Source organism: Eptesicus fuscus, chromosome 21 (assembly GCF_027574615.1).
Source record: "Eptesicus fuscus isolate TK198812 chromosome 21, DD_ASM_mEF_20220401, whole genome shotgun sequence".
Lineage (NCBI taxonomy): Eukaryota > Metazoa > Chordata > Mammalia > Chiroptera > Vespertilionidae > Eptesicus > Eptesicus fuscus.
In genome coordinates this window covers 19,089,551-19,159,902 of record NC_072493.1, presented here as the reverse complement: position 1 = coordinate 19,159,902, position 70,352 = coordinate 19,089,551, and the positions used below count along the sequence as shown (strand labels likewise).

The 70,352-nt window shown below is 48.9% G+C and overlaps 2 protein-coding genes across 4 annotated transcripts; both read right to left on the bottom strand.

Annotated features, from left to right (window-relative positions):
* Window positions 1–13,506: 13,506 nt before the first annotated feature.
* On the bottom strand, window positions 13,507–25,396 carry SLC38A7 (solute carrier family 38 member 7). 3 transcript variants are annotated; one of them, XM_028143058.2, is made up of 12 exons: window positions 25,367–25,396; window positions 24,655–24,854; window positions 23,262–23,639; window positions 22,191–22,389; window positions 21,809–21,953; window positions 20,869–20,967; window positions 20,157–20,214; window positions 19,820–19,934; window positions 18,218–18,365; window positions 17,476–17,675; window positions 16,670–16,724; window positions 13,507–15,462 (listed from the first exon to the last, which is right to left on the bottom strand). In XM_028143058.2, exons 3-12 carry the CDS (start codon window positions 23,529–23,531, stop codon window positions 15,360–15,362), a joined length of 1,392 nt encoding a protein of 463 aa, XP_027998859.2. In that variant the 5' UTR covers window positions 23,532–23,639; window positions 24,655–24,854; window positions 25,367–25,396; the 3' UTR covers window positions 13,507–15,359. The 3 variants fall into 3 exon arrangements, with proteins under 3 accessions (XP_027998859.2, XP_008138090.2, XP_054566876.1); XM_008139868.3 differs by lacking the exon at window positions 25,367–25,396 and having other exon boundaries at window positions 24,655–24,989; XM_054710901.1 differs by lacking the exons at window positions 23,262–23,639; window positions 25,367–25,396 and having other exon boundaries at window positions 24,655–24,989.
* Window positions 25,397–29,934: 4,538 nt separating this feature from the next.
* GOT2 (glutamic-oxaloacetic transaminase 2) lies at window positions 29,935–43,805 on the bottom strand. The gene is made up of 10 exons (XM_008139869.3): window positions 43,621–43,805; window positions 38,936–39,092; window positions 37,958–38,086; window positions 35,961–36,020; window positions 35,246–35,407; window positions 34,877–34,981; window positions 33,523–33,673; window positions 32,894–33,059; window positions 31,730–31,880; window positions 29,935–31,152 (listed from the first exon to the last, which is right to left on the bottom strand). The coding sequence occupies exons 1-10, from the start codon at window positions 43,710–43,712 to the stop codon at window positions 31,030–31,032; spliced, it is 1,296 nt and encodes a 431-aa protein (XP_008138091.1). The 5' UTR covers window positions 43,713–43,805; the 3' UTR covers window positions 29,935–31,029.
* Between the last annotated feature and the right edge of the window lie 26,547 nt (window positions 43,806–70,352).

Here is a 70,352-nt window from a genome sequence, read left to right as displayed (position 1 = left end):
GGTACTCACTCATTGCCAAGGAGACCGTGGTAGTAACCAAAGTTTATCAGAGTATCATCTTCCAGTTGCTCATTCTATTTCTCACTCTGAAGCTCTGAAACAGGACACATATAAGGGCTGAGAAGCCCCCTCTTAATATACCAGGTATATATCATTTTTAAATTGATTATATGTAATTTTTAAAAATTGATTTCTGAGAGGAAGGGAGAGGGAGAGAGAGCTAGAAACACCAATGATAAAAGAGAATCATTGATCAGCTGCCTCCTGAATGCCCCACAATGGAGATCAAGTCCACAACCCGGGTATGTGCTCTGACCGGGAATCAAACCGTGATCTCCTGGTTGATAGGTCGATGCTCAACCACTGAGCCATGCCAGCTGGGCTGAGAAGCCCCCTCTTGATGGTAACAGTGGTAATGGTTGACCATGATGCAGTGCTCACTGTGCCAGGCCCTGCTCTGAGCCCTTCACACTCATTGTCTCCTCTATCACCCTAATCCTGTGGAACAGGTACCATTGTGTACGTTCCCATTTTACAGATGAGGAAACTGAGGCACAGAGAGAGGTGAAAGAGCTTGCTCAAAGCCACACAGCCAGTCAGTGTCAGAGCCAGAATTCAAACCCAGCTTGGTGCCACGTCCATGCCTACCCTCCAAGCCACGTGGCATACTGCCTCCTGCAGGATGAACCCAGAATCTCAGAGAAGTTGACACTTCAGATCAGCCTTCCTTACAGTCAGGGAAATAAGGATCAAGATCAAGCTCTACCCTCCAAATATATTTCAATGTTTTCCATTGATCTCCATTTCCGATGCTTTCATTCTAGTCCACGTGTCACTATCATCTCTGCCTGGACCACCACAACAGGCCCTACTGGTCTCCCTCCTTCTTCTCTGCCCTCACTCCCCCAAATCCCATTCTCCTGCTGAAACCCCTCCAATAGATTCCTTCCCATGGCTTATGGCCTCCATGATCCTGCTCATCTCTCCACCTGCTCTGGGTCACGTCCCCTGCCCGCTGCGCCCCAGCCAGGGCACCTGCTTCCCACTTGGTTAATCCGCCTCAGGCTCATCTCCTTGTACTGGAACAGTCTGACCTCGGCAACTGGCTCAGGAATGACGGTCAGATAGCTCACACCGGGTGTTCCCAAGATCCGAGTGCTTGGTGTGTATTCATTTCCTCCACCCTTTCCACAGCCTTATGGGATAGGTCCTATGGCTAGCATCCTATGTGACAGATGAGGAAAGGGAGGCCCTGGACATGTCAAGGAACTTGGGCAAGGTCATATAGCTGGGAAATGGGAGAACTGGGATTTGAACCCGGCAGTCTGACTCTCAGCCGCTACTCTGTACAGCTTGCTCAGTATGCAGGAGGGAGGCATTATTTTTAAAATATATATATATTTTTATAGCCTGGCCACATGGCTCAGGGGTTGAGTGTCCACCTATGAACCAGGAGGCCATGGTTCGATCCCGGTTGGAGCACATGCCCGGGTTGCAGGCTGGATCCCCAGCGGTGGGTGTGTAAGAAGGCAGCCTATCAATGATTCTCTCTCATTGATGTGTCTATCTCTCTTTCCTTCTCCCTTCCTCTCTGAAATAAATTTAAGAAATACATATTTTAAAAAAGTAATCTTCTGGTACCATGTCTCAGGGTGGCCAAGCGGGGCCAGCTCCATGGCCCTGTGACCTGTGCAGTCACACGGGGGCGTGTGTTTAGAGGGTTCTCCCTATTGGTGGACTACTCTGCTGTCTTGAATTCTTAATCACTTTTGAACAAGGGCCCCACAAATTATGTAGCAGGTCTTGGGGGCCAGGAAAGAGGTGAGCTGCTTGGCCTCCCTTTCCCCTACCCCCAGGAGGCCTGTATTGGGAAGGGAGGTCAGCTTCCCTTTGTTCTGGAGGGTCTTCCCCTGAGGACTGAAGCTGCCTCCTTCTTGTAGCTGGTTCCTGGCCCGCCTTCAGCCTGTCAGCCTTTTGTCACAGGTTTGGGGTTGGGAAGGGCCCTGAAGGACAGGTGGTGGTGAATTCCAAAGAGAACTGTGGGGTTTCCAAGTCAGAAGGACCTCAGCAAATCCTCCCAAACTGTGTGAAGCCCTGACGGGTTTGGCTCAGTGGATAGAGCGTCGGCCTGCGGACTCAAGGGTCCTAGGTTCGATTCCGGTCAAGGGCATGTACCTTGGTTGCAGGCACATCCCCAGTAGGAGGTGTGCAGGAGGCAACTGATTGATGTTTCTCTCTCATCGATGTTTCTAACTCTCTATCCCTCTCCCTTCCTCTCTGTAAAAAATCAATAAAACATATTTAAAAAAACAAAAACAAAACTGTGTGAAGTTAGGTTTCAGCTCCTGGCAGGCAGGACCCATTGCAGGCTGGGAGCAGCCTGCCTGCCTTGGAAGCCAAAACCAAGCATAAGCTCCCTTTAAAATGAATTTTTAAAAAAAGGAAGGGTGGGACAAGAATTTAAAAAGGAAGAAAAGAGCTGAGGGGTCAGTGCCGACATGTACACATAAGGAACTGGTGGACATTGAAATTGGGTCTCAAGGGAACTGTTGGTCCAGAAAGAAACTCACTACAGACTGATTCATTTGCCTGTCAGCATAACTATTGTTGCTCATCTCACATTCAGTTCTTATAAGTATATCTCTAGTGACACATGATCTCGCTCATCTAGGGGAAATGATGAACAACATAGACTGATGAACAAGAACAGAACCAGAAACAAGGAGGCATCGATCAGACTATTGGGCCTCAGAGGGAGGATAGGGGAGGGTGGGGGGAGTGGGGAGAGATCAACCAAAGGACTTGTGTGCATGCATGCGGGCCTATCCAATGGTTGAGTTCGACAGTGGGTTGGGGCATCCGTGGGGAGGGGTGTGGGATGGGAATGGGGGGATGAGGACAGATGTGTGACACCTTGATCGGTGGAGAAATTAAAAAAAAAAAAAAAAGGAAGAAAAACCCCAAAACCAAAACCTGACTCCCCAGCAGAGCACCTCGGCAGGATACTCTTGGATAGAGTGGCTTGTCCTGGCCACCACCCCCACTGTGCACACACCCAGGCCCCCCGCCAGCCCTTGCTGAGAGCTCTCCAGCACTGAGCTTACTTCATCCACCCAGCAAACCTGTCTGATGCTATTTTCGTTACCACTCAGCAGATGCAGAAATTCAGGCTCAGGAGGTAGAGGGCCTTTCCTGGGGTCTCCTTTGCAATGCTTTTAGAGCTCACTGAGCAAATGAGATAATGCGTGGGAAGCGCTGAGCCTGGGGCTGCGTGCATAGTAAATGCTCAATAAGGGTTAGACATGTAAGATCCCACCAGCTGAAAGTGGCAAAACCGGGATTCAAACTCAGACCTACGCATTTTCACTCCCGTGCTCTCTTCCCATTGTCTATCTTCTAGGGTCTCCTGGTGCCTGAGCTCTGTTCAGTGAACCTTGATTGATGTTTACTCTGCTACCTAGAGCTAACAATTAAGTTGATTTTTCCCCCCATCAGCTTTTGACACAGAATAGTAAAAAAAAAAAAAAAAAAAAAAAAAAGCAAATCCACGGGAAACAAACTAGGATTCAGAATTTCGTTTCTGAAGGCTATTTCTCAGGAATGTTCTGTAGTTAGTCCTCACTCTTGCTCACTGCCTGCACCATCTTTGTCCACATGCCTAGAAAGGGAGTGACATACTCTAGATGCTTAAAGATGACCCGTGTAGCTCAGTGGTTGAGCGTCGACCTATGAGATCGTGGTTCGATTCCCTGTCAGGGCTCATGCCCGGGTTACAAATTCAATCCCCAGTAGGGGACGTGCAGGAAGCAGCTGATCAATGACTCTCTCTCATCAGTGATGTTTCTACCTCTCCCTCTCCCTTCCTCTCTCTGAAATCAATAAAAACATATTTAAAACACTTCGACTTGTGGGCGAAAGGCACTCTCTACCAGGTCTCAAATCAGCAAGGAAAGATTCAGCTATTTTTTTGCTGAAGAAGGAAGGATTCCTAACACATTTTAGACTTCTAAATGTTAAACATCGAAGGATCTCTAGGTTAGGGAGTTCACTCATGTTGGTCAGGAATGCAGTTCAGCAGAGTGGTTGGTCACTGGTTCCTGTCACTTGGGGCCCAGCTGTCACAGCACAGCACTCAGAAGCCTCCCTTTTGCTAATATACTTGGTGCCCAGAGGCCTGGCTCAAGGGAAGACAGACTCAGCCCCTCTGTTAACCACAGCAGCCAGACAAGCAGGAGGCTGTTGGTGTCTGTGAATGCCTAAAGCTCCTGGTGCAGCTGGGGGGCTCAGCGACCTCCCCTCGCTCGCTACACAGCCCTGGTGGTTGTTCCCCGCCAGTCCCATTCCCTTTGCCAGCCTGAGCTTCTGGGCAGAGGCTGGCAGGACAGCTGGCACCTGCTCTCTCGTCGGCATTTCAGAGCCCCAGGGCAGATGCGAGGTTGCAGGAAAGCATGGGAGTAGGTTGGGATTGGCTGGTTTAGCTCGAGGTTCATTGCAGGGCTCCGAACCCCCCCTATGTCCCCAGGGCCAAACAGGGACCATCTAGTACCTGAGAGAAGCTGTAGTGAACTGGAATGCAGGGTCCATCAGCCGCAGCTGGTGCTTTCCAAACAGGACTGAGGACCAGTGGTACCAGAAAGTCCAGTTTCTCAGAGGAACTGGATGTCCCGATTTTTGTGTGTAACAGCTCTTAATTTTAAAATTCTTCCTCCTTTTCTCCTCCCTTTCTATTTCTTCCTTCCTCTCCTCACCCCCCTCCTCGCTCTCTTTCTTTCTTCTGTCTTCCTTCTTTCTTCTCCTCTTCCTTCTTCTATTTAAAATGCAGGGTGGGACCCTGGCCGAGTAGCTCAGCTGGTTGGAGCGTTGTCCCGATGCGCCAGGGTTGTGGGTTCGATCCCCTGTCAGGGCACACATAGGAATGCAATGAATGCATGGATAAGTGAAACATCAAATCAATCTCTCTTTTTCTAATCAATAAAATAAAATAAAAATGCCTGGACGGCATGGCTCAGTGGTTGAGCATCGACCTATGAACCAGGAGGTCACGGTTTAATTCCTGGCCAGGGCACAGGTCCAGGTTGTGGGCTCAATCCCCTGTGTGGGGTGTGCAGGAGACAGCCGATCAATGATTCTCAATGAGTTTCTATCTCTCCCTCTCCCTTCCTCTCTGAAATCAATACAAATACTTTTTTTAAAAAATACTAGAGGCCCAGTGCACGAAATTCATGCATGGGGGTGGGGGGTCCCCTCAGCCCAGCCTGCACCCTCTCCAATCCAGGACCCCTCAGAGGATGTCCGGCTGCCGGTTTAGGCCCAATCCTGGGGATCGGGACTAAACCGACAGTCGGACATCCCTCTCACAATCCGTGACCACTGGCTCCTAACTGCTCACCTGCCTGCCTGCCTGATTGATTGCCCCTAACTGCCCCTCCTCCCCCCCGCCGGCCTGGTCACCCCTCACTGACCCCCCCTGCCAGCCTGGTCACCCCACACAGCCTGCTGCTCGGTCGTTTGGTCGTCCCTCACTAACCCCCCTGCCAGCCTGGTCGTCCCATGCAGCCTGTTCGGTCGTCAGTTCAGTTGCTATGGTCGCTTAGGCTTTTATATATATAGATATTTTATTGATTTTTTACAGAGAGGAAGGGAGAGGGAGAAAGAGTTAGAAACATCGATGAGAGAGAAACATCAATCAGCTGCCTCCTGTACACCCCCCACTGTTGGATGTGCCCGCAACCAAGGTACATGCCCTTGACCAGAATCGAACCTGGGACCCTTGAGTCCGCAGGCCGACGCTCTATCCACTGAGCCAAACCAGCCAGGGCACAAATATATTTAAAAAAAATAAATTTAAAAAATTAAAACCCTTTTATAAATAAATAAAGCACAGGGTGGGGGAAAGTAATTTGCTAGAATGGCTCACAGAACTCAGGGAAACACGTCTGCTGGTTTACTACAAAGGATAAAGGATACAGATGAGCAGCCAAATAAAGACGTACATCAAGGGAGGTACAGAAGGACCCCGAGGGCAGGAGCTTCTGTCCCGTGCGGTTGGGGTGCATCGCCTTCCTAGTACATGGATGTGTTCACTAGCTCAGACTCTCCCAACCGTGCACTGTTAGGACTTTTATGGCAGCTCCGTCACGCAGACAGGATCAATGATTAACTCAATCCCCAGAGGTCGGAGGATGGGTCTGAAAATCCCAAGCTTCTCATCCTGGCCTGGTCTCTCTCATGACCAGCCCCATCCAGGAGTCCGCCCGGAGTTGCTGCCTTAGAACAAAGACACTCTTACCACTAGGAACTTACGAGGGTTTTAGGAACTCTGTGCCAGGAACTGCTGGCAGAATATGTCCGTCTTCCATTGTTTCACAAGTTCTATTGTTATCAAAGAAAGGGCCAGGCAGTCTCTGCTACAGCAAATATTGTAATATACAGATAAGGAAATCAAGACCCAAGTAGTACTGCCTAAGGCCTCATAATAAGCAGAAATGCTAGAATTAGAACATGGTCTATAGTCGACATTCAGTTCATATTTAATAATAATTCTAAGCTTTAAAAATCAAACTACTCATGTGTGTAGGTTTTTAAAAAATTATTTATTGAAAAAAAAATTTTTTTTTTAAGAAAAAAAGAAAGAGCTGCCCTAACCGCTTTGGCTCAGTGGATAGAGCGTCAGCCTGCGGACTCAAGGGTCCCAGGGGCATGTACCTTGGTTGCGGGCACATCCCCAGTAGGGGGTGTGCAGGAGGCAGCTGATTGATGTTTCTCTCTCATCGACGTTTCTAACTCTCTCTCCCTCTCTATTCCTTTCTGTAAAAAATTAATAAAATATATTAAAAAAGAAAAGAGAGCCGAAACCGGTTTGGCTCAGTGGATAGAGCGTCGGCCTGCGGACTCAAGGGTCCCAGGTTCGATTCCGGTCAAGGGCATGTACCTTGGTTGCGGGCACATCCCCAGTAGGGGTGTGCAAGAGGCAGCTGATCGATGTTTCTAACTCTCTATCCCTCTCTCTTCCTCTCTGTAAAAAAATCAATAAAATATATTAAAAAAAAATAATAAAAAAATAAAAAAGAAAAGAGAAAGAACAAGGGAGAGAGACATTGACCTGTTGTTTCATCCATTTACGTATTTTTTTAATTGATGGATATTGAGAGAGAGAGAGAGAGATTGACCTGTTGTTCCACTTATTTATGCATTCATTGGTTGACTCTTGCATGTGCCCTGACCAGGGATCAAACCTGCAACCTTGGCATATTGGGACAATGCTCTAACCAACTGAGCTACCTGGCCAGGGCGAGTTTTGTTCCCCCCGGAGAACTTTCTTCTATCGCTCTCCATATTCCTGCTACAACTGAGCAGCTACCTTTTGACCGGCTGCCCAGCTGCCTTCTGGAACCACCCTCCTGGGTCGTTCTTCTGAAGCTGACTCTTTGCTTCCTGGATGCTTTGCCTTCTGCTTTCTTCCTTTACAGCTCTGTTTTCCAGAAGCCTGTTCTCCAGGGACTTTCTAAGAAAGGCTGCATAGGATACACATTCACTTACCCCCATGCTTACCTGGAAATATTTTTATTTGAGCCTCACACTTGATTGAGAGTTTGGTTGTATACTGGCATCTAGGTAGAAAATGTTCACTTATAATTCTGAGGGCATTGTTGTTTTCTAGCTTGCAAGGATGCTAAGAGAGAGGCATGCCTCCCCTGCTCCTGGCCCCCACGCCTCCCCTCTGCCACCCTTCTCCCCCATCCCCTACCATCTCAGAAAATCTTTAAGATTTTCTCTTGATTTCAGTGTGCAGCTCTTAAAATTCAATGTACTGGCCTCAGTATGGAGACTCATCTCTTTCAGTTTTGGGAACTTTTCATGAGTTATTTCTTTGACAATGTTTTCCTTCTGTCCTCCCCGCACGCAGCCCCCCTTTTTTTCTGTTCTCTATTTCTGGAGTTCCAGTTAGACAGATGTTGAACCTGAGCTGAAACTCTAATGATCTTATCTCTTCTTTTCCATCTCTTTAGTCTTTTTGTTCTGCTTTTTTTTTTTTTTTTCTGGGAAATTTTCTTAACTTTTCAACCCTTCTTTTAATTTGGTTGTCACACTTGTAATTTTGTGGTGCTAGATTTTATTTTGTTAATTTTTCAAAGCACCTTTTTCTTGTTTTATTATTGTGATATCTTCTGTATCTCATTTTCAGTCTCTCTAAAAAACTTCTCTAGACACTGCTTCTTTTTAAAAAAATATATATTTTGTTGATTTTTTACAGAGAGGAAGGGAGAGAGATAGAGAGTTAGAAACATCGATCAGCTGCCTCCTGCACGCCCCCCACTGGGGATGTGCCCGCAACCAAGGTACGTGCCCTTGACCAGAATCGAACCTGGGACCCTTCAGTCCGCAGGCTGACGCTCTATCCACTGAGCCAAACCGGTTTTGGCTAGACACTTCTTTTTTGTTGTTGTTTTAATTGATTTCAGGGAGCAAGAGAGAGGGAGAGAGACATAGAAACATCAATGATGAAAGAGAATCACTGATCGGCTGCCTCCTGCATGCCCCACACTAAGGATCAAACCCACAACCCGGTGTGCCCTGATGGGAAATTGAACCACAACCTCCTGGTTCATAGGTTGACGCTCAACCACTGAGCCACGCTGGCCAGGTTTTTTAGACACTTCTTTCAAAGCAAGCCTACTGGCAACAAATTCCCTCAAATTTTGCCCCTCAATTTTGGTTTGAGAATGTCTTCATTTCTCTTTCACTTTTTAAAAAAAAATTTTATTGATTTTTTACAGAGAGGAAGGGAGAGGGATAGAGAGTTAGAAACATCGATCAGCTGCCTCCTGCACACCTCCCACTGGGGATGTGCCCACAACCAAGGTACATGCCCTTGACCGGAATCGAACCTGGGACTTTTCAGTCTGCAGGCCAACGCTCTATCCACTGAGCCAAACCGGTTTCGGCACCTCTCTCACTTTTGAATCATTTCATGGACCACAGAACTCTAGGTTGGTGTTTTTTCTCTCTCACCATTGAAAATATTGCACTCAACCCTCTTCTTGCTTATATGGTTTCTGAGAAGTCAGATGTAATTCTTTGCTTCTCTATAAGTAAGGTGTATTGCTTGTTTGTTTGTGTATGTGTGTATGTATGTATGTATGCATGTCCTGGCTTCTTTCAGGTTTTTTTCCTTTATCTTTGATTAAAAAATTATTTTTGAAATGACTAGGTGTCATATTTTTTGGCATTTATCCTGCTAGATTTTCTCTGAGCTTCCTGGATCTGTGGTTTGGTGTCTGACATTAATTTGGGGGAAATTCTCAGCCATTATTATTTCAAATATATTTTCTGTTCCTTTCTCTCTTCTCCTTCTGGTATTCCCATTATACATATGTTACTCTTTTAGTCATTGTCTCTACTAAAAGTAGTTACTCTTTTAGTAGTTGTTTCTTTTCTGTTTGTTTTTTGACTTTTTTTTTTTCTATTTGCTTTTCAGCGTTGAGATATTCTGAAACTCAGATTCCTTCCTTAGCTGTACCCAAGGCTATTCATAAACCCATCAAAGGCATTTTTCATCTCTCTAACAGTTTTTTTTTAATTTCTTGCATTTATTTATTTTTTATTTTTTCTTAGAATTTCCACCTGTCTGGTTCCATTGCCCATCTACTTTGCCAATTAGAGCCCTTAGCATATTAATCAGAGTTGTTTTTAATTCTTGGTCTAATCATTTCAACATCCCTGCCAGACAGAGGTCTAGTTCTGATGCTTGCTCTGTCTCTTTAAACTGTGTTTTTGTTTGTTTGTTTTGTGGTTGTTGTGGGATTTATTTTGTGGGTTTTTTGTTTTTTTTTTGTGTTTTTTTTTGCCTTTTAGTAGGTCTTACAATTTTTTCTTTATTTTTCACAACTTAAAGAAATTTTAATAATACACTTTATTTAACCCAATACATCCTCACAATTTTTTCTTGATGGCTGGACTTAATATACTGGGTAAAAGGAACCTTTACTAAGGTGGTGGTAGGGTGTGGGGGACGGGACAGTGTTCTACAGTCTGATGATCAGATCAGTCTTTCAGTGAGCCTGCGTTCTGCGCGTGAACTTCACACCTGCCTCTCAGTTCCCCCTCCAGTCCCACCAGATGGCTGGAGTGGGCTGGAGCTGGGTCCTTCCCTCCCCGCAGCTGGAGGGCTAGGACTGGCTGGAGCTGGGTATTCCCCTTCCCATAGGTCAGTTAGGTTCTGATAAAACCCCACCCCGCCCTGGCCCGGGAGCTCAGTTGGTTAGCACGTCATCCCCTTATGCCAAGGTTGTGGGTTTGATCCCTGGTCAGGGCACATACAAGAATCAACCAATGAATGCATAAACAATTGGAACAACAGTAAATAAAAAACATTAAAAACAAAACAAAAAACCCCACCTGGTTAGGCTCTGGGTAAAATTCGAGTTTCTCCTGAGGACAGATCTTGTGAAGAAGGGAATGAATGCTAGGGCACTTTTCAAAGTAGTTCCTTTTATCCTTCTGCCCGAAGCACGAAGGGGATTCTTCTGTTTACAGTGAGAGCCTGATGGAGCTCCGGGAGGTAAAGTGCACAGAAGTGTGGCCACCGCTCCAGCCCCTATGGCTGGGTCCCCTGGAGCTTGTATCTCTGACTTGCCTGAGTGAGCCTGCAGCAGTTCACCGATTGTAGTTCGTTTCCGTACCCTGGCACTGGTTCCCATGGATGGAAATACATCGATTTCATTTAAATGACCAAATGGATGGATCCTGTGCCTGTCTCCCTTCCCTCCCCCTTCCCCCAGGAAACACAGTGTTTGGAGGACAGGGTGTCTGCTTTTCTTCCTGGCAACACTCTCTGGCCTTTTTCCACGCCTACTGAAAATATTCTTTTTTTTTTAAAAATATATTTTATTGATTTTTCACAGAGAGGAAGAGAGAGGCATAGAGAGTTAGAAACATCGATGATAGAGAAACATTGATCAGCTGCCTCTTGCACAACCCCTACTGGGGATGTGCCTGCAACCAAGGTACATGCCCTTGACCGGAATCGAACCTGGGACCTTTCAGTCCGAAGGCCGATGCTCTATCCACTGAGCCAAACCGGTTTCGGCCTATTCTTTTATTTTTAAGATCTAATTGGCTTTACCGAGCGATTTGTGAACCTGGCAGCATCCCATCTAGCAACTAGAAGGGCACGCCCCTTATTTTATCTATCTATCTATCTATCTATCTATCTATCTATCTATCTATCTATCATCTATCTATCTATCTATCTATCTATCTATGCCTAAGTGACTGTTAAGACCAGACGACCGGCAGGTAGCTATGACGTGCACTGACTACCAGAGGGCAGACTCTCAATGCAGGAGCTGCCCCCTGGTGATCAGTGCGCTCCTCAGCCAACCTCCCATGATCCCTCCCCTTAGCTGACCAGCCCTGATCGGCCCCAATTGACAGCCATGGCGAGGGACCCCACCCGTGCACGAATTCATGCACCAGGCCTCTAGTATATATATTTAGAAATTTTTTTCATTGTATCTTAGCAGTAAAGTATTACCAAATCTGGATTTGCAATATCTAACCTACATCTAGCACACTAATAGTCACAACTGTTAGTTTCTGTGATTGATTGGTCTGAGTCCCCCACCAGACTGGAGGCCGTGATCTAGAGCCGGCCCTGCCCTGGTATAGGGATTTCACTTAGAATTACTAGGCAGCAGTGGGATCACCAGGAACCCTAGTGATTCAGAGGCCAGGAGTCACTCTGAGGCTTGGGCACCTCACTTCCAAAAGCAGAAATTACACAATGGTGACCTCTAGTGACGAAAAGGAGAAACTGCAGTGGCACACTCCTCCCAGGAGAGAGCTGACCACGTCCACATAATTATGCCATTTGTCTTTGAGATTTAGAATATCTACATCGACAAGGTGGACACCCTCATTCCGACTTTAGAGTTGAGGTAAGTGGGGTTCAGAGAAGTGAACGGGTTCCCTGAGTTCCTACGGTGTAACAGCAGTGCTGAGATCCAACCCAGAAGCCTTTGCTCTGGCCTCCAGTCCCTGCTCCTGAAGGTGTGGTCCCGGAGCCAGAGTGTGGGTGGCACTGGGAGCCTCAGCAATGCAGACCCCCGGCCCCACCCAGACCCAGTGAATCAGAATCTGTACCCTAAGCTGATACAAACTCAGTATGCGCGTTCCAGATGGAGAAAGCACCCCGACTCCCCAGCCTCGTCCTTCCAAGGAGAAACTGAGTTCTCATATTTCTTCTCTAAACATGGATTTCTGGCTATAAAACACTTGTCATTCTCATGAGCTTTTTTTTTTTTTTTTAATATATATTTTATTGATTTTTTACAGAGAGGAAGAGAGAGGGATAGAGAGTTAGAAACATCGATGAGAGAGAAACATCGATCAACTTCCTCCTGCACACTCCCCACTGGGGATGTGCCCGCAACCAAGGTACATGCCCTTGACCAGAATCGAACCTGGGACCCTTGAGTCCGAAGGCTGACGCTCTATCCACTGAGCCAAACCGGTTAGGGTACGAGCTTTCTTTTTAAAAAAAATATGTTTATTGATTTCTGAGAGGAGGAGAAGAGAGACAGAAATATCAATGATGAGAGAGAATCATCCATTGGATGCCTTCTGCACGCCCCCCACTGGGGACCCAGCCCACAACCCGGGCATGTGCCCGGATGTGATCTCCTGGTTCATAGGTTGACGCTCAACCACTGAAGCACACCGCTGGGCATCATGTGCTTTCTTTACACTGGTCCCCCTTCTCCCTGGGAGGTAATAAGGTCAGTGGTTACCATCCATTCCACTTCAGAGATCGGGAAACTAGCCCAGAGAGCTGAAGCGCGACTTGCCCAGAGCCACTTGCCAGCAGGCATCACACCACTCGACGTGGACTGGCTGGGACAGTGACCCCAGGGTTCCCCAAGATCTGGTGTTGGTGCCAACGTGGGGGCTGTAGTTCCTGAGCTTGCCTCCTGGGGTTGGCTGAGAGCGTCTTTCGCTTGTTCATCCACGTGTGGAAGAAGGCTGTCTGGCTTGTTTTACTACCTGTGCGTCCTGGGCCAGCTATTTAACATCTCCTCGCTTTCGCTCCTTCAGAGGGTTGTGAAGACCAACTGAGAATGATGAACCAGGAGGTCACGGTTTGATTCTTAGTCAGGGCACATGCCCAGGTTGCAGGCTCAACCCCAGTGAGGGGCGTGCAGGAGGCAGCTGATCAATGATTTTCTCCCATCATTGATGTTCCTCTCTCTCTCTCTCCCCTCCTCTCTCTGAAATCAATAAAAACATATTTAAAAAAAAAAACACAAACATGACTAAGATTAAAAAAACAACACTTGTAGGTTTCCAACTTGGTAAAGAGAACAGGATGGTGCCCATTCCTGAGACAGGGGTTATAGACAATAAAGCTAGAAGGCCCTGCCTCACCCCTCCCTCCACCTTCACCCCACCCCACCTGTCAGCAGTGGCCCGGACTCTGTCCCCAGCACCAGACACAGGCCACGCAGCTCAGTAGCACAAGCTCCTTTTTATTAATCACCTTCCCTGGTCTGAATGTGCCCGAGTAGAAAAGAAACAGTAAAAGGCCCCAGCAGGGAGGGTCGGGGCTCCTGAGTTTCGGCCGAAAGGCCAGATTCCAGCCCCTTTCCCCGAATGATTCCGTGTAATCACTCCCTTACCACCCTCCACCCAGAAATCCAGCATCAGGAGGCTGGGCGGCCATGCTGGCTGAGACATCCTCCGGACCTTGTCAGGGATGGGTGCTGGCAGGGCCTGGTGAGGTGCAGCAGGCCAGGCTGAGAGGAACCAGCAGAGGGGCTCTGATCCCAGGGGCCAGGAGGTGAGGAAAGGCAGGTCACCAGTGTGGGGGCTGGGCAGACGCCTATGGGGCCTCCCACCAGCCTGTTCCCTAGATCTGACTGCTCTGACTGGTGGGCTGCTGGCCGGGGTCCCCATACCTTGCCCAGGACAGAGGTTTGGGGCAGGAGGGGCTGGAAAAAAGCTGAGCGTTCCAGGCACAGGAAGCTCTCGATTCGGTGCCTGGTGCTGGCCAAGGTGTTCACGATGGGAATGTGCAATGGGAGAAGTGTCCCCCGTCATCATGCCTGGGGCACAATCCAGGTGTGACCTCAGGGTGACTGACAGGCCACCGAGGTCAGGCCTGGATGTGTGGAGCTGAGGAAGTTAACAAGGGAGGGTTTGGCAGCCCGCCCCCCGATACTTAGGTGAGCAGGAGATTGAACTACATAGAAAAATGGGGTGGGGGGTGAAGAAAGGATGGGGTGGGGGAAGAGCAGACCAGATCCAGGTAGGAAGTTCCAGGCTGGCGGAGCTGCCCTCCCACGCTGCCCGGTCAATGACAGCTCGGCACCCTGCGAGCCTCTGGGCCACCCCGTGAGGGATGGCAGGGGAGGCAGCGAGAAGCAATCATTGGAGGAGAGGGTAGCAGACAGGTTCGCCTTGGCCCTGACCAGCCCAGCCTGCACAGGTCCGAAAGGTCCCCAGCCTTCTCCATCACCCACTTTTGTGCCTCTGAAAAGAGGGGCCCATCTGGAATCTGAGAGAGAAGCACAGCCCCCCTCCTCCCCGCTGCCATGGGGAAAGCTAACGGAGGCGGAGTGGGAGGCGGAGTGCTCACAGCACCGAGGCACGGGACGGCCCCTGGTCCCTGGCTGAGCCGGGCGGGCACCGTTTGTAAACATAAGACTTGGTGACATCCGGGGATGGAGGAGGAGAGGGATGCCTGGCCCCTGAGGTTTGGGGGGAGACACTCGGTGAGGTCCCAAAGCCTCGGGGAATGTCAGTCAGCCGTGGGAAAGAGGGCTGTGGGCTCACTATGGGCCCCGGAGGGAGTGGGTGAGGCACGAACTCTACCTGCCTCTGTGCATCCGTGTGAATTCAGCGCTACCTTTGGGACTGGCCGGAGGCCAGAGGAAGCCACTGCTGGCTGGTCTGCGGACAGATGGGAGCAGGCGTGGAGCCCCTGCGCTATGGAGAGGGCGCCCCTCTGCCCGCCCTCCTTCTCCAGAGGGAAGTCAAGCTGATGCCTTCTTCTGAGACCTGCTGAGCCTCTTCACCGTGGGCTCCAGGCCTGGAGGAGCTGAGAGCTGGAGGAGGCAGGGAGGCTCCTGTGGCCCTCCTCGCACCATCCAGGGCCCCGCCAGGACGGGGGAGCAGGAAGGGAGCTGGTGTGTTCAATTCCCAGGCAGGGCACATGCCCGTGCCGCAGGCTCCAGACTGTGGGGCCCGATTTCAGCCCAGATCCGTCCCTGGAATCATCCCACCAGCAGAGGGGAATGATGCCCGAGTCAGCGTGGGCCCGCAGCTCTGAGGTGGGTTCCTGGGTGCAAAGGAGGCCGCGGTTATGCCCACAGATCCACGAAGACGGCGTTGGCTGTGGTCTGGCCGAAGATGAAGGCTCCCAGGGTGACTAAGAGGACTCCGTAACTGACCAGCGCCCACCAGCTGGAGGCAGAGGGAGAGGCAGGCCTGTCAATCAACCCACCGGTGACTCTGCAGACTTCAATACACACACACACTCATCACCATAATCACCTAAAGCAGCGGTCGCCAACCTTTCGGACCTCACGGACCACCGATTGGCGACCGCTGACCTAAACCACTTCTCCTGTGGGCAGAGCCCTTCCTACTTCGCAAGGACTTTTCATACAAAGGTATGCGCTGCCAGGTGTATGACCCCTAATCCACAGGTAAGGAGACCAAGACCTAATGGGATGGACTGGTCCTAGGAGATCCAGGGCAGGACCAGGATTAGAATGCGAGTCTCCTGATGGAAAGATGTTTTGGGGAAAAGCAGGTCACAGTGTGAGCCATTTCATTCAAATAAAATAAACAAAACAGCTCGGCCAGCGTGGCTCAGGTGTTGGGCGTTGACCTATGAACCAGGAGGTTGCAGTTCAATCCCTAGTCATGGCACGTGCCTGGGTTGTAGGCTCTGTCCCCAGTAGGAGGCCTGCATGAGGCAGTCAATCCATGATGTTCCTCTACCATTGATGTTTCTTATTTCCCTATCCCTCTCCCTTCCGCTCTCTCTAAAATTAAAAATATATTTAAAAAACAAATGAAAAACACACAACTAGACCCCCAAACCCCACGTGACTGTGTACAGTTATTCGCAGTTGTGTGCATACAGTAGGCACACATGCAGAGCCCGGGAGGGCAGACCATGCTGGGACGTGGAGCTGGGGTGGGGGAGGGTGGCATCTGGGCTGTGGGGGAGGAGGGACTCCACTTTTTTCTCTAAAGTCCTTCAGGAGTGCTTGAACTGTCATAACTAGCACATTACCCATTTTTAAAAAAGTATTTTTAGCCCTGGCTTGTTTGGCTCAGTGGCTAGAGCGTGAGCCTGCGCACTGAAGGGTCCCAGGTTCAATTCTGGTTGGGGGCACATGCCCTGGTTGCGGGCTCGATCCCCAGTGGGGGGCGTGCAGGAGGCAGCCGATCAATGATTCTCTCTCATCGTTGATGTTTCTATCTCTCTCCTCTCCCTTCTTCTCTGAAATCAATAAAGACATATTTAGAAAAAAAGTATTTTTAAAAACTCCGTTTTCTGAAGAGTGTAAGTCTCCTGACCCCTGTGATTTTAAGGCCCCCTCCAAGGCTCCCTCCCAGGGTAGCGCCTCCCTGAGGACCCAGGCTGGCGCTGCTTTACCTGGCTGGCTTGACCTCCTCCATCTCAGAGAGTTTGGCTTGAATGAGGCACAGCCCTGGAAGAGAAGAGGCGGCCCCGAGAGCTTGGCTGGGCCCCTTCCCCGGGCCCAGCTCGCCGCTTACCATCGCAGCGGTGGATGGAGAAAGGCCTGTTGGCTTTTCCAGATATTCCACCTCCGCCCCCACGCCCAGCCCCAGGCCTGGCACGGGCTCTCCCAGGAGAGGGCAGCATGCCACAGGCCCTTCCCGAGCTGCACGCAGCACTCAGAGCTAACGGGGCAGCATGCCCAGGCCCTTCCCAGTGCGTCGCTGAGCAGACGTGGCCCCCTTGCTCCGCGTCGAGTGGCAAGGGCTTTCAGGGTGGAATAAGCTGGGTACGAGCGGAATGCATGGCTGGGCAGATGGGACAACTTCCCAGGGGTCTGGTGGCAGACCCGTCTGACACTCAGGTCTCCGGGCTTCTGGGTCGCTGTAGCCACAGACCCCACTGCCTTCTGGGGACTGACCAGCCACAACCCTGATCGCCAGGGAGCCACAGAGACTAAGGGTATAGGCTGAGGACCTAGACAGGCCTGGCGTTGGAAAGGTTGTGACCCATTAGCTGAGTTCACGTCGGGAACCTCCCATCTCCTCACCAGGAAGTGGAGAGAACAGCATCTTCCTATCAGATGGTGCTTGGGCCGGGGTCAGCCCAGAGTCTGTGGCGGGTGACCCCACAGGCTGGTGGCTCCTCTCCCCAGCAGGTGAGCAAGTGAGGCGCTCTGGCCGGGAGGGAGGGAGGGCTGCGGGGGCGCCAGGGGTCCGCACCTGGGAAGACGAAGATGAAGCAGGCGGCCAGGCCTCCGATGACCGAGATGACCTTGCCGATGTCGGGGATGAAGAGCGCCAGCAGCAGGGTGAGCAGGAACCAGACCACCGTCTGCAGCACTCGCCGCCGCCGCTCCCGCCCCACGTCCTCCTCCACGGGCATCTCCTGGTAGCGCAGCCACAGGCCTTCGACCACCGCCCTGCACACAGGGAGGGGTTCAGAGGCTCCCCTGCATACAGTCCCCCCGACCCTGCACACACGGAGGGGCTCAGAGGCACCCCTGCTCACAGCCCCCCACCAGCTCCCAGAGCCAGACCCCTGACTGGGTGGAATGGGGCGAGTCTGTCCCTCTCTGTCAAGGGGCCCGGCAGCGATCTCGGGGCTGCCTGGGGACTGGGTGGGGGTGAACATGAAGGGCTTAGCGCCCTGCCTGGCCCAGGACATGGTCACTGGGGGAACCGATTCTATTCTCCTGAAAGGGAAGGGCCTGGGACACCCAGAAGGCTGGTGTTCAGAAAAGGATCTGGATTAGAGGTTCTTAGAGGACTCACAGAATGTTCTGGGGACCATGGGACAAAGGAGTTGGGGGGGCGGGCAAGACCCAGCTGGGGGTAGGCACTGACTTTTCCCCGTGGGCTTCAGTTTCTCCTTCTACAAACAGGGTCCATACAAGGTCAAAGGACCATGGGACAAAGGGTTTTCAGGGGCCCCGAGGGAGCACCCCCGTGGGCGGGGGCTCACCGGCCACAGAAGTGCAGGATGGAGTAGGAGGTGAGCACGCTCAGGATGATGAAGGCGCGGGCCACGGCCACGGCCACATCGTTGGAGGGGTAGGACAGGAGCACGTCGGGGTCCACAGAAGCGCCAAAGGTCAGGAAGCCACAGATGCCTGAGGGCAGGGACCAAAGGGCCGGGAAGGGGCCACCCTGGCAGGGGACGGCGGACGGACTGCCCACCGCGAGGTGGGACATCAGATAGGGAGGGCGGGCGTTGGAGCAGCTCTGGAGGCTGAGGGTGTTGGGCTGGGATCAGAGCCTCCTTCCCTGCCTTCTCATGGCTGCCCCCACTGCCACCTCTCTGACCTCACACTGCCCGGCACGTTCCTCTCAGAGCCGGCTCTTCATCTGACCACTCAGGTCTCAGCTCCATGTCGCCTCTCTAGAGACGCTTCCCCACTCAGCCTGTCCACAACAGCTCCACCCCCAGGCACTCTCACATCAGCCTATTTCCTTCAGAGCCCACTTTCTCTCTGAATTCTTTCTTTCCCTTTCTTTTTTTAACTTACGATCTGTTTCTCCAAGCAGAACACGAGCCCCGGGAGGACAGGGACTCTGCCTCTGGGCCTGCCCGGTTCCTGGCTGTGCCTTCTGAGGTGGAGGCCCCAGAACCGTCTGTGCAGGAATCACTCTCCCAGGTCTCCCAGCCCTGTTCCCTGATCCCATCCGTTCCCCACAGCACCCACGGCCATCTTTCACGGACACACCTGCCTACGACTCTTTCCCTCTGGCTCCCAGCAACCCTCCAGGCCCAAGGGGACCCGGCCTTGTCCCTGTCGCCCGCCCCACCTTGCTCCACTCCAGCCACACACACCTTTCTCTGATCCCTGATCAAGGACTCGGCAGTTTCTGGTTCCTCTGCCTGGAATGCTCTTCCTCCAGCCCTTCCGACTCTGACTCTGTCTCATCGTTTGGGCCTCCCCGAAGGCACCCCTCAGAGAGAAGCCTTCTGTGAACCATCCCCCAAAGGCAACCCTCCCAGTCCCACTCACATGTCCCCTGTTTCACTGTGGCCCTCAACTGTCTGCAATTCCAGATTCCTGCTTTTCTCTCGTAAGACTCTCTCCTGCCCTAGCCGGTTTGGCTCGGTGGATAGAGCGTCAGCCTTCGGACTGAAGGGTCCCAGGTTTGATTCCGGTCAAGGGCATATGCCCGGGTTGCGGGCTCGATCCCCAGTGCGGGGCATGCAGGAGGCAGCCGATCAATGATTCTCTCTCATCATTGATGTTTCTCTCTCTCTCTCCCTCTTTCTTCCTCTCTGAAATCAATGAAAAAAATGTTATAAAAAAAGACTCTCTCCTACTAGACTGTCGATTCCATGAGGGTGGGGCCAGGCCTACCTATCTCCACGGCATCCCCCATCTGAGAATAGTTCCTGGCACTTACTAGGCAGAGCTGCTGAATGAATGGATGAACCCGTTCCTCTCAATTGGGCAGGGGGAGGCCCAGGACAGCCCAAGTTCAAGCCAATGCCTACAGAAGGGTCTGACGCGCTACGAGTGCAAGGCTGTCCCCGGGAACACTGGGCTGGAGCACTTAGGAACAGAAGGAAGGCGGGAGCACTCACCTGTGCCCATGTACACAGCAAGGGCTATGACCATGGCGGCCGTCACCACCCCGCCCCAGGTCTTCACCTCGGGCTGCCGCATGCTGTTGAAGATGGGCACGCTGCTCACGTGGCACTGTCAGGGCGAAGGTCACAGTTATGCTGGGGAGGTGACCTCACCACCACCCCCGTTTCCAGAGGGAGGTACCTTGGAGACAAAGACCACAAGGACAAGGGGCGAGTCCTGGGGTCCCCACTCCATCCTTCCTCCCAGGATCCCCCATCCTGCCTGTGATGTGGGCTCCATCCCAGGGTGGGGAATGAGTTAAGGGGGCCGCAGGGACCTTGCAACTGGCACCTGAAATCCAAAGCAGATGGTGGGCATGGCATTGAACACGGCCATCCAGGAAGCTGGCCTGTGGATGAACACAAGAGCTTGCTGCCTGTGAACCCCACACAGCCACCAACTCTTCCCCACCCCCCGATGCCCTTCCTCTTCCTTCAGCCAACCATGGCCTCCACCAGCGAGCCTTCTACACACTCTACCCACAGAAGCCTGGGAACGGGAGAGAACACATCTCCATTTCACAGGTGCTGAGTAAACTGAGGCTCTGCAAGGCCCTCCTGGGGCCAACATCCAGAATTTCTGGCTCCTACACTGGGGCTTTTACTTTTTTTGGTTTGTTCCTTTCAAAAAAAAAGGAAACTTTTTTTTTTTTTAAATGACCACATAGATCCATCCTCATGTAGAAGATACAGAAATTACAGAGAAGCACAAGTTGGAAAAATGTGTAGCTCCACCCTGGCAGGCTCCACAGCCTGAGGCCTCGTCTCACGTTGGCTCAGTTGTTGGACGTTAGTGGCGAAGTCTCTCCTGTCTCTGGTTCTCACTCTTCCCTTCAGTGGAAAGAGATCAGGACTGCTTGCCTCCTTCCTACAATGACCGATGTGCCAAGCCCCACTGAGCGTTAAGGTGAGCACCTGTGTGGCCTTTCGATGTCTGACTCGGCACCTTCTGGGGCCCGGGGAGCCGATCCTACCCCACGTGTCTCGTGGGGGTCCTCACCCACCTGGTCAGGATGTCCCCCGGGGTCATCTCCTTATCCGGCCAGATGTACTTGATGATAACGATGGCGGTGACATACCAGGTGCCCACGACGCTCAGGAAGCTGCGGGAAGAATGGACCGAACTCCTTCCTCCCCAGCCCCAGCTGCCCTTTCTCTGATCCCACCCCAGGGGCATCTACCCTTAGTTCTAGTGACCACAAGTGTCTACTGAACAACTTGTGGGGTGGGGGGGGCTATTTCCAGCAAAGACTCAAGAAAGGCATGAGAAAAAAGTTTTGGAGAAACTGGCCACAGCCAGGAGGGAGCTGGACCCCACAGGGGACCAGACTGACATTTCTGACCATCAGGAAATGCACTGGCTCAGCTCCAGGGCTCGGAGGGCTGGGCTTCAATCAGAGCGGCCCACGCATGGCGAGGGCTGCAAGGAGGGCCCTTGAGAACTAGGAGATAGTGGAGGAAAAAGGGTTGAAGGTACAAATACTGGAATGTCGACATTACAGGGGACCTTGGAGACAGCTGAGTGCGACCCTGCCGATTACAGGTCGCAGGAAACAGCTTTTCAGACCCTGAATCAGGCAGCCAGTCTCCTCCCATCATAATAAGCTGTGTGAAAGATGCTGCCCAGATGACAATCCCAACTGATCAAAAATCCCATTCTCTCCAAGAAAGTTAAGGTCCAGGCCCGGAGGCTGCCTTTACCCTCTGATTGCCACCTGTCCCTTTGACAAGGACACTGAATATCTCACTGATGCTCAGGGCCACTGTCTCCCTTGCTGCTGACAGAAAGGAAAGCTTTCTGCTGGAACCCGTGCAAGCCCTGTTCAAGCCAATGCCCACTCTTGCTGCCCCAGAAGGTGAGGTGGCATGGAGGACGGGGGTTCCCTGGCAGCCCTTGGGCCTCCAGAGTTCTGTCCAGCCTAGGTTGGGGTGGGGCCTCCGAACCTGGCATATTTCTGGAAGCCGATCTCCCTGGGGATGGAGAGGGGCAGGATGAAGAGGAAGGCGGTGAGGCTGATGGTAAACTTGCGGTCTGTGTACCAGGGGCTGCCACCGGCCCCCTCAGGCTCCTTTGCCAACACAGCTATAACTGCACAGGGAGGAAGGAGGGAATGTCATGCCAGGCCACTGCAAGGTGCAGCCCTCCTGCTCTGCTGGGCCTCAAGACTTCCATCTGTCTAATGGGTCCAGCAGCCAGGAGGAGGATTCCCAGGGGAAGGCTGAGCCCAGGCGAGGGGGTGGGTGGGTGTTCCATGCCCTTTCCCTCCACCCCTAGGATTCCCAGGGCCAAGAGGGAGGGATGAGGTGGCTACTGAGGGAACCTCACTTTTGTCCTGCTGGTCCCCAATGATGATGAGGAAGGCGATGCAGGTGCCGAAGGTGTAGATGGCAATGGACACCTCGCACAGCACGCCCGTCAGCTTGCCACACACAGCCCACACCACCTCCTGATAGGTCCGCTCGTTGCTGGCCTGGGAGCAGTAGGCGAGGATGACGAGGCCGCTGATGATGAAAACCAGCATGCCCTGTGGGCAGGGGCAGAGCAGGAGGGTGTGGGAAAGGCCTGGCAGCAGAGGGCAGCCTGGTTTTGCTCAGTATTTACGGTGCCAATGCTCAAAGCTGGTTTGGCATATAGACCTCATCTCACAGGGAAATTTTAATAAGATTACCGGAGACTTGAGATTTTCTTCAGAAACAAAAGAAGCTTTGTGGAAAATTTCAAACACACACAAAAGTACAAAGAATGGTATAATGGACCCCCATGTACTTATCACTCAGCTTCAAAAATGATCAATTCATGCCCAATCCTTTTCCATCTATTCCCTCTCCCATTCTGGATTATTACTATTTTTTTTTAAACGTTCTCTCTCTTTTTTAAAAATGTGTTTTTATTTATTTTAAAGAGAGAAAGGGAGAGGAACAGAGAGATAGAAACATTGATAAGAAGCCCCCTACTGGGGTCAAGCCTGCCATCTGGTCACATGCCCTGACCAGGAATCAATTCAGCAACCTCTTGGTTCATAGGTCAATGCTCAACCACCGAGCCACAGGGGTCGGGCTCTGGATTATTTTGAAGAAAATACAAGTTCTCATATCACTTCATCAGTACTATTTCATGTAGTTTTAAAAGATCAGGGCCTCCTTTTTAAACATAACCACAAGATTGTTAAGTATGCAATTGATGTCAAATTTCCCTGATTGCTCGGAAGGTTTTTGAAGCCTCATCTGGGCTCAGAGGAAAGAATGCTGGGATAGATGGGTAATATCTGCCCTGTGTGAGGGTGGGGAGAGTGGTAGCTCTGATCATCCCTCATCCAGAGCCTCCCCTTTAAGGCAAAGAGGCCAGACTCATCAGCTGAACTGCATTCCTGCCCTCTAGGCCCGCACACTCACTCACCATCTGCAGGGTGATGCCTGCTGCCACGCCCCCGGCGGTGCTGAAGGCTGCTGGGAAGTTGAGCAATCCTGCCCCCAGGCAGGCGTTGACTACAATGAAGATGGCCCCAAATGTGGACGTGGTGCCTCTGCTCAGACTCTCAGGAGAGGCCTCCCCCTCACTCTTCGGGTCCGAGTCCACACAGGGACTCTGCAGCAGACGGGCCCGCTCCCCAGCATCCGTGCTGAAGCCCCACTCGCCAAGGTCACTGTTGATGCTGACCTGGGCCATGGCCCTGTGAGCCCTCTTCCGGCAGGGTCTGCAGATTCCGCCTCACCACCACATCCCCTGTTCAGAGCGGTTCTCCCAGGAGGCCTGTGGGCTCCGGCTCTTCTCAGCCTAGACAGGAAAGGCAGGTGTTACTGTTATGCCAAGGTGGGCACAGAAAGGTAAAACAACTTCCCCAAGATCAGATGGCTGGGATTGGAACCCAGGAGCACCTGTGTGCACCATACTGCACTGGGGACAACAGTGTGGGGTGGCAGAGACAGAAATAGGTCAGAGGCAATTCCTGCTTGCTTCAGGCTTACAGACCCATGGGGCATGTAAGACAAACATAAAAGAGAGGGGTAGTAACGTGCCAGCATTAGAGAGAGGCCATGTATGGGCAGGAGTGTCATGGACATACCTCATCCCATCCTTACGACAGGGGTCATAGGGTTTGGAGAGATCAAATCAGTGATCCTGGATCACATGTCAGCAAGTTGCAGAGTAGGATTTGGATACCTATCTTTCTGCCTTTCCAGCCTGTTTCCACATTGCAGGGTTCCAAGAGCAGCCCCCACTCAGAACCGTGGCTATGTCAATGTATTACAGCCCAGCACACCTCCCTCCAGCCCAGAGTCTGGATTCTCCATAGCTTTCCAAATCCTTCAAAATTCAGGCCAACTCTCACTCATCTCCCACATGACTCACCTAACTACTGCCCACCAGAGGCATCCCCTCTGAGGCCCTCCACATGCCAGGGGTTAGAATGGCAAAGGAGGACCCCTGGGTAGTCAGATGCTTCCCATTGCTCCTCCTGGTCCTGGTCCAACAAAACCGGGAATGGTACACTCACGAGAGGGAAAAAGGAGGGTTCTGATGCTCTTAGACATCTGTCACCACACATGCAACCAAGACACCAAGCTCCAGAGGAAATATCCCTCTGCTGGCTCCAACTCCAGAAAGATCAGTCAGGGGACACCCATCCAGCAACTCAGCCAAAAAATCAAAGCAGTGAGTAGTACAGGGAGAGTCTTGGGTTCCCAGGCTCCTAGCAGGGCTCAGCCCTGCTCACATCTCAGGACAGAGGTGTAAGATCTCTCAGCCTTGCTTCCCCCCCAGTTACTCAGCTCCATCCTCCCCTGCTTACCTGCTCTTCCCACCTGGTAAGGGCGATGGTGGAGGGGGTGCTGCTCCCAGCTCCTTCTCCCCAAAGACCTGGGATCTGATTCTCCTCACTTCTCTCTCTGGCCCTGATTTCTTCTTTTTCTCAAGGCTTTGCTAAAAGTCCGCCGTCAGCAGAGTAATGAGTTTGAGCTGTTCTGTGCTGGTCAGCAAGTTGAGGGGACTCTAAGTCGTAGAAGGGAGAGCACCAGGTCAGTCAGGTAAACAGGCGCATGGAGGGAAGACGCTGGGCTCCTGTCACAGCGGGCAGCCGGCAGAACCAGAACTAGGAGCCTGGCGCCCTCGTGGAGCTGGAATCACTGCAGGAGGGCCCTAGGTTCCCAACCGGAGCGGGATCCTACCCCAGCCCGAGGCTGGATCCCCGAAATAGGAGGGGTGGGTTGCATTGGGAGGTGGGCCAGGGCGCACCCCGCGCGGAGGGGATGCCCCCCAGACATGCAGTGAGGCCAGTGGGCTGCTGTGGGGTAAACTGGGCGGAGGCACCGGGATTTGATCCGGGCCTAGGACTGGGTGGAGACTGGGCAGGGACCGGCCAACCGAGGGCGGCCGTGGGACCAAGGACGCCGGGCTTCGGAGCGCCCTTCGGGGAGTGGGCAGGGCTCTGCTGTGACCGGGGGTTTGGGTACCCCGGGACATAAAGCTCCCACCCTCCACCTTTTCTACTTTCTGCCACCTACCCACGGTACCTCCTGCCCAGCCGGCTGCGGAGACACGTGAACAGAGGTCACGTGACAGCCGGGGCTATGGGGCGCAGGGCACTCTGGGAATTGTAGTTTCCGCAGGTAATATCTTCGGTATGTATCTACTGTACTTGGTTTGCTTAACTGGTCACTTGTTGAAGGACGTCTGAGCTGTTTGCAGGTTTTAAAAGTATAATAGTTTTTTTGAGCTTTATGCACTTTACTATAAAATCGATCCTTTAAAAATATCCAATACACCTGGCCTGCGTGGCTCAATGGTTGAGCATTGACCTATAAATCAGGAGGTCATGGCTCAATTCTGGTTAGGGGCACATGCCGGGGTTGCTGGCTCTATTCCCAGTGTGGGGCGTGCAGGTGGCAGCCAATCAATGTTTCTCTCTCATCATTGATGTTTCTCTCTCCCTTTCCCTTCCTCTCCGAAATAAAAATGTATTAAAAAATAAAAGAATTTTAAAAAGTCCAATACAATGGTTTTTAGTATATTCATAGTTTTGCAACCATAACCATTATCTAATTTCAGCATTGTTATCATTCCCCCCACCAAAACAACACACCCTGTAACCATTAGTAGTCAAACACCCCCCTTCCCCATTTTCCCCTCTCCCAAGCCCCTGGCACCACTAACCTACTTGATGTTTTGGATGAGCTGTTACCAAGTTTCATCCATGTTGGAGCATATTGGTACTGCATTTCATTTTATTACTAAACTAGAGGCCCAGTGCATGACATTTGTGCACTGGGGGGGGGGGGGGGCGGTCCCTCAGCCCAGCCTGTGCCCTCTCACAGTCTGGGACCCCTCAGGGGATGTCTGACTGACAGCTTAGGCCTGCTTCCTGCCTAAGCCATCAGGCAGACATCCCCGGAGGGGTCCTTAGCACTGCTGTGGAGGCAGGAGAGGCTTCCACCACTGCTGCTGCACTCTCCAGCCATGAGCTTGGCTTCTGGCTAAGCAGCACTCCCACTGTGGGAGCACACTGACCACCAGGGGCAGCTCCTGCATTGAGTGTCTGCCCCTGGTGATCAGTGCGTGTCACAGCAACCAGTCATTCCCCAGTTTGGTCGATTTACAGATCGTGGGGAGTGGGCCTAAGCCATCAGTCGGACATCCCCTGAGGGCTTCTGGACTGTGAGAGGGCGCAGGCTGGGTTGAGGGACCTCCCCCTCCCAGTTCATGAATTTTGTGCACCGGGCCTCTAGTATAGGATATATTCCATGGTATGGCTATACCACATTTTGTTTATTTATTCATCAGTTGATTGGTCATTAGATATGTTCCCACTTTTGGGCTATTGTGAAGAATGCCGCTATGAACACTCATGGACAAGTGTTTGTGTGGATGTGTGCCCTTTTTTTTTTTTTTGTCTTGGGTAAGTGTATAGGAGTGGAATTGCTGGGTCAGATGGTAAGCCTATGTTTAACTTTTTGAGAATTGCCAGACTGTTTTCCAAAGCAGCTCCACCATTTTACATTCCTATCAACATTGTGTTGGAGGGGTCCGATTTCTTCACATCCTTGATGACCCTTATTATATTCCTTTTTATTACAGTCATCCTAGTGGGTGTGAAGTGATTCCCATTATGGTTTTTATTTGCATTTTCCGGATGACTAATGACTATAGCATCTTTTCATGTGCTTGTTGGCCATTAGTATGTCTTTGGAGAAATGTCTATTCAGATACTTTTCCAGTTATTAGTTGGGTTCTTTTTCTTTTTATTCTTGAAGTGTTTTTTATATATTCTGGATACAAATTGTCAAGATTTAAAAAATTTCTCAGCTGGTGTGGCTCAGTTGGTTGGAGTGTCATCTTGTACACCAAAAAGTGGTGGGTTCAATTCCCCATCAGGGCACATACCCAACTTGTGGGTTCCATCCCTGGTTGGGGCACGTGAGGGAAGCAACCAATTGATGTTCTCTCTCACATTGATGTTTTTTTTTTCTCTCTCTCCCTCCCCTCCTTCCTCTCTCTGAAGTCAATTAAAAAATTGTAAGATTAGAAATATTGATTTTAGAGAGGGAGAGAAATACTGACTTGTTCCACTTATTTATGTTTGATTCTTGTACATATGTGCCCTGACTGGGGATTGAACCTACAACCTTGGTGTATTCGGACAACTCTAACTAAATGAGCTACCCAGCCAGGGCTTCTCAGGAATTTTATAAGATTATCATTTAAAGAAAAGAAAAAAATTGTCTATTTATTAGATACAAACCAATAATTTCTATGGAAAAAAAGTTCCACAGCCTATAAGAAAAAAGGTAAAAAAAAAATTCTCAAGCTGGTTGAGTGAGCTGGACTTTGATCATGTAGATGTAAGCCTGAGGCAGTTTAGTCTAACAGTACCCAATGGCTGGTCAACGGATCAGGTGTTTCTGAACCTCCTAGAAAATTTTATCTTTTTATTATTTAAAGAAATGACTCCCAAACCTTATCTCAGACATATTGAGTCAGCACGTCCAGAGATAAGGCTAGGGAACCAATATTTTTTTGAAAATCCAGATTTGGAAACTATTCTACCTTGAACTATAATAAAGAGGCATGCCTGGCCGGCGTGGCTCAGTGATTGAGCGTCAACCTATGAACCAGGGGGTCACGGTTCAATTCCTGGTCAGGGCGTATGCCAAGGTTGTGGGCTCAATCCCCAGTGGGGGGCATGTGGGAGGCAGCTGATCAACGATTCTCTCTCATCATTGATGTTTCCATCTCTCTCTCCCTCTCCCTTCCTCTCTGAAATCAATAAAAATATATTTAAAAAAGAAAAAAACAAACAAACAAAAAAACACAGAGGCTATTCTGAGCAGACAAACTACCTCCTCCATCGAGTGGATGAACATGAACATATTCGACCCAGCCTAGAAAACTAGGGTAGGGTTGAAGGCAAACAGTTTGAACTGCTGAGAAAAACACACCCCACGTGACTGCGTTTGGTGAGGAAAGGGACTTAGTCCAGGGTGAGCTGGCAATATGTGTGGTTAAAAATAACGAGGTCAGCAGGGTGGTCAGGTTCCCTTTCCTGCTGTCTTGGTGGCCAACTTTCAACCATGTGGTTCCATCAGGGAGAGCTTCTCCTAACCTGGGCAGTCAGTCCCTGAACGGAGCAGCCGAATAACATGTTGTTTTTCCTTTTAAGATACTTTCCCCAAGACATCCAGTCAAAGCCCATTCCAGGTAAGCTCACTTACTTATCCATTTACCACCTTGGTGTATCCGTTCCCAGGGTCAGGAGCAAGCCTGCTGTGCACCATGCCCCTCAGGGAGTGAGCAATAAGAGGGAAAGAGAAAGCTGGGCCTGCTGCCCCCTCCCAGCAGCTATCCGTGCACTGTGGATGTGCTCCAGGCCTGACCTCTGCTCCATTGCCGGCTGTCCCACCTTAAACAGCTTCCAGCACTAAGCAGAAGGGGACAGCATAACCTTGATGCCAAGCAGGCGCCATTGCTCCGTGTCTGCTAACCGAGTAGATGACTTTATGGTAGAGGTTGCAAACTGGTGACCTATTGTTTGCATCTTGCCTGTAAATCATTAAGAAAATTGAATCAGGCCAGGCCAGCGTGGCTCAGTGGTTGTCGACCTATGAACTAGGAGGCCACGGTTCAATTCCCCGTCAGGGCACATGCCCGGGTTGCAGGCTTGATCGCCAGTATGGGGGGAGTGTAGGAGGCAGCCAATCAATGATTTCTCTCATCATTGATGTTTTTCTCTTTCTCCCTCTTCTTTCCTCTCTGAAATCATTAAAAATATACTTTAAAAAAGTTGAATCAGTTGCCAACCTTTAAGCATCAATAGACCTTCCAGAAAAACAGGATTGTGGTCCAGCTAGTATGGTTCAATAGTTGAGTGTCGACCTATGAACCAGGAGGTCCTAGTTCAATTCCTGGTTGGGGTCCATGTTTCAGGTTCGATCCCGTGTACCAAAAGGTCACCTGTTCAGTTCCCAGTCAGGGCACGTACCCAGGTTGGGGTTTTGGTCTGCATATGGAAGACAGCTAATTGATGTTTTTCCTTCACATGGATGTTTCCCTCCCTCTCTCTCTGAATTCAATAAAAACATATATAAAAAATAAATAAAAACAGGATTTGTGTTATTTGGAAAATTGAAGACCTGCCATCCTGGACTTTCATTCTCACAGCACCTCTCACGTCCCTATTTCTCATTACTGAGGATGTGGGTTGGTCCCCAATGATCATCTTACATCCGGGTGGCATCACTCTTTTAACTTTCCCTTCATTGTTTAGATTACCTACCTCACTCCCATAGCCATCTGAAGCTGCCACCTCCCCTCCATCTCCTCTGCTCCCTGCTGACACCCACAAGATCCTTTGAGGTACTGCACCTGTCCCCCAAGATCCAATGGGTCATATTTACATTTCGAACATCTTTGGACTAGACAAGCTGAGTGAGAGCAAGACAAGGATGTGGCTTTAGTTTATATTCAGAATAGCTCACACACCCATTGGCTCCTGGTCAGCTGGGCATGACTTCAGAGTTCCAGGATATACACCCACTCCTGCCCTTTCCTCCCATTAAAGAGAAAATATAACATAGTCGCCAGGGGTTGGGTCGCAGTAACTTTATTGTAACAGAGAAACCAGGCTGCAGTAAGTCTACACGATTAGAGTAGATGGTGGTTATCTTTCTAAAGGGTGAATGAAGCCCGAGCCCCGCTGGAAGCGCACGAAGGTTAAAACCAAAACCTGAATATCCCCTTGCCTGGCTCAACCCCGCATCACCCGACCTGGGACGGGAGACGAGTGGCTGCACAACACTGCACTAAGGTACGAGGTCCAACTGGGCAGAGGCAACATCCCGGCGGGAGACAAGCAATCACTGAAGAGGATGCTGCAATAATCTGTTAACCATTCTCTGGTATTCTTTGTTGAGAAGTGAGGGTGTGGGGTGAGCAGTAAATTACGTTCTTCCTTCTTCAAATGAGTAAGTGCTATAGGGTGGGGTTGATGGTCAATCAAGCAGTAGAAGAGGGTGAAAATCTAGGCTGGATGTAGATCTTTGTGCCTATGGAAAAGAGCAGCGCTGACAGAGAGAAGGGAACATTGAAATGCCCACAAGTAAGTACAAGAAGGAGAGCCTTCTTTCTTTTTTCCTTAAGTAAGACCGGAAACAGCATCTTTTTGTGTTCCTTGTTGCAGTGGCAGCCGATGCGCTGGCTTTCACGAAGCGCGATTTCTGTAATGTGGTCTGTTGGTTAGGCTGCTCAATCCGGGAGCACAAAGGTGAGGCTGACCATTATTGCTGGAACCAGGCCTTCTCACAGAGGCTTGAATATGTGGCATCGACACCATCAGGTGCTTCGGTTAAAGCTTCTGGAATATTGCAATGGTGTGATTGACAGGTTTTTGGCTAGGACGTTCTTGTACATGTAAACTCTTTCGGAAAAGCTGGATACACACAGATGAGGGAGATTTTGGTTTAGAGCCACAAAGTTCCACGCACCAGCCACAGATGCCTCTGCCTACTTCCCTACACACCCTTTGCCGAGAAACCATTCCAACGCTGAGTTTTAAGCACTGTGGTTGAAAGAAATGATCTGCCCACCACCATCCACCCTCCCTCTTCCTCCGCGTGCATCTCACAGCAGCAGAGGTCGGCAGGGAGGTGGTCTCTGTTTCCTCTCATCAGGGAAATTACTTGGTGACCTGGTGAATGGCATGGGCAAGGTAGCCCACGTTGCCGGAGGTGACCCCTGCCACGGAGATGCGGCCGTCCTTTGTCATGTAGACCGAGAACTCCTTGGTCAGCCGTTCCACCTGCAGAGAAGAAGAATGCTTGGGCATGTCCAGCTCATGGGTGTGTGTGTGTGTGTGTGTGTGTGTGTGTGTGTGTCCCCAGCCCTGGCACAACAGCCATGTGTTAAGACAGAAAAAATAACAGAGGCTCTGTTTTTTTCAATTAAACCCTACTCCCAGAATCTGGTGTGTTAGCTTAGAGTGAAAGGAGGAGGAAAGCTCCTTTAAAGTAGGGTGATGAATTCCAAGGAGGAACGGGTGAAAAAAATGTTAGAGCCAGCATTTGCAGAAAAAACAGATCCAGGATCCAGCTGTGGATCAGCTGTTTTTCTTTCTAATTTGCAGGTTCCTGCTTGTTCTGGTATCTCTGCAGAGAAGCAGTGGCATTCACAAAAAATGATGAAGACAAGTCCTGCTCTTTGGAAGTGTGCACCTCACGGAGGATGCAGATAGGTAAATGACTAATAAAAAACAAAGCAGAATGAATGCTACCTATGTACATACTTCATTTACCTAAAAGCCTCCAATATGACTGTTTTCCTGAATAGGTAGGTGCCCTAGGACTGAGTAACTGGTCTGCTACAGAGAGTCCACTCACCTGTTCGGGCTTCAGTCCTGTGAAACAAAACATGCCAATCTGGTCCGTGATGTGCTGCCAGTTGTGGGAGGAGCCCTCCTTCTTGAGGTTGGAGACCAGCTGGGTCCGCATGCTAATGATGCGGTCGGCCATGCCTTTCACTTCCTGCAACCTGTAAAAAGCCTGGGATGTAGCTCAATTCTGGCCAAGTCCCGTTAGATACGCCATAGCTCACAGCATTTTCACCTTCCTTGAGTATTTAGTGGGCCCTAGTGTGTCCCTGACTGAGTCCAGGAAGAAAAAACTATTTTATAGCATTTTTATTTTATACCCAGCTGGCATGGCTCAGTGGTTGAGTGTTGACTTATGAGCCAGGAGGTCACAGTTAAATTCCTGGTCAGGGCACATGCCCGGGTTGTGGGTTCAATCCCCAGTGGGGGGTGTGTGATGGATGATTCTCTCTCATCATTGATGTTTCTATCTCTCTCTTTCCCCCTCTCTGAAATCAATAAGAAAATATATTAAAAAAACAAACACTGAGTAACACTACCTTAGAGCTCAGGTGCCACAGTATTCAGATAGTACAGATAATAAAAACCAAAAGGTGCAGAAATACCAATTCAATGCTAGCTATAATTAAAATAAAACAAAAACATGATTTTCTTCAGGAAGTTTTCCTATGTAAGGTACTTCAATATGAATTTGAATTTACTTAACCTGGAGATGATGGGATAAAAGGAAATACTAGCCCTATCCAGCTTGGCTCAGTGGATAAAGTGTCAGCCTGCGGGACTGAAGGGTCCTGGGTTCGATTCTGGTCAAGGGCACATGCCTGGGTTGTGGGCTCAGTTCCCAGTGGGGGACGTGCAGGAGGCAGCCGATCAATGATTCTCTCTCATTATTGATGTTTCTATCTCTCTCCTTTTCCCTTCTTCTCTGAAATCAATAAAATTAAAAAAAAAAAGAAAAAAAAAGGAAATACCATCTCTGCATTATGTTCATCTCTTCCAGGGAAAGACCAATGTATTTACTGAAAAGTGCTAACAAAAGGCACTCTTCTCTCCCTGCCCCCTCCCACATGTGGTAGCTGTGTGATGCTGTGCCTCACTAGTGGCCAATTATAAACAAGCTTTGAAGACTTAGTGGGGGGAAGGCGGGTGCCTGGGGGCGGCGACGTGTCTTTACCATTGCTTTCGCAGATCGGGGCTGTTCAGGACGGTGGAAGCGATCCGGGCCCCGTTGACAGGAGGGTTGGAATACATGGGGCGAATCAAGATCTTCAACTGTGACTCCACCTTTTTGGCCTCATCGGCATCTTTGCAGACCACAGTGAAGGCTCCCACACGCTCACCTGAAAAGACAGAGTGGATCTTGTCGTCTAGTTCTATCTAAAGCAAATCATGAGTAAATGTGCTACACGTTAGCTGCTTCCAACAGAAACACCACAAAAATAACTTTTCTAAGTAAAAAGTTTTTAGCAACCAGGATGGTGAATCTGGGTACAACAGAAAGTTGAATACTCAAGAGTGTTTAAAGGTCTCTTTCTCTTGTATCCATCTTTGTGGCTCATGGAACAGTCACTGTTTAAAGAAGCAGTAATCAGTTTTCTTTACTGGGAAAATTCAAGGACACTAAAGAAGATGTGGCTAAGGTCAGTACAATCCATTTTACTGTCTTTCCTCTCTGGGGAAGGAGGGACAGAGACAACACATGCACATACACACCGGCACACGCAACCCCACACCTGTGTGGCACCCCTCCCAGCACTTCCTCGATGTCATCAGAACACACTCGCACGGGGTCCTTCACTTTACCATAGAGGCCCATGTTCTTGGCATAGGACTGGCAGAGGCAAACATTAATGCCCTGTTCGATGAAGTGGCGCACAGCCCAGGCATCCTTGTTGCCATCGCCGCTGGCAAAGCCTTGGTAGGCCATGTCGAAGAACGCAAAGAGGTTGTTTTTCTGGGAAGGAAAAGAGAAGAAGACCAAAGCTTCAGGCAGCCCCTCAAGATGCCCAGATGGTCACTGTGCTTACTGGGACCAGGCCTGTCTCACAGAGACAGAATCAACACAGTCCCCTCCCCAGGTGGCAGCTTGGCAACGTTTCCGTTTCCTAAGAGTTCAGATGTCAATGTATATATTTTTACTCCGGTTGGTATGGTCCCTCAAGAAGACACTAAGAAAGGAGAATCTTAATCTCCATCTCCCCAGGCAGCTGCTTCGTCAAATGGGAAGCTCATGTTAGGCCCTGTGGTTGGGTAATTATTTCAGTTTAGTCAGCACAGGATCAGCATCGGCCTTTCTGGGGCTAATGTCACCCTGGCAGACTCATCTTGTACCCAGGGCTCAGGGGCCGGCCACGTCAGAGCCATCTCCTCCTGAAAGTGCTCTCAGAATGCTGCTTCTCTCTCATTCTGTTTGCAGCGGAGGTTTGACAGATGTAATGGAAGGGGAACCAAAAGGAGTGACAGTGGGGACGCAAGGCAACAGGAGTATCTTCCTCCCTAGGAATTCTGACGCGTGCCTTCGCTGCCAGCCGACCCCGTGAGTGACAATGGCGATGCCGAGGGAAGTGGCACCGATAGGAGGGGACATGAAAAAGTGGAAAAGGATGAACAAGTTTAACCACTGACCAGGACAGCTGGAGACCCCACCAGCAGACATGTGGGGCCAGGGGATGCCTACTATACAGGCCAGGCAATGACAAAGTCTGATCAGAATTTCCTAGACACGGCTGAGGAACAAAAATTATTTCCACCCTGCTCATGTAGCATCAAGTACAGAATTGTTAATCTCGCTAATGTGGAGCTCTTTTCTGGCTATTAATAATGTGTGGACCTGGCCGGTGGGGCTCAATGGTTGAGTGTTGTCCCCTGAACCAGGAGGTCACGGTTCGATTCACAGTCAGGGCATATGCCTGGGTTGCGGGCTCCAATCCCAGTAGGATCGTGTAAGAGGCAGCCAATCAATGATTTTCTCTCATTACTGATGTTTCTCTCTCTATCTCTCCATCTTCCTTCCTCTCTGAAATAAATAAAAACATTTTTTTAAAAAGTGTAAAAATTTCACGTGGGCTCCAGGTAGTTGTCACTGTTCAGATGTTGCCAGTGAAGCACCGAAGGCTAGTTACCACACAGAACTGTCCCCAGTCAGTTCACCCCTCACCTTCACCACGGAGGCTATCTCCTTCCACTGCTCGGGGCGAGGGTCCACTCCCGTGGGGTTGTGGGCACAGGCATGCAGGAGGAGAACGCTTTGCTGTGGCATTTTCTAAAAAGAGAAACAACCATGAGATCGCATTGCAGCTTGACAAGGAGATCATTTTCCCAAAATGCCGCAGGGTCACCATCACTTGGTAAATAACAAAAAGAACCCAAGTTCTGGGAGTTGGCTCATCCTCCATATTTTAAGTCAGGTGTTGAGACATGCTGGGCGGCCTCAAGTCTCCACAAGGAGGTTTACTCCTGACTCCCCCCCTCCACACGCCCCCCCCCGCCCCCGCCCGCCCGAACCCTCACTGAGAGCCACACTTACGGAAATGTCCTCCATGGCGCCCGTGAAGTCAAAGCCACACGTCTTGGGGTCATAGTAGCGATAGCCCTGCAGCTGCATGCCAGCGTCCCTGAAGATGGGCGTGTGATTCCCCCAGGTCGGTTTGGGCAGAAAGACATCTCGGCTGAACTTGAAAAATCTTTGCTGAGAGATGGGATGAAAGGGAATGAAAAACCGATGAAAGGGGAGGCGAAAAAAAAGTTGACCTATTTTACGGAAAAGACAACTTTTCTCTCCTGAAACACAGCTCCTCTCCGAGTGAGAGCCAGTACTGACTAAGCGGCGAGACTGCCCGGTGGAAACCCAGGCTCTGACAGTTACACGGCCGTGTGGCCAAGGACCTACCTGGGCCTCACTTTCTTCATCTGTAAAATGGTGTTAACTGAACCTCCTTCAGAAAGATTAAATGAGTTAAAATATAAAAGCTCCTAGTAACAGGATGTGCTCAATAAGTTATATTCATTATAATAATAATAATAATAATATTATCTTACTATAATTATAATATCTTTGTGATTCCTTCTAGGTACTTTAATTTTTAACACCCCTCCCCCACCCCCCGAGTTCATTTATCAGGGAATGAGAAGTCTTCCAATGTTGTGGAGACAGGAAGTCTACTTCTGGGTCAGCAAACACACATGCGGTAGAAAAACCCGTCATCCTCATAGCTCTTCGCTGAAGAAATTTCCAGACTCACCAGAAAGCTGGCTCCGATCCTTAAGGCCCCGGTTCCAGAAATGGTCTGCACGGTGACATACTGAGGGAGAGACACGAGGTCAGTGAGGCACCACTCTCCTCGCTCAGCAGAGCAGAGGCCAAGCACAGAGGCTGAGACAGCCCCAAATGAACATCAGGAAATGAGAGAACGGTGCTGCTTCATTTCCCCATTCGCTAAGCCACAGACTGACTGGACTCTCCTCATTGGTTCCCCAAAGGGCGGTCTCTTCAGTTTCCAACAGCCCTGCTGATGCACAAGCTAATTCCTTACAGCCTGTTAGTAGCACCATCCCGTGTTACGTGAGAAACTTTCAGGACACAAAATCCCCACCTCCCAGTGGAAAAAAAAAAAGACACTAAGAACAGTTACTACATTTAAACACTGTTGTAGAATTATACAAAATGGAGTGACTCTCCGAACATCAAAGGTCCTTGAAAAGTACCTTAGACTAACATTACTACATATTAAAGGTTGTCTAAGAGGCTCCTTTTACGAGTTTTCAGAATCTGAAATATTAATCATTTGGATAGATGCCTGAGTAGATCTGTTTCTTCAAACCAGTCCATGTTAGGAAATGAGTAAGAAACCACTGTGGTTTTTTTCTTCTTCTTTTTTGAAGGCACCATAGAAGCAAGGCCCTACAGAACATCAACCTATTTTCTGGACTGGCAGACACTGGATTAAGTGGGAGGAACCCAACCAACAAACTCTTTCCTAAACAAAGTTAGTCTCTGCAAACTTTGGGGTGATAAAACTAAAAACCTGGCTGTAGATCTGATGCCAATGATTCACAAAGGCACAGCAATTTGTAAAATACAAACTGATGTTCTTTTAAGATAGGCCAGTCTCATACTTAGGTAACCACTGACTAGAGGTACACAGACTAAGCAAAAATTACAGAAAAAAACCCCAGAAGTTTTCACGATGGGTTAACAGGTGGTTGACTGTATGGATATCAGTCAAACCATATTCTGTCCATGACTTATGGTCATTGCTCCATCACCACTGGGTCAAGGTTATACGTTTTACTCTGAGTCAATGAACTAACCTGTGGACTTAGACCCGTCTTGTAAATAAAATGTATTTATTCTGTCCTTGGAGGGGTGCGGAAGGGAGAAGTGTTGGCTTAGTTTTGCTACTTTGTGTGTTTCTCCCAGACTTAAACAGAAAAAAAAGTTTAAACATACAAATGTATCCATTAGGAAAACATATATGTTTCAAAAGAAAGTAAACTATAAGGCACATGAGTCCTTGTGTCAGGTGAGCTGTTTGGTGGCCCGCATGCTTGATGCTAGTCTTTACTGCAAGTGTGCGCCTGCATATACTCCACGGTGCATTCGGGAATATGTGCAAAAAGCTTCTGTGCAGTGACCTTTAGGGCCCTCTCTCTTCCACAAGGAGGGACCCCTCCGGGAGCTGGAAGGAGATAACTAAGGGACACTTGTGCTCCCCCATCAATGCTGCGGTGATGCTCCCTGGACCTCAGAGAGGAGGGAGGCAGCAGGAAGGGAGCACGGCTGCGAGGGACCAGCAGAGTGCCCGCTGGTCCCAGCTGCCAGAGCCTACCTGTGGCTTGTTTCCTGCTTGCTTCCTCCATCTAAGCTGGAAGCTTAGGACATGAAGGTGGGGGCTAAGAATAGGCCTAAAACTAGGGATAGTTTGGAGTTTCTAAAGCATATTTAATGTAAAATGAACATAAGCACATAGAAACTAACAGAAAAGCAGTGTCAAATCTATCAAATCACTACCATATGTTTGGAACTGGTGTTATAGGAAATCTTTTATTTAATTAGGGCCAATTTATTAGCTAAAGAAGAGATATTAGCAAAAGTGTGGCCACCTCAAAACCATCACCAGGCACAAAGTGAACATGTCTCTTTTCTTATTTGTTTTAAATTGTTTGAATTATCTCAAATGTATCTAAATTATTACATTTAACGACAGACGCTGTTCGACGCCGGAGTCTGCTCGCTTACCCGGCCGCTTTTCAGCACTTCGCTGTTCTCGCCCAGGGCCAGCTCTGCGGACGCCTTACAAAACTCGGCCAGTCCCCCGATGGGCAGGTATTCCTTGTCCAGATTTTTTGCAGCAATCTGGGCCTCTGCCTAGACAAGAGAAAAAGCTTCTGTTTAGCTCTTTTCTCCTGGAATTACCTTGATTAATACAGGTGGGGCAAAAGTTGGCTTACAGTTTGTTCATATAGAAAACACAATAAATAAATAATAATACAAGAATAAACGATGTGTTTCGTGTATGCACAACTGTAAACCTACTTTTGCCCCAGCCTGTATAAAATGTTTTCTACTTAAATTTCAGAGGTAAAGCGTTATTTTTTTATTTGGAGGAATGACAGACACATCACCATCCACTCTGGAAGTGGCAAAGCAGCACATTCATATTTCAGTGGAGGAGGGACAGATGCAAAGGAAGACATACTTTCTTAAAATAGAACTGTTCTTAGAGGATTAGTTAAATTATAACTATAGTAACCAATAGTAAGACTACTAATAAATATGCAACAAAAATAAAGAAAATCATTCTACAGTTCGATAGGAGGAAAGGACAGAGTATGTCTGTGTAAGAAGGTGGGCTTTATTAAGGCAATTACAATGAGAGAAATGGAAAATAAGAGTAATGCCCATCCACGAAGGCCTAATTCTATGACTGAGACAGCATTGAAATTCTTGGTCCTTTGGCGCACTCAGGATTACATATGACATTATGCCTCCTCCACAGACAATCACAGAAACGCAACCTTAGGAAAGACCATGCAGTTCCAATGGCTCTCTTTTATAGCCAAGGAGACTGCGGCTCAGACAGCCTGACGGGAACAGTTAGTACCAGAACCGAACCTGGGTCTCCTGACTCCCAGGCCAGCGGTCTTTCTGCCGCTCCCCGTGAGCTCCCGTTAGTTTACTTATCCCAACCAGGCGGGAGATGGACGGCAAGCTCACCTTCCGGATACTAGGGAGCACGTAAGGCTTTCCATTATCGTCCCGGTAGGCACCAACTCCCAGGTTCATCTTTTTGCTGTTGGTGTCTCTTTTAAAGGCTTCTGTGACTCCCAGGATGGGATCTGGGGGCCCCATCTCCACATGGGCCCACCAGGAGCTGAAAGGGGAAAGACAAGACATCAGTTACAGAAGCAAGATTCCCATGGCCAGAGACATCTTGGACCTTCCACAAATCCACTTCAACGCATGGTTGCATGTTTACTACGCACACGGTAAAGCAATAGGCACCATAATTCAATAATGCATCAGACCTCAGAGCAGCTCGCAGAAGGGTGGGGAAGACCAATAATTTCAATATGAATCCTTTGAGAAGCGGAAGGGGCCACCTCCCCGAATCACCTTGGGGAGGACAGGATGCATGTGTAGGCTTTCAAAGCAGTCCCGACCTCACCTGAATTCCTAGGCAAAGACTACTATTTCAAGTAATTTGCAGTGAGAAGCTGAGAATGGTAAAAGATGAAACTAGAGAAGCCAGAAGGACCAGTGTAAGAGGATAATGTGACAATTCCCCCCACCCCCCACCCCAAGGGGCTTGGATTTTTATCCTGTTCCCCAATTTTTTAAAAAAATATATTTTATTGATTTTTTTACAGAGAGGAAGGGAGAGGGATAGAGAGTTAGAAACATCGATGAGAGAGAAACATCCATCAGCTGCCTCCTGCACACCCCCTACTGGGGATGTGCCCGCAACCAAGGTACATGCCCTTGACCAGAATCGAACCTGGGACCCTTCAGTCTGCAGGCCGACGCTCTATCCACTGAGCCAAACCGGTTAGGGCCCCAAATTTGTTAAGGGTGCCATTTGGAGAGCTTGTTAAAACGTTTCCTCAGCTCCACCTTGGATGTAGTGAAAATATGGGAATCATTTTTTTTTTTTGGGGGGGGGAGGAGTATGGAGATCAGGTAAGGGGAGTGACATGAATATACTTGCATTTTTATTTTTTTTCTCAAATATATTTTTTATTGATTTCAGAGAGGAAGAGAGAGGGGGGAGAGAGAGAGAGAGAGAGAAAAACATCAATGATGATGAGAGAGAAGCAGTGATCAGCTGCTTCCTGCACACCCCCACTCTGGATCGAGGCCACACCCGGGCATGTGCCCTGACTGGAAATCGAACTGTGACCTCCTGGTTCATAGGTCGACACTCAACCACTGAGCCATGCTGGCTGGGCTTCCATTTTTTAGAGCCAGTCTGTAAAATGAGGCACAACTCTGGCTATCTCACAGGGTTTTTGTAAGAATGAAAGGAGTTACCCTATATAATAAAAGGCTAATATGCAAATTGTCCCCTCGGGAGTTTGACAGCTCGCCATAACATGAGCTGACAACCAAGGGATGGCGAGGAACGAAGGAAGGCCTGGCCGGCAGCCAGGGAAAGGAAGGCCCCGATCGGCAGCCAGGCCTAGGGACCCTACCCATACACAAATTTCATGCAATGGGCTTCTAGTTAACTATAAAACAGAACAGAGCCTGGTACAGAGTGAGTACTTGATATCAGCTGGTATCACTGTTACTAAGTTATCCCACTACACTCTTATTTATAACCTCTGTGCCACTAAGCCTGGTGTGGAAAGTATGCAGAGAATTCAAGGAACACATGGTCACAAGACTTTATGATAAAATACAGGTCTTTCCTGCTTTTCAATAAGTTAAGTCTTTTCTAGAGTCTTGGGAGATATTATCATATTTTTCCTCCTCAACAGTCCCACTGCCGGGCTTCCTGGTTGCTCCAGTATCTCAGCAACAGTAAGAAACAGGTATTCCCAAGCAACTTCTGAACAGGGCCTGAAGAAAGCTTTTGTTGCTTCCTACCCACAATTCAGACTCTGGAGACACGTAGCCACCTGCCTGTCTATATCACTGTCACCAGCTGATGACTGAAAGGAATACTTTGAATGTCAAGGACATATGATAGAACTTCTAGTAAGCAATTTTCATTTTTAAAAAGATGGCTCTGTCTCCATGGTCGTCAATCAATGATGACAGAGCCGTTGCCCCTAACCACAGGTCAGAAGTACCTTTGTTACCTGGTGGGAAGAGCACCGATTTGTCATGTTCTTTAAAACGTTTATTTGGCATAGAAATCCTGTCTTCCGGCAGAGATCGAATTGAGAGTAGTGTCTTTTAAGAAGAAGTCTCAAAGCAATTTGAGTATGTGCAACCTTAAAAATCTAAATACAGGAGCAGGGATTCTCAATTTGATCAGTCCTACATCAGTAATTACGTTCAGGTCCTCCATGTCCTTCACTATTCCACTCTTTAAAAGGGTAAAGACTCTGTCACATTGTAAGAAATTTGATGTTTTTAAAGAGATAGTACTTGATAAAAACGAGTGCTCTAGGGATGAAGTTGAGGCGGACAACCAGTGGCCTACAAAGTGATTCCTCTCAATGAACTTTGGACATAAGCTCAAAGCCTGAGCTATTACGCAATACTGACCAGACAACCAAAATATGTCGGTACAAAGTATTCAGATAAGCATTTGTGATTTAAATGCCTTGCCGTTTCCTTGGGAGCCTACCTAGCAATTTTTAGTGTGTGTGTGTGTGTGTGTGTGTGTGTTTTAATCCTCACCTGAGGACATAGTTATTAATTTTTAGAGAGGGGGTAGGGAAAGAGAGAAACATCAATGTGAGAGAGAAACACTGATCGGTTGCCTCCTGTAAGCACCTGGACTGGGGATTGAACCCACAACCTTGGCATATTGGGACGACACTCCAATCAACTGAGCTCCCTGGCCAGGGCCCAAACTATTAAAAAACAAATAAACATTTTGCATCCGCAGTTCCCCTATATGTTTAGGCTTTGATGTAAGAAGCAATATTAAAATGTCATATTTGTTTCTATTGCATTGATTATAAAAAAATCAAATCGGTGTTTAAAATAAAAACACTCAAATTGAAAGACATGCAGGCACTATTCTAAGTGCTGAGATATAACAGGGAACAAGGCTGGTCCAGTCTCTGCTTTCATGGAATTTACATTCTAATGAGGGAAAGGCGGAAAAGAAAAATGAGTCAGGCTCCCAAACTGAAACATGACTAAAAGGTCACACCCATAGGGATTTTCACTAAATAGTAAAAATAGAACCACAGACCACCCAACCAAATCCATAAAACAGGTGATCATTTTAACATTACTACAGTGGTGAAACCAACTTTCTCTTGCCCATAATTTTAGGCACCCCTCCCTCTTCTCCAAATTTGCTGCATAAACGATAATAACCGCTCCCTAATTCTGGGCCAGTAGGCAGGCTGACTTAAAGAGCACACCTGACAGTGAGCCAAGAAGGAACCAAATCAAGACGCTAAGACAGCGTGAAAGCCTGGGAGAAACTACTGCCACGAGTGTGAGGCTTTGCAAAGGTCAAATTGTTCTGCTGGCTTAACGACGTCCGTACAACGTCCAAAGAAAAGGCCAAGGCATGGGAAAGAGGTCAAGGCTTTGCTCGCTGGAGTGAATACCTATCTGGTTGTGGTGTTTTGGAGACTCGGTTCCAGATTAGGCAGTACTTAAGGGCACTGTCCCCAATCGGCTTCTTGAGAGAATTAGATCGCCTGGCTCAGGTCTCCACTAGGAAGGAATTACCAATTCGTTGAATGCCCTGTACTTTTTCTCTGCAGACACTAGTTGGGGATAATGTACAGGATGGGGTAAAAGTAGGTTTACTGCTGAGTACGTGAAACAGAGTTTATTCCTGTATTATTATTTATTCGTGTATTCTTTCCCCTTGGAACAACTGTATACCTAAGGTTGCCCCGCCCTGCCTTTGTAATCTCTCGGGCTTCTTCACCGCAGCGTCTATCACTAGCTGATATCTGGTCCAGGACCTGGCTGGCTCTCTGAAACTCTGGTGACGAAATACTGACTACATGAAAGAGCAGCGTGAGATGGAGAAAGAACGGCCACTCGCCTCCGGCTACATCTCCTAAGAGGAGGCTTCAAAAAAAGAGGTGCACTACACTCCCACCCTTCTCCATCCAAAGGCCAAACGGTAGCGGGGAAGGGGGACACGTGAGGATGCTATGCGTCAAGGTCATGGGATGCAGAGAGGATAGCCGGCCGGGTCTCAAAGCCAGGGTCCCGGGCACTTCCTTCTCCCGGGCACACACACGGCAGCCAGCCGCCAGCCCGCACACCCCGCTCGGCCCGGGGAGGCCAAGACGTGTGAGCTCGCAGCCCGCAGGTGGCCCGTCAAGGGCACACCGTTGGCGCACCGGTCCCCGGCCGGCGCCGCAGCCAATGGGCGCGAGGCAGCCCGGACCCTGCAGCCAATGAGCGCGAGGCCCGACCGCGCCGTGGCCCGTGGGCTCTCCTGGACCCCCCCCCCTGCCCTCCCCCGCCCCGCGCAATCTGCGCCTCGTGACCCCCACCTTGAATGGGAGTCCGGGTGCCGTGGAGGGCCACACTTCCATCACCCAGGGGAACGCGCTGGCACGCTCTCCTGCGGTCTCGGGGGCGGGGGAAGGGAGGGATGTAGGACCCCGAGGGTCACTGTGAGGCGCCGCCATCAATCCGAGAAAGTGTGCGTGCGTGTGTGTGTGTGCGTGCGTGTGTGTGTGTGTGTGCGGTGTCCGTGGCTCGGGGGGCAGGCCCGTCTCCCCGGCTCCGTCTTCCCCGCTTACCTGGCTCGGGCAGAAGCCACGCCCGCGAGGCCTGGGTGGAAGGCGGCGGCGGCGGCCCCGGACAGGACACGGCAGGAGTGCAGCAGGGCCATGGTGGACACGCGGGCAGTGGCAGCAGCAGGACGGAGCGAGGGCGGCGCAGACGCGGAGGCGCGGGCTCCAGCGGGAGGTAAGGACAGCGACTTCCCCGCGGGGCTAGAGCGGCCGGGCCGAGCCGCGCCACAGCGGACCCTGGCGGCCGGAGCCGGCGCTGGGCGGGCGCGGGGCCTGGGTCCGCCCGCCCCCAGGTTGGCGCTGCCGGGCCACGTGGTCCTGGAGAACCGTGACGACACGGCGGGTCTCGAGGTGTCGCGAGGGGGCAGCTCGGGAGCGGGGGCAGCTATTATGCCATTTGGAAAGATGGGAACCTGGCTGATGTAGGTAAAGTCATTTGCCCTAGCATCATAAAGCCAGTAACAAGGTGGCCGACCCTCAATCTTCAGCCCAATGCTTCCCTAAGTGCAAATCACCTCACTTTCTTTCTCTTTTTAAAATATATATTTTTATTGATTTCAGAGAGGAAGGGAGAGGGAGAGAGAGAGAGATAGAAACATCCATGATGAGAGAGAATCATTGATCACCTGCCTCCTGCACGCTCCACACTGGGATCCAGCCAGCAACCCCGGCATGTGCCCTGACCAGGAGTGGAACCGTGACCTCCTGGTTCATAGGTCCGTGCCCAACCACTGAGCCGTGCCAGCCGGGCCACCTCACTTTCACGAATGTTTCCTCATCTCTGTTGTGCAAGGTCTCATGTGGGCACGGGTGAGGATTAAGTGAGATTAGCCAATTATGTCTAAAAACAGAGCCAGATTTAGTAAGCATAAGTAACCCGTGGTTGTTAATGACAGGCCTGCGGTGGTCAGATCAGTGCAGTGTTGTGTGCACGGGAATGAATTACATTTAAAGGAAAAAGCGAATGAATTTGTGATTCTAGAAGTTGAATAATTCCAACAACAGCCATTCCACGCTAAAGAATGACCCTTTCCCCCGGCCGGCTGGCTCAAAAAGTGTCTCAAAACAACTTCCTGTGTATGTGAAACTACTGGAAGAGGACACCACCTGCTTCCACGATAAGGATTTTAATAAATGGTTAAAAAATACTTTGTGATGGTGTCCATCTGTGGCTGCCCGCGTGCAGCCCCTGGGTGTGCCTGGATTCCTTTCTTCTGCCGCTCGCTCGGACTTTCCACCTGGAGGACTGCAATCCCGTGACAGCAGAGCCGTAAGTTTGGGACGAGCCCTGGGTTTGTGCTGGCTGCTTGCAGGGAGCGCCTGAGTGTGCCAGCCCGTTCCAGGGGCTGTGGGGTGGGCAGGGGCCAGACGCAGCCCCGCCAGTGCTCAAAGTGGAGGTTCTAGGAGCCCAGAGTGGAGAGCGCTGGCTCCGGGCTGGGAACCAGGAGAGGTGACAGGGAGCAGGGAGCAGGTGAGTGGGACCTCAAAGGAACAGGAGGTGTTTCAACACCGTCACCTGAATTTCCCAGCTCTGAGTGTCTGGGAGACCAGGCCTGCCCACAGTTGTCTCCCCCATTCACACGTGTGAGAGCTCAGGCCCAGACAGTAAGGTGACTTATCCAGGGTCACACAGAGCACCTCTGATTGGACCTCACCTTTCAGATAGTTGGACTGTTGTTTTTTCCAGTCAGTCCCACCCATTCCGGTTGCCTATGCTGGATCCACCCTGCCCTGCCCACGGGGGTGAGGACCGGGATCCAGAGCCGGCCAGGCTGAGATGTGAGGGCCTGAACATATTCCATGCCCAGATCCCAAGCAGGTCCTCCTCCCACCTCTCTCAAGACCTGACATGCCCATCGTTGAGTCATTTCTGACTTATCTACCCATTTCCTTAAACCAGAAATCCAAGAGTCATCTTGATCAGCTCTCCCTCACCTCCCCTACACCCCAGTTCACCTCCAGAACGTGTCTGGAATACTACTACCAAGATATTTAGTTCCTCATTAATTCTGACAGTGATGCTGAAGTGGGTGCCCAGAGTTCATAGCCAGGGAGAGGCAGCGCCAGCATTTAGCCCCAGCGATCTCTCACTACCACAGGAAGTAGAAACCACCTGCCTCTCTCCATCCCCATGGCCGCACCACCAGCCCTTTCTTTGGTCAGACCAATAGCCCCTCATTGGACCATTTGACGCCAGTCTTGCCTCTCGGGGACATTCCCCATAGAGCAGCCAGCAGGATCCTTCTAAAACATATGGCCCTCACATCTCCTCGCTTAAAACCCTCCGGAGGCTCCCTAGTGCCCTCAGGATAGAGTCCGATCCCCTCCATGTAACCCTGGAGGCAGCCTTGCAGGATCTGCCCGCCGACAGAGAGGCAGATGCAGACCTCCTCCCATGTCGCGGACGATGCCAATGCTGCACCCACACATACCTGTTGGGTCTCTTTACCGCCTTGGTACCTCCTGCTTCCCCTGTGCCTTCACTCTCAACAGCCGTTAAGCATCTAGAGTAGAGTTAGCCACCTTCGGGGGACATGGCAGAAAAGGGCAAGTACCAAAGAACATGGTAAGCATTTTGAAGGTGGGAACAGTGATTTCGTGTCCACGAAGTGCAGTGACAAACGTAGATACACGTGCCACCGACAGAGGAGTGCAGAATGGAGACATCGAGCCTGTGATGTCAAGAAAAATCACTTGGCCCTAACTGGTTTGGCTCAGTGGATAGAGCGTCGGCCTGCAGACTGAAGGGTCCCAGGTTCGATTCCAGTCAAGGGCATGTACCTTGGTTGCGGGCACATCTCCAGTACGGGGTGTGCAGGAGGCAGCTGATCGATGTTACTCTCTCATCGATATTTCTAACACTATCCCTCTCCCTTCCTCTCTGTAAAAAAATCAATAAAATATATTTTTTAAAATCCTCTTATTCTTGGAAAAGAAAAAAAAAGAAAGAAAAATCACCTGGAGGAGAAGACTGTTCATTGGCGTCTAGATTAGACTCTTTTGCTGCTCATTCTTCTAGAGTCTAGAAGAATGAGCAGCAAAAGAGAGTCTAGAAGAATGAGCAGTAAAAGAATGAGCAGGTTGCAGGAGCAGCATTTGTCAAGGTTGGAAGACACCAGAGAACGAGGTACAGAGAGTCAGACAAAGTCAAGACGCTCCCAGATATTACAGCACAAGTTGGGGAGCGGGGAGAGATGTCCCAGCAGCAGCCTGATGCAGTTTGCATGGCAGGGTTATTAGCCCCATTGCACAGAGGAAGAGAGTGTCGGAGTCTCAGAGAGGTCAGGTGACTGGCTGAAGGTCACAGATCAAAAGAGTCAGAGCCAACCAGGTCTTCTATATTCCTCACCCGGCAAGTGTGCAACCGCGAGAGGGTGACGGAGGGGATTCAGACAAGCCCCAGGCCGCACTGAACTGGCCATATTGAGGGTAGGGAGAGGGGTGTGCAGTCAGGTGCCTCAAAGCCAAGGTTGGAAGCTGTGCTGGGGAGAGATTCCCTGTGCTCAATAGTTAAGAGGATCTGAGCTCCTCCTAAATATGGTTTGGAGAAGTAGAAGCCAGTGTACACATTCATAAGTTATGCTTGAATCATGCTAAGGACCTGACACAGCCACAAAAGTAAGAACAAACTTGAACTTCCAACTTGAGGCTATTCCCCTGCCTTAATCTAAGCCAGTGGTTGGCAAACTCATTAGTCAACAGAGCCAAATATCAACAGTACAATGACTGAAATTTCTTTTGAGAGCCAATTTTTTTAAACTTAAACTTCTTCTAACGCCACTTCTTCAAAATAGAGTCGCCCAGGCCGTGGTATTTTGTGGAAGAGCCACACTCAAGGGGCCAAAGAGCCGCATGTGGCTCGCGAGCCACAGTTTGCCGACCACGGATCTCAGCCATTGTGTCTGGCCCCGGTGTAGCTCTCATCGCTTTTGTGGGTTGAAGTAAATGCCTTCACATACGTAAGTGAGGATTATCGTTGATATTTTTGAATTATCAAAAAAGAAAATACCAGGACCACAGAGTTTTCAAGCCATTGGTTTAGCGAACACAGACTGTCCCCAAACTGGAGACAGAGCATTTCCCCGAGAGGAAGGGCGATGCCCGAGCCAGTTTTGCTCAGTGGGTAGAGCATCGGCCGTCGGACTGAAAGTCCCAGGTTTGATTCCAGTCAAAGGCACGTACGTACGTACCTCGGTTGCAGACTCGATCCCTGGCCCTGGTTGGGGTGCGTGCAGGAGGCAACCAATCGACGTGTCTCTCTCACATCCATGTTTTTCTCTCTGTCTCTCCCCCTCCCTTCCACACTCTCTCTAAAAATCAATGGAAAAATATCCTCGGGTGAGGGTTAACAACAACAACAACAACAAAAGAGTCAGGCTGACGTCAGTGTGGGCATTGACCCGAATAGGGATATGGTGCGGCCTCCTTGAAAACACCCCGATGGGCTCGGGCGGTTTCCCCTCCAGCTATCGCTTGTTGGAGGCTGGAAAGGCTGTTGCCCTCCTCTCGGGACCAGGTGGTTGGCTGCTGCACAAGGCTGTGCGGACACACCTTGCATTTGCTAGACCAAAAGCTGCCTTTACCCCTGGCCGGTTTGGCTTAGTGGGTAGAGTGTTGGCCTGTGGACTCAAGGGTCCCGGGTTCGATTCGGGCACATCCCCAGTGGGGAGTGTGCAGGAGGCAGCTGATCGATGTTTCTCTCTCATTGATGTTTCTAGCTCTCTATCCCTCTCCTCTTTTTTGTAAAAAATCAATAAAGTATATTAAAAAAAAAAAAGCTGCCTTTAGATGCCATTGATGCAGAATGAAACGACGCTCTCACACTGCGTGAGAGCCCAGAGACCGCCCAGCTCCACTTCCTCGCTTTCCAGGAGGAGGAAGGCAGGATTCGATAAGGAAGACAACTTGTTTCTAATCAAGACTGAGTTCCTGGTTTAGGCAGAAGCAGAAGCCAAATCTTCCAGATTCCAGACCGTCCCTCTTCCTGGGTTTGGCTGCTTAGAAGACAGAAAAAGGCTTCTGGCCTCATCCTGCTGAGAGCTTGATTCTGGGCATGTTCTCAAATATTTGGTTTAAATAACTCTTATAAAACTTTTCTGTAGGTTTGGCCAATCAAGGACATGATGATGAGCCGATTTAGGTGCTATTGTGATTACAGAAAGCTGCATTTTATGCAATACCCGTGAGAATTCCTATTGACTAGAATTCCACACTTCATTCCATTTAATTATGACTTGTCTATAGTAGGAAAACGTCTTGTTAGCATTTGGCAAAATTTTTTGTTTAAGTCAACTGGATCCTGTTTGCAAAAGGAAAAACCCCAAGTGACACTAATGTTTTCTTTTTGCTGTAATAAGCTTTATTGTTTCCATTTGGTCCACAGCCTGGGAGGGGGCTCTAGGGAGGTTAAAAGGATGCTTAGTGGTTGCAGGGAGAAGATCAGGCAGAAGCCAGACACCAGGGGGACGCAGAGGGCCCCTCAAAGGCCTCTGGGCTCCACAGGCTCCTACTTGAGGGTGAGCCTTTCAAAGAGCCAGGTGTGGCCCATCTTCTGGATGAGTTTCACCTGCTCACCCAGGAAGTGGTTCTCCCGGAAGTCACAGAGATGAGGGTCTGTGCGGGCGGAACCCAGGGCCTGCAGGTCCAGAAGGGCCTGGGTCAGGCTCTTCTCCAGGACCACACCGGCTTCCCTGGCGTCCTGCATGTCACCCACTCATCTTGGGGCGGCTTCTGCACGTCCCGGAAGAGGGCGCGGTCGCCACGCTGGTTTTGCATCTTCAAGAGCCGCTTGGCACCCTGAGCTTCTCCTCTGCCAGCTGGAGAAAGAAGGAGCCCACGCCCTTCAGAACCACACCGTAGCGGTGGAAATAGAAGCCCCGAGAGAGGTAGGTGGAGGGGCCCGCAGACGCAGGGTGACCAGGCGGTTGACCGTAGCCTCCACCTCGGTGAATACTTCTGATGAACCCGGGAGCTCGTGGTTGCTCGGCCATAAGGAGTTAAGCTAAAAAAAATGGTGTTGGTTGGTCTCGGAGGCCGAGGGTGACCCAGATGGTTCTGAAGGTGGCGACTGGAAAAGAGGTTGGAGGTGGTTGGAGGCTGGAAGAAGGGGCGTCCCTGGGTCTGTTCTGTCCAAATACTATTGAAGCAGGAATAGTTCTGGGGGATCTGCCAACACTAACCTTTTTTCAGAGGACTGGATATTCTTGTCCCCCAGTACTGTAGGAAAAGCTACAGTAAGGTAGATAAAAAGTACAATAATGTGATAGTGGAGAGAAGGGGTCTTGTCTATCACTAGGTAGTGTATGACAATGGGGAAGTGCTGCCGCCGCACTGAAAACCAGTTACCTGGAGTGAAATAAGGGGATCAGTTACCTCCCAGTGCCTGGCTCGGGGAAGCGCTCGGTCAGCATCAGTGGTTCATCTGTTTGTGGTTTCCCGACGTTCCTGGCTATGCAGAGTGCAGCCCCCACCGATGGCGCCCTGGGTGACATTAAGGGCTAATATACCTTGACATTGACTCTGTTATTTAAGGTGTGACTTCTTTAGTGACTTCTGTGTTTAAGAAAGGAAGTAAGGCCCGGCAGCAATGGCTCAGCGGTTGAGCGTCGACCTATGAACCAGGAGGTTGCGGTTTGATTCCCAGTCAGGGCACATGCCCAGGTTGCAGGCTTGGTCCCTGGAGTGGGGCGTACAGGAGGCAGCTGATCAGTGATTCTCTCTCATTATTGATGTTTCTATCTCTCTCTCTCTCCCCCCTTCCCTTCCTCTCTGAAATCAATAAAAATATATTTTAAAAAATAAAAAGGAAGTAAGGAACAGATACAGGATCCCTGTGAATTTTGAGATTTGGTGGTTCGGGTACTTTTCTCAGCTTGGCCATTGTGTGTGTGTGTGTGATTTAAGTAGCCACACCTGTATAGATGGTATGTGCACCTGTGGAAAGGACTGCCTCCTAGGAGATGAGATGTTTTCTGAACCATCCTGCCTCCCCACCCCCCCCACCCCGCCAGTTGCTGCATCTGTGGGCCAATGCTGCCATCTGGTGGTAAACATGTAGGAATGCTCCCTGCAGGATGCTTCAGGGGCTGAGTGTTTTACCTGGATCCTCAGTGGTCCCCATTCTGCTTTTGAAAGAGAATGAGGTGATTTTTACCAGAAAGTATTTTTAAAAAATTTTATTTTATTGTTTAAAGTATTACATATAGTAGTACATATATCTTCTTCCCCCCTCCATTGACCTTCCCCCAGCCTCCCCTACCCCCTGTCGCATGCCTCATCCCCCCCCCCTCCGCCCCCAGTGTCTTGTGTCCATTGGTTGTGATTATATGCATGCATACAAATCCTTTGGTTGATCTCTTTCCCCCTCCTCCCCAACAATCCCCAGTCTTCCCGCTGTAATTTGACAGTCTGTTTGATGCTTTACTACTTCTGTATCTATCTTTTTGTTCATCAGGTTATAATGCTCTTTATTTTCCATAAATACCAGAAAGTAATTTAAAAAATTTTATAAATTAGAACAAAAATGGATGTATTCTGGAGTAAAATGTATGTCATATCTAATTTAAATTTTAAAACTCTATTTTTAAAGACTCTTTCAGAGCAGTTTTAGGTTCACAGCAGCATTGAGCAGAAGGGACCGATGTTTTCCCATATACTACATGCTCCCTGCCCCTACACATGCACAGCCTCCCACACTATCAGCTCTCCACCCAGAATGGCATGTTTGCTATAAGCGACGAACCACCACTGACACATCATCGTCACTCACAGCCCCTAGTTTACATTAGGTTCACTCTTGGTGGTGTACATTCTACAGGCTTGGGCAAATTTATCGGCCACTCTGATATCATACAGAGCATTTTCACTGCCCCAGTGCCCCACCTCTTCACCCCACCCTCCCTCACATATTTATTTTAACTTCATAGAAACTTTACAAAATGCCAAGCCACATAAGGCCATGTACCCAAGACCCTGTTAAACCCTTTCATTCTGCTTTGCATTGTGTTTACGATTATTTTTTATAATATAGACGTGTCTCAATATTCTACTGTTTACACTTTTTAAATATGAAAATTCTAACATGGTATATGTTAATTGGAAAGGACATAAGATAAAGTGAAGAGCCCTGGCCAGTGTGGCTCAGTGGTTGAGCATTGTCTTGTGCGCCTAAAGGTTGCCAGTTTGCTTTCTGGTTGGGACACATACCCGGGTTGCAAGTTCAGCCCCCTGTCCAGGTGCGTGGGGGAGGCAGCTGATCGACGTTTCTGTCTCATATCGATGTATCTCTCTCTCCTTCTCCCCTTTTCCCTCTCTAAAAATCGTTAAAAATATGTTTGTTGTTTTTAAAATGAAAAGAAGAAAAAGCTTCCCTCTCCCCTCCCCCGTCTCTTTCCCCAGAGAAAACCAACATAAATAGTTTCTTCTGGATTTAACATTAATAACGCAGCATGTATATATGTAGGAAGTATGAATCTCAGTCCACAAAGATGTGAGACAAATAAGCCTTTATTTTAAAAACAAACATTTTCTATTTTAAGCCCACATCTTGACAGGCTGGTGGTAATGTTACCCCCCTGCCCCAAGAGTCATGTTGCATGTTACACATGTTGTACTTTTGGGATTTGCTGAGGGGACATTTGGCCCTTGGTCTTCCATTCTCCCAGGGGATCTTTAAAAGTCCCTGTTTCAGATGCTTCCGGTGGCCCTCCACCACTTCCGTGGCATGCTGAGGACACGGGGCTCTGCCAACCCTGCCCACATCTTTGTTTGTCTAGAGCGGGGGTGGGGAACCTTTTTTCTGCCAAGGGCCATCTGAATATTTATAACCTCATTTCTGGGCCATTCAAAATCATCAGCTTAAAAATTAGACTGCTATATTTGGTCAAGCATTTAATTAACTTATCCCTAATGCCTTGGCAGGGCCAGACCAAATGATTCCGCAGGCCCCACCCCTGGTATAAAGGAACCACTGGGCCTGGCCTCTCTCATGTCCTGTGACCTCTTGGGCATCGCTTCTGGAACACAGGACCCTTCCTGACGTCCTGTCCACTTATTCTATCAATTATTGGCAGAGAGGCACTGAAATCTCTAACTATAATTGTGGCTTTGTCTATTTTCACGGACCACACTTTGAGTAGCAAGGATGTAGGTATCTCCTGCTACTTACTTCCCCGGGAAGCTTTTTCTGACCTCCCAGCTCACCCCCAGAATGAGGTGTTTACAGAGCACATTCTAATTTTCCTGCAGGAGCACTCGAGCACTTAGCACAGTGTTGAATTGCCTATTAATTTTCCCGTCACCTCCACTAGATCGTATGTCCTAGACAACAGCAACTGTGTTTTGTTACATTCACGTTTGAAAGACTCAATAAATATTTGATGATGTAAGAAAGATATTTGAGGCTCAGTAGATGAACATCTGGCATAATTAAAATCAGGAACAAGAGCTCAGAGAATTCAGGAAATTGCAGCAAGGAGTGGCAGTCAGAATATAAGGTCCTTGGGAATTAACAAAAATTACTGGGGAGGGCATGACTTTTCACATGATGAAAAATAGAGCAAAAGCTGCTAAGAACATCTGGCACTGGGTTTCATTATCATCTACTCAAATTTGGAGGGTCATATACTTGATCTTTTTTTTGTTTCCCTGTCTACCCTATTTCAAAGGATCCATGTAAAATGTTGACCAGCAGCCTGGCCAGTGTGACTCAGTGGTTGAGCATCTACCCATGAATCAGGAGGTCATGGTTTGATCAGGACACATGCCTGGGTTGTGGGCTTGATCCCCAGGGTGGGGCGTATGGGAGGCAGCCGATAAACGATTCTCTCTAATCATTGATGTTTCTATCTCCCTCTCCCTCTCTCTTCCTTTTTGAAATCAATTTAAAAAAGAAAAGAAAAAGAGAAATAAAAAAGAAATAGGAAAGAATTCATTCAGTAGCTTTCTGTTCAAGCACTCTACCTTAGCCACTCACAGACTCACTCCGCTGGTTTACTGGTATATGAATTTGTTCAGATTTCTGTCTGCTAGGAACTGGCAATACAGATATAACTTTGATTATATCTGTGGTCTTAGCCCTTGAGAAGCTCATGGTCTAGTAGAAGAGAACAATAAATGGATTTACAAAAAGTATCTGTATAATAATTTATGATTTCTCATGAATCTATGGGTTGGCTGTGGGTTTTGCTGGGGCTCAGTAAGAAGATTCTTCTACTTGTCTTGCTTGGGTTGGGGCTCTCCTAACAATGCCTTCAGCTGGCGCTGGGCTTGGATGGAAGACCCAGGAGGGCTTTACTCAGATGTCTGGTGCCTCAAGTGTTCCTCCATGTGGCCTTTCCCTTTCCTTGTGGTGTCTCATCATTCAGTTGTCTAGTCCAAGTTCCTTTACAGCAAGTAAAGGAAGAAAGTGCCAGGGAGGAAGAGGAAGCTGCCAGGCATCCTTTCTGCTACATTTTATTGATCAGGAAAATCACAACACCAGCCCTGACTCAAGAGGAGGGATAATAGAATTAATGGATGAAGTAGCACACACTCACAGGGAAGGAAGGAATTGATGGCAACGCTTTTTGTAGAGTCTCCTCTGCAGATAAAAATAAATAAGAACCACAGTTAAAATTCACTGAGCCCTTATATGTCAGACAGCAGGCTAATACTGGACATATTTCAGAAATGCTCATTTTATTGCTCAACCCATTGAAGTAGGAATGATTTAAAAGAGAGGAAGGAACAGAGAGATAGAAACATCAGTGATGAGAGAGAATCATTAATCGGTTACCTCCTGCAACACCCCTACTGGGGATTGAGCCCACAACCCGGGCATGTGCCCTGACTGGAAATCAAACTGTGACCTCTGGTTCATAGGTCAACACTCAACCACTGAACCACACCGGCTGGGCAAGTAGGACTCATTTTTATCCCCATTTTACAACCAAGCAAATGGAGGCTGGTAGAGTTTAAATAAATGACCCCTGGTCAAAGATCTATTTAATGGCTGAATCAAGAGATTGATTTGTTGCTGCGCTACGAGAGGAAGATGATTGAAAGGGTGAAGACTCAGTCTGTGGAGTCATCCCACTGTAATAAATGCAGAGGCCAGCAAACACGAGGTATTGACTTTTTTAGGAGTCCTGCGAGGTTCAGAATAGAAGATTCTGTAATGTCGCTATGATTAAGGACTTTTCTTCTGATTAGAATTACACACTGGCAAATGAGCGGGAACCATCAGAACTTAAGTAGCTGCTCAAGAGAACGAATGCAGTCATTGCCGAAGTGGGTTGTTAACTTATTACTGGCTCTCGTCTCTTTCATTTGCTTCAGCTCCGGGTATGTGGATTCGGGGGCCCTGGGAATGGCGGCTGGGATTAGGATATTTAACATGGAGCGCTTCCCACCACTCTGCCTCATTACCGACACCCACACTCATCATTCAGCAGAAGATTGGGGGCCCCTCAAGGAGTGGGAGATGGTACTGTGTCTTTCACATGCGCGTTGTGAAAGCCCTGATGGTTTGTCTCAGTTGCCTGTACATGGTCCCGTGCTGAAGGGAAAGAACCCATGTGGGAGCTGGTTCTCAAGAGCCCATACAATTCATTAAGGACTTTCCAGGTGCATCTGCTGCTCCCTGTGTCCATGCGCTAAAACAATATTACTCCTGTGTATTACAAATATTCACAATAGTAAGTTTTCAGCCTACCTTGCAATGGGCTGAGCAAGTTACACTTACTATTTTGAATCCTCATAGCAATCCCTTTTGCAGACATGAAAACAGATTTCTCAGCTCCAAAGCTCTAACTCCTGGTTCAGACACCAAAGTTTGTGCTCTGTCTTCTGTGCTGGGAATTGAGAGTGCTGTTTCGGTCTTACACGGTGGGGACTAGGACAGTTTTTTTTTTTTTTTAAATAATATATGTACAGGCAGCTTATGCAACTTAATAAAAGGAAGATAAATGATCCAATAAAAAAATGGGCAACAGACCTAAACAGAATATTTTCAAAAGAAGACAGAAGGAAGGCCAAGAGACACATGAAAACATGTTCAAAGTCACTTATTATCCGAGAGATGCAAATCAAAACAACAATGAGGTACCATCTCACACCTGTCAGAATGGCTATCATCAACAAATCAACAAACGACAAGTGTTGGCGAGGATGCGGAGAAAAAGGAACCCTCGTGCACTGCTGGTGGGAATGCAGACTGGTGCAGCCACTGTGGAGAACAGTATGGAGTTTCCTCAAAAAACAGAAAATGGAACTCCCATTTGACCCAGTAATCCCACTCCTGGGAATATATCCAAAGAAACTAGAAACACCAATCAGAAAGGATATATGCAACTATGTTCATAGCAGCACAATTCACATAGCTAAGATTTGGAAACAGCCTAGGTTCCCATCAGCAGATGACTGGGTCAGTAAACTGTGGTACATTTCAGAGAGAAAGGGAGAGGGAGAGAGGGATAGAAACATCAATGATGAGAGAGAATCATTGATCAGCTGCCTCCTGCACACTCCCTACTGGGGATGGAGCCCAGGCATGTGTCCTGACCAGGAATTGAACTGTGAGCTCCTAGTTCATAGGTCAACACTCAACCACTGAGCCACACTGGCTGGGCAGGATAGGTCTTGGAATAGAATCTCTCATTATTTCCATGCCCTCTTTTGGTAATTTCAGTGAAAGTGGGCAACCTGTATGTATATAGTTCCCAGTGTTGTGCTTCTCCCCTGCCACCATGGTATTGCCAGATTAGGATGCTCATGGGAGTAATTCAGGTGGAGGCGTCCAGAAACTGGGCCAGACACAAAACAGACCAAAACACAGAGAATATGGATTTACTTTGGATCATCTTCCCCTCTGAAGCTAGGCCGGCGTCCGTGAATTGGAGGTGAACATTTTGAAGCCTCATGGAAATCAATATTTAGCAGGCATAGCTTAAGGTAATAGCCAATATTGATCAGAAGAAAAATCTATTGCATGTGTAGGGGAGTACAGCAGGCTAAGCAGGCAGCTTAGTGTGATGCAAAAAACACAGACTCTATAGTCTACCAGACACTGATTGGAATTTTGTCTCCATAACCAACCTTGTGACTTTGAGTAGTTCTCTTGATCATTCTGAGCCTCAGTTTCCTTGCCTGTACAATACGCCCCCTGCCTAGGCTTGTTCTGAAGAAATAATTACAGCGAGTTGTCAAGGCTTCTTACTCTTCAGGCACTATGATAGCTGCTTTATGTACAATCTGTGTGTGTGTGTGTGTGTGTGTGTGTGTGTGTGTGTGTGTGTTGAAGCTTTTATTGATGTTTGGATACTCACAAATGTTTGCTTTGGATATTGGACCATCAATTTCTGCTCTTATATTTTCCTTTGCTTTTCCCCCATGTTGGTGGTTACTGAGGTTGTTTTTTATTTTTTAAATATATTTTTATTGATTTCAGAGAGAAAGAGAGAGGGAGAGAGAGATAGAAACATCAATGATGAGAGAGAATCATTGATTGGCTGCCTTCTGCATGTCCCACACTGGGGATCGAGCCTGCAACCCAGGCATGTGCCCTTGACTGGAATTGAACCTGGGACCCTTCAGTCCGCAGTCCAACGCTCTATCCACCAAGCCAAATCAGCTAGGGCCTGAGGTTGTTTTTGTACATACCAGCCTATCCTTGCTCTGCTCAAGACACAGAAGACATGTTGGGTGGCCATTGTGGGATTGTAAGAAGTGAGCAGAATACTCCTGGGTGCTATTGTGGAAAAAAAGGAAAGACTCCAAGGAGAAGGCAAAACACAGAGCTCTTCACACAGCTGCGATGTTGCCGCCCTTCTCTCTGGGAGAACTCCTTGGAGCTCTGAGCTCTCAGGGTCCAACTTCATAGGTCTTGGCTTACCGAATTTAACAAAGACTATTATTCCTTAACCTTTATCTGTATCTTGTCTTTGGACTTTATCAAATGTTACCTCATACTATAATTATTCTCTAAAAATTCTATTGTTGTTTTTGTATTATAAAGTCACTAGAGGCCCAGTGCACGAAATTTGTGCACGGGTGTGTGTGTGTGTGGGGTCCCTTAGCCCAACCTGCACCCTCTCCAAACTGGGACCCCTCGAGGGATGTCCGACTGCCTGTTTAGGCCCGGGCAGTCAGACATCCCTCTCACAATCCGGGACTGCTGACTCCCAACTGCTCACCTGCCTGCCTTCCTGATTGCCCCTAACCGCTTCTGCCTGCCAGCCTGATCACCCCCTAACCACTCCCCTGCCAGCCTGATTGATGCCTAACCGCTCTCCTGCCAGCTTGATTGCCCCTAACTGCCCTCCCCTGCAGGCCTGGTCACCCCTAACTATCCTCCCCTGCAGGCCTGGTCACCCCAACTGCTCTCTCCTACAGGCCTGGGTCCCCCCCCACCCCAGCTGCCCTTCCCTGCAGGCCCGGTCGCCCCCAACTTCCCTCCTCTGTTGGCCTGGTCACCCCTAACTGCCCTCCCCTGCAGGCTTGGTCACCCCTAACTGCCCTTCCCTTGCAGGCCTGGTCCCTCCCAACTGCCCTCCCCTGCAGGCCTGATCACCCCTAACTGCCCTTCCCTGCAGGCCTGGTCCCCTCAACTGCTCTCTCCTGCAGGTCTGGGTCCCCCCCAGCTGCCCTTCCCTGCAGGCCCGGTTGCCCCCAACTTCCCTCCTCTGCTGGCCTGGTCACCCCTAACTGCCCTCCCCTCCAGTCTTGATTGCCCCCAACTGCCCTCCCTTGCAGGCCTGGTCCCTCCCAACTGCTCTCCCCTGCTGGCCTGATCGCCCACAACTGCCCTCCCTTGCAGGCCTGGTCCCTCCCAACTGCCCTCCCCTGCTGGCCATCTTGTGTCCACATGGGGGCAGCTATCTTGTGTATTGGAGTGATGGTCAATTTGCATATCACTCTTTTATTAGATAGGATAATCAATTCTATAGTACCTAGTTTAGAGTTGGCACATGGTAGGTGCTTAGGCATCCCCTCTGCATTGTTTCTTTTGATTGAAGGAGGAAGTCAACAGGAGGGAATGGCCATTTCAATGAATCCCATAATATCATCTGAGGTTGTTATACAAATATGTTCAGTTAGATAAATACGTGAGTGTCTGTGCAAAGCTAGAATATGGGTATGCAAAGAGAAATAAACATAGGCCCTTGAGATCCCCATAGTTTGATGTGCAAAATAATCACACAATAGGAACATTTCCTAGTAGAGCACTGGCTCTTATGTACAAAAAGGCGAGGAGTAATATTAGCTGGGGATTCAGGGAAAACTTTTGGATATGGCACCTGTGATGAACCTGAGTGAATGAATGAATGAAAGCCATCCAAGGGATCTGTGCTGGGTGGCTCAGTTGTTTAGAGCATCTAGATACACGAAGGTTGTAGGTTCAATCTCCGGTCAGGGCACATACAGGAATCAAGCAATGAATGCATAAATAAGTGGAACAACAAATCTCTTTCCCTCCCTCCCTCCCTCCCTCCCTCCCTCCCTCCCTTCCTCCTTCCCTCCCTCTCTCCTTCCTCCCTCCCTTCCTCCCTCCTTCCTTTGCTCCCCCTCTGCCCCCCTCAACAGCCATCAAGGGATAAAAGGAGCAGCACATTCCTGGCAAAGAAAACAGCATAAGCAAAGCCAGAAGGTGTGAAACACCAGATATGTGGGAAATTTAGTGTTTCACCAGAGTTTGTGGGAAGCAGGTTGGAGTTATCACACCATAAAGTACAAATCGAACTATTTTGGAGATGAGGAAAGGAGGGTCGGTAGGGACCAAATTGGAACTGGCAACGAACTCTGTATCTCACCAAGATGAAGAATTTAATCTCAATAAATGTGACATGGTTAAAACATGATCTTGAGCTAGATCAATCTGGCTACTGATTGGAGGATGAATTTCCAATGTGCAATTCCAGAAGCAAGGGAAATAATTAGAAGGTTATTGAAATAGTCCAAGTAAGAGAAACTAAGGGCCTAGAGTAGGTCAGAGAGGAGGTGGAGGATGATGACAATGAAGGTACTTGTGCTACTATTACTACTGATAGGAGCAACATTTAAATAATCCTTGCTGTATTACAGGTGATGTTTAAAGGATTTTACGTGTATTATTTCATTTAATTGTCACAGTGATCCTTTGCAATTGATATTAATATAATCCTTATTTTACAGATGAGAAATCCAATAGTCAGAGGTTATGTAGTTTGCCTAAGATTCCATAATGAGAAGAGGCTGAGCAGAGGTCTGGCTCTGAATCTGTTCTAAGAAACACTCCATGTGCTTCTTTTGTTCTAGAAACAACAGCAGGGTTTATTGTTCTGTTATTATTTTTTAATTTAAATACATTTTTATTGACTTCAGAGAGAGGAAGGGAGAGGGAGAGAGAGATAGAAACATCAATGATGAGAAAGAATCGTGGATTGGCTGCCTCCTGCACACCCCCCCCCACTGGGGATTGAGCCCACAACCTGGGCATATGCCCTTGACTGGAATCGAACCTGGGACCCTTTAGTCCACAGGCTGACACTCTATCCACTGAGCCAAACCAGCTAGGGCTGTTGTGTTATTTTTATCCAAGGAATCTATTCCTTAGATAATTCTCATAATTAAATGCAGAACTTTGTCCTTTGATTAATATTCATTATCGAAGATTTATACAGTACTGATAAGCAAAAAGAGAAAAAATGAATGCCATTCCCAACATCCTTTAGGTAACCACTGTAAACAATTTATAGGTTTTTTTTTACTCCTTCCCTCCCTTCTACCTTATCCTCCTTGTGTGTGTATGTGTGGTGTGTATGAGTGTATGTGTGTGTGCACACATGTTTTTTTTTAAGGTATTAGATATTTTTCAATCTTATTTTTAACTAGGGGCCCAGTGCATGATTAAATCATGCACGTGTAGGGTCCCCTAGGCCTAACCTGCCATCCAGGCCATATCCACTGCCCCGCAAAGCCTAGCACGCTCCGCGGACACTGCTAGCAGCCTGCTCCCTGCTTTTGATGGCAGGGGGCCCGCTGGTGCCGGAGCGGACACACAGCTCCCTGCTTTTCGATCGTGGGGGAGCTGGGTGCCTGTCCGCTGGTGCCGGAGTGGACAGGCAACCAGCTCCCCTGCTTTTGATGGTCCACCGCGGGACGTGGACTCGCTGCCCCAGAGGCCCCTTCTGTGCCTCAGCACAGCCATGGCGCAGACGCTGAGCTTGCACCCCGCCGGCCCAATCAGCCACCCTGGCCACTCCGAGTCCTGCCCTCCCGCGCCTCCTGGCCAATCGTGGGCATAGCGAAGGTATGGTCAATTTGCATATTTGTCTATTATTAGGTAGGATGACTGCATAATACTCCCTTTTAATGGCAGGACTTAGTGACTGGATCGAGGTGGGTGGGGAAGGGACAAGAAGAGTGACATATGTAGCATGACTCTTAGCTTTCTGGCCATGTGTGTGGTGATGCAGTGAGGATCAGAAAACTTTGGGAGATTGTGTAGGTTTTAAGAGACTTATGCATCATTTAAGTAAAGATGCCCCCAACTAGCTCCGTTTCTGAATCTGAAGATCAGCAGCAATTTCTTATTGTTCCCGTTTTACATGTGGTGTACCTGAGTCTCCCCTTTCCCAAGGTTCAAAGACCTTGTCTGTCTGGCCAAAGCTCACATGTTCTTTACACATTATTATTTTTTTTTTTACTATTACATGGGTAAATCCATGAATGAAAAAAACCTCACCAGTGAGATAAATAATCTTTTCCTCCCAGTTTTTTTAAGTAGTCTTCTTGGATGGTACTCAGTGTTCAGCCCACTTCTCATTCTGTTCATTCTCACCTGTCACTTTATTCCTCAAAGAAGCTAGAAGAGGAGTCTTGCCTGAGGAAGCTTGGCAACTGTCTTTGTTTAATATTTCTTTAAATAAGACCCAGCACTCCTTGGCTGTTGAAGATCATTTGGCTGCTTTGCTGTTATTTGGACAGATAGGATGCTTTGAGAAGAGGGCAAAACAAACAAGGAAACAGACAAAACATTAAAACACCAAAAACCCAATGAGACTGACCGGGTGACAGCGTGGAAAGATGGAGGTGCCCCAGCTGGGCCACGTTATCTTCCGCCCGGTGCCTGCTCCTGGGCTACTGGTGGGGCCCAGTCATTGTTGCTGCTTTATTCCTGTGAAGCCAAGTGTAACTCATTTATTCCATGTGGGCGGCGGGAGGGGTGGGGGGGAGAAAGACAGGAACTCAGGTTGCAGATGTGGACGAATAGGTATGAGTGCGGCATAATAATAACCAGCGTAGAAGGAGGAAATCAGAGCGTAATAAACCCATTAGGACAGTCCCACTGGACCAGTTCTTTGGTCCTGGAATTGCTTGTTCTCTGGACGGGAGGGGAAAGTGGAATGGTTGATTTAAAAAAATAAAAAAATTTATTGTTGAAAGTATTACATATGCCCCCTTTTTTCGCCCATTGACCCCTTCTAGCCCGCTCCCGGGAATGGTTGAATTTTAGCGTGAAAGGGCTTATTGAGGCTTTTTAAAAAACGGAAGGCAAATTGAGGCTTTTAAAAAAACCCTCCAAGAATAATACAATCCAGCCGTTTATTCTCCCTTGATGGATTTCTTTATATCATCAAATTACATCATTTGCTCTCGCCACCAGTTAAAGGTTTTAGCTCCCTATCTTGTTGGGGCCAGACGCGGTATTGGAAGGTGACTCAAGGTCAGTCATCTGGTCTCTGGCTCCTAGGTTTTCACTCTGTTGTCTTTTCTTCAGGAGATAAAAGGGGCCACGAGCGCTGTAATCTGTTGAGTGACTTTCATTTAAAACTTGAAAAGGGGTTGTCTGAAGGCTTACAGGCTGTCCCAAGGAGGGAGTGTTAATATTCAGAGCGGCAGCCTGCTTCTGGAGCCGAACTCTTTTGTTGCTGACAAAAGTCAGAAAAGCTCTGGAGTTGGGGGAAAGGATTCTTGTTTTTAAAATTGCTTCTGAGCCGAAACCGGTTTGGCTCAGTGGATAGAGCGTCGGCCTGCGGACTCAAGGGTCCCGGGTTCGATTCCGGTCAAGGGCATGTACCTTGGTTGCGGGCACATCCCCAGTGGGGGGTGTGCCGGAGGCAGCTGATCGATGTTTCTAACTCTCTATCCCTCTCTGTAAAAAATCAATAAAATATATTTAAAAAAAAATAAAAAAAAAATTGCTTCTGAAATCACAGTGTTATTGTTAGCAAAATGCCTACTTTGTGGCTAATGGGGACGTAATGCCGGGCCCCACGCAGGCCCCGGCCCAGGGCTCAGGGCCTCCTGCTGCTTGCCACACAGTCATGGGCTCTGCGTGGCGCCTCCTTGAACTGGGCTCGTGTGGACCAAAAGCTCTCTTTCAGCTCAACACAGTCACCCTGCCGTGTGTGTTTAAAAGCCGCCTCTGTATCGTCCCAGCCTCCTTTTTCCAAAGAGCAGAAAGCAGACACTTGGTGACCTCGGCTTATGTCATTAATGCTGGGAAAGGCACGCTGTGCGGGCCAAGACGATGGCAAAAGGCTCCACATTGGGGATCGAGCCCACAACCCAGGCACATGCCCTGACCGGAAATTGAACCCCGACCTCCTAGTCCCTTTCCTTCCATGCCTTCCATGGCACAGTGCAGGGTTACGTAAGCCTGGCACTGTTGACATTTTGTGCTGGAAAGTTCTCTGTCGTGAGGGGCTGTCCTGCCCCTTGTAGGATGTTTAGCAGCATCCCTGGCCTCCACACACTAGATGCCAGTGGCCTCCTCTCTGCCCCCAGCTGTGACACCCAAAAATGTTGCCGGAAATTGCTAAGTGTCCCCTGGGTGGAGGTGTGGGGTGGGGGAAAAATAACGATCGTTGAGGACGGCTGGTGTACTGGTTACAGGCCGGGCTCTAGGATCGGCAGGCCTCGGTCAGGTGACTGTCATCTCAGCCATGGGAGGTTCATGTGGGACAGTTAATGGGTCTTTATGCCTCAGTGGCTCCATCTGTGCCATAGGGACGGGGGTCCTGCTTCACATGCCTGTTCTAAGGTTCCGGAGGAACATGCCCATGGTCGCTCAGCGCTGCGGACTCTCTTCCTCCCCTCCGCCCTCTGAGAGTCCTCACAGTCTTCTGAGTTTCTTACTGAAATCTGAGGCTGTCTTTTAAAAAAACTTAAAAAAAAAAAATCCTCGCTTGAGGATATTTTTTCCATTGATTTTTAGACAGGGTGGAAGGAAGGAGAGAGAGAGAGAGAGAGAGAGAGAGAGAGAGAGAGAGAGAGAGAGAGAGAGAGAGAGAGAGACCGCTGTGAGAGAGACACATTGATTGGTTGCTTCCTGCATAAATCGAACCCACGACCATTTGGTGCCCAGACTGAGGCTCTAACCACTCGGAAACCTGGCTAGGATGCTGTCTTGATTGGCCTCATTCCTGACCTGTGATCCGATGGCGACTCTTTAATTCCACTCTTTAATAGGTTTTGGAGATGAGAAGGTCAGGGTAGCTGTTGTGGGATGGTGCTTTATCTCCGAACCACTGTTTCCATCTCTGTTAGCCCACCAAATTCAAAGGAGCAGGCGCACCAGGAAGAATCTCCGCAAGAAGTTCATGTCCCCCTAGGGAGGATTTTGGAATGTCGTGCTTGCATCTGCTGGAGCGGGTTATGGAGATTGACAGGAAATGGATTACAGATAAGTCTGTGGCTCCTGCTTGCACAATAAGGAGAATTAAAGTTCTCTTCTAATATTACTACCAGTGATACATTTGCATAGGGCAATGGAATTAGGGAAATTACAGTCCAGAGTAGAGTCATAAATGGGAAAGTGAATTGCAAGACTTGAGGCTAAGTCAAGATCCCAATGCTAGGCAAAGTAGATAGGTTTCGCCCAGTGGCATTTAAAAGAAGACTGTGGCTCTGGCTGGTGTGGTTCAGTGGTTGGAGCATTGGCCTGCACACCAAAGAGAAGTGGTATTGATTTCTAGTCACGTTTCAATCCGTGGGGTTGCAGTTTTGATCCCGGGTCCCAGCCCGGACATGTACGGGAGGCAATCATCAAAGTGTCTCTCTCACATTGATGTTCTCTGTCTCCCCTCCCTCCCTCTCTCCCTTCCACACTCTCTCAAAATCAGTGGAAAAAATATCCTTGGGTAAGGATTAACAACAACAATAAAAAAGACTGTGGACACTTTCAGGATTCCATGGCAAATGTAGGTGAAGTCCATGTGCAGGGAGGGAGTACTATGGGAGAATGTAGGAGAATGGGACAATTCATTTCTGTTGAACATGTTATTAAACTTACTGGGGTGACATTGGTTAATAAAATCATATATATTTCAAGTGTACACTTCTATACTAACTACATCATCTGTATCTCACATGGTGTGTTCACCGCTCAAGAGAAGGGGACATGCGGATGGTGATGATTAGTTGCATATGTGTCCTGGGTTGGAAGGTTTGTGCCCCCACCATTTCCACCTGCAGGTTTTGAACAAGGGCAAGATGAATGTGAATTTCATCCCTTCTCAGTGTTCTCTATGGGTGTTCAGAATGGGAGCAGAGAGAGAAGGGGGAAGGAAGCGTGTGGAAAGTGTATAAGGAAGGCCCTAGCTGGTTTGGCTCAGTGGATAGAGAATTGGCCTGTGGACTGAAGGGTCCCGGGTTTGATTCTGATCAAGTGCACATGCCTGGGTTGCGGGCTCGATCCCTGGTGTGGGGTGTGCAGGAGGCAGCCGATCAATGATTCTCTCTCATCATTGATGTTTCTCTCTCTCTCTCTCTCCTTCTCCCTTCCTCTCTGAAATCAATAAAAATATATTAAAAAAAGTGTACAAGGAAGGACATTATTTTTGATGTCTGTGGTCCAGACAAGGCGTAGGTGATCTACCTCTCGGTTCTCTAATTCGACAGAGGGAAGGAGATTAATCATGTTTTGGGCGATTAGCAGGAGCGCTGAACCTTTGTTCACGTGTGTACAAACCATTAACCGAGTACAGTGCCAGCTGCAGGCAGGCGGCTTTCCCGCTCCTCCAGAGAATTCTTTGGGGATAAACATTTTTCAAATTTACAGGCTGCGTTTTTATGGAAAAAAAAAAAAGGTTTCTGGGAAATGAGCTTTAACACCATGTTTGGAGACCTCTGGAATTATACCAGTGTCTTTGTAGAATGTCCTAAGTGGTCTGTCTACTCATTCTCAGGCTCCTTTCAAAGCCTTGTCTGCCTCTTTCAGCGTCCAGTTTTCTTTTCTACCGTGTGTCTTTTCTGTTTCCCTGGCCAGCCCAGGCCCTTTACAGTTTCTCATATCAGATTTAATCTCCCAGGGACTGGGTCACCCTTGGGGAACAGGTATGTCACCACCCCAAACTTTGGGCCCTCTTTACCTTTCTTTTTTTTAATATATTTTGACTGATTTCAGAGAGGAAGGGAGAGGGAGAGAGAGAGATAGAAACATCAGTGATGAGAGTCATTGATTGGCTGCCTCCTGCATGCCCCTTACTGGGGATCGAGCCCACAACCCAGACATGTGCCCTTGACTGGAATCGAACCTGGGACTCTTCAGTCTGCAGGCCGATGCTCTATTCACTGAGCAAACTATCTAGGGCAATACTTGAGTCTTTGGAAAAAGGATCTTTTTTCTGTTCTTGCTTCTTTCCATTCTTCCTGTGTTTTGTCAGCTTTGAGTATCTCTGTGTGCTAAATTCAATAACCATTTAGTTTTGAGGACTGAATACTCTTCAAGTGTGGTTAAACTGAAACAGAGAAGGGTGAAAAAGTATCAAAAGAATACAGAATCGGCCTGGCCTGTGTGGCTTAGTGGTTGAGCATCGACTCATGAACAGTTCGATTCCTGATGAAGGCACGTGCCCCTATGTGGGCTCGATCTCCAGGAGGGGACATGCAGGAGGTGGCTGATCAATGATTCTCACTCATTATTGATGTTTTTATCTTCCTCTATTTCTCCCTGCCTCTCTGAAATCAATAAAAACATATTAAAAGAAAGAATATAAGATCAGGCTTCATAAATATCTGGGGCCAGTAAGTAAAAAAGCCAGTGGGAGCATGTTCTTCTGTCCCCTGGTAAGTACTCTAAATTCTCATTATACCGCGTATTCTTATCCTAGGATGTACATAAACATTTCCCAGCTCCAGGCCTTTGCTTGTGCTGTTTCTGCTACCAGTAATGCCTTCTTCCTCTCACATTATGGTCTATTGAAATCCTACCTACCTTCGCATTCACTCTTATTCATAAAACTCGTCTAAGATCCTTTTGCAGAGGCATTGAATATTATCTTCTGTGTTAATATTTCTGATGATCTAAATCATATTTATTACCTTTGTGTCCATCAGCTCTTAATACATCAATTAGCTTATAGTAGGTGTTTAGAATATTTGATAAATGGCTGACCAACAGTAGCTAATACTTACTGTATACTTACCAAGTGAAGGTGACTAGGCTAGGTATGGGGTGGGAGTGGCAAAAGAAGAACAAGATGTGGTCTTTAGCATTGCGTACTCCTCTGTTTGTGTTGTTGCTTATGCCTACAAATCAAACAAAAAATATGTTTTGTCTTCAAACACAATAGAATTTACATGCCAACTCTGTGTTGTCCCCTAAATGCATGCATGGGCGGAGAGGTTTCAGCTCTAATTTCTTTATAGATGAAGATGTTAAGGTTCAGGGGAGAAGAAGCTTGCCGGAGCTCCCGGTGGATTGTGAAACTTGAAGAGGAACAATGCTCTGGTCAGTTTGTTGTATTTCTCACGTGTGGCGTGGCAGGACTGAAGGGTGTGCCTGGTGCGGGGTAGGGGTTAGTTGTGGGCAGTATTGATACAAACAATGAAATTCCAGTCCTTTAAATCCGAACACTCAATGCTTTCAGAGAAGCAAAGCCGAGTTGTAGAGGCAGGTGAGCCGGATGTCTGAGGCACAGCTAGTGCTCAATGGGTATTTGTCAGGAAGGAAGAAGGAGGGACAGAAACAAGCCGAGGCAACTAACATGCATCCGAATCAACAGAAGCTACTAAGAGCAAGACCAGGATGGAGCCGACCAATGTGAACCAAAATTGGAGCCCAGCGAGGCCCGTGAGACATTGCTCTTATAATTAATACTTTATTAACAATAATATAACAACCTAATGTTCTTTCCTCCTTGCACTGGGCACCTCGCATATATTAACACATTTATTATTTAGAAGAGCACTTAATTGTAGTTACCATTCTAATTTCTTTCTTTTTTTTTTAAAAAATATATTTTATTGATTTTTTACAGAGAGGAAGAGAGAGGGATAGAGAGTTAGAAACATCGATGAGAGAGAAACATCGATCAGCTGCCTCTTGCACACCCCCTACTGGGGATGTGCCCACAACCAAGGTACATGCCCTTGACAGGAATCGAACCTGGGACCCTTGAGTCCGCAGGCCGCCGCTCTATCCACTGAGCCAAACCGGTTTCAGCTCTAATTTCTTTATAGATGAAGACGTTAAGGTTCAGGGGAGAAGAAGCTTGCCGGAGCTCCCGGAGCTAGTGAGTGGTAACTAGTTCCCCGCCCTCCACGGAACAGGCTTCCTACACGTTCGGGGTGAGCCTTCCTGGATGGCACAGACGCCTGTCATGCCCAGGCCTGGTCCCCTCCGCTCGGCCTTGCTGGGTGGACAGTTCCTGGAGTTTTGCTAAAGCCTCAGAAGGACAGCTGGTTTCTTTTTTTCCTTAAAATACATTTTTTATTGATTTCAGAGAGGAAGGGAGGGAGGAAAGGGAGGGAGAGAGAGAGAGAAAGAAGAGAGAGAGAGAGAGAGAGAGAGAGAGAGAGAGAGAGAGAAAGAAACATCAATGATGAGAGAGAATCATTGATCCGCCGCCTCCTGCATACTCCCTGCTGGGGATTGAGCCCACAACCTGGGCATGTGCCCTGACTAGGAATCGAACTGTGACCTCCCGGTTCATAGGTCAGTGCTCAACCACTGAGCCACACCAGCCAGGCAGACAGTTGGTTTCTTACAGACCCAGCCCAGAGATGTGAGGGAGCAGTCCTTTACCCCCAGACGCTGCTCTTTAGCTGGACAATTTTTTGAAAAATCCTCATCCGAGGATATTGTTTCCATTGATTTTCAGAGAGAGAGAAAGGGAGGAAGGGGGGGGGGAGAGAGGGAGGGAGAGAGAGAGAGAGAGAAAGAGATATCCATGTAAGAGACACTCATTGATTGGTTACCTCCCACATGCGCCCTGACCAGGGTGCCCTTGACTGGGAATCGAACCTGAGACCCTTTGGTCCACAGGCTGATGCTCTAACCACTGAACAAAACCTCAGGGTCAGCTGGACAAGTCTCCGATGCTTTCCACATGGCTTCTCAGGGGCTCCCCGGTGGCACTGAGCTCTGACTGGCCCAGCAGTAGGCAGCTCAGTAACCATTCTGCAGTTTTCCTCCTCTGTCCACTCCCACCCTTCCACAGGCCTGCTTCTGACGTCTTCACCCAACGCCTTGTCAGGCTCTGCTTTCAAAGGAGCCCAAACCTAGACTCTAGTACCTAAGCCATCAATATCATCGCTTGAGAATTATACCTTGTCTGATAAAGAAAGGGGTATTTAAAAAAAAACCAACCACCCCATCTTTTGATGTTTTGATGGTTAAAGTCACTGGAGCTTTCTCATTTCCTAATCAATGTTCCTGTAATGGGGAGTGTGGGATTAATTTCTGGGAAATGGTGCTTATTTAAGAAGAAAAGTTGAGAGGACGCAAAGGCAGTTCTGTGCTGCAACTTTAAGAAAACTAGTCTGATTGCTGAGTGGGTCATGCACGTTGTGGACACTAGGGGGCAGCCTGACACCGGGCTCTGGGGAACACCGCTTCTGGTCCGCTGCTGCTCTCCCCTCCACGTGTGCACAGTAAGTAAAACTCAACAGTTTTGTGGGAGCAGATTATTTTCTTTTTCTCTCTCAAGCGCTGGAGTGAGGGAGCAGGGCTCACTCTGCAGCACGTCACAGAAAGTGTGCTTTTCCTGGCTCACCTCCGAGGGCCTTTTGATTACAGGGAAGAGGCACCAACTCCAAACACGGTGCGTCCAAGGACATGAGAGTCATCTCCCTTCCCGTGTTGTTTTCCAGTGCTGTTCAAGAACTGCTGTGTGGGAGGGAAACCCCAGAGCTCCTCCCGCACAGGAGCGAGTGGCTGCTCCGTGGAAAACTTCTCCCTCATCCAGCCCATGACTTTAAGTAGCATCTCTGAGGAAGGTAACTCTTAATCCGATGCCTCAATCTCAAACATCTTCCCAGAATCCCAGCTTTTTCCCAGAATCCCAGCTTTTTGTGTATTTCTATTATATACCAATTATCTAGCCGATATCTCACCTGGGCATCTAGTGGACATCTCCAATCTGGCCAAAAAGAACTACTTCTAGCCCCCACATTTGCTTCTTTTCCACGGCCTGTGTTTTTTTTAATCCCAATAACAACCAACTCCCCTCATCTAATTGCTCCATACTCACCAATGATGCTTCTCTCCTCTCTTTTCTCACCTCCTCCCACACTTAGCTTAGCTCACACTCAAGTTCAGTTGACGTGCCTCCATCTCCATTGACACCTCGACTCTCATCTCTTACCTGGTGGCTGCTGCAACCTTCTTACTGGACTCTGCACTCCCATCCTGTGCCAGGATGAGCTTTCTAATAGAACCCTCCAGTGAATTCTGTTTGCACTTGTAATAAAATTTGTACACTGCGATGAACATGCAGATCCTGTGTTCTTTACTGCTGGCTGCTGCTCTCGCCTCATCTCAGACCACTCTCCTC

Coding starts and splice junctions, on each gene's coding strand:
- GOT2 (XM_008139869.3), bottom strand. CDS start 43,712: ATGGCCCTGCTGCACTCCTGCCGTGTCCTGTCCGGGGCCGCCGCCGCC. Junction 35,408..35,960: donor GGATCGGAGCCAGCTTTCTG/GTGAGTCTGGAA, acceptor CCCATCTCTCAG/CAAAGATTTTTCAAGTTCAG. Junction 33,674..34,876: donor AGATAGCCTCCGTGGTGAAG/GTGAGGGGTGAA, acceptor TTTCCTTCCCAG/AAAAACAACCTCTTTGCGTT.
- SLC38A7 (XM_028143058.2), bottom strand. CDS start 23,531: ATGGCCCAGGTCAGCATCAACAGTGACCTTGGCGAGTGGGGCTTCAGC. Junction 21,954..22,190: donor TGGGGACCAGCAGGACAAAA/GTGAGGTTCCCT, acceptor CTCCCTGTGCAG/TTATAGCTGTGTTGGCAAAG. Junction 20,968..21,808: donor GGCTTCCAGAAATATGCCAG/GTTCGGAGGCCC, acceptor TTCTTCCCGCAG/CTTCCTGAGCGTCGTGGGCA.